The following is a 72089-nucleotide window of genomic DNA, read 5'->3' on the forward strand; positions in this document are numbered from 1 at the left end:
GGGGGGGACTGGGGGTGTGGGCAGGGGAGCAGCAGCATGTCATCGCTCACAATATCCCCAGATTGGGATGCATGTACAGCCGACTGGGGATATTGTTAACGACCCACGGGAGCACGCATTGTTGGTCTTTCGGACCATACTCACTAGACGACATGAACGATATATCGTTGAACGATATCGTTATCGTTCATATTGTTCACTTATCATCTAGTGTGTACGTAGCGTAAGTTCCATGTCATAGTCAATCCAATCTTGTACGACAACTGCTTCACCTTTATAAGTAGGTCTAATTACAAGGTTCTTATTGTCCTTTAATGCACGAAGGGCCATTCTCTCATCTCTTGTGAGGTTGTTGTCATACATTTTTTGGCTGGCAGCAGTCATCACATCATGTTCAGTCAGTCTCAAATACGTTTTCAAGCCAGCATTATTCGAAGGGGGGATCAAAAGATGAAGCTCTCTTAAATTTAGTATTAGCAGCATTATCATCACTTGATGATACAGAAAAGTATACTCTTAATCTAATTGTTTGGCCAACTTGTAATGATCTATACCACAATTGAAGGGGTTATGACAATATAAAGGCACAAAAGAAAGATCCCTAGATAGTAATTTAATTTCAGGGTGAGATAAGGGGGTACTAGATAGGTTAAACGGTATACAATCGGGAAGCCGGCTGCCTTAATACCGGCAGCCGGCTTCCCGACTGTCATATCACGATTCCGGTTAAACACAGGGTAGGGTCCACATTCTCTCTCTCTATGTGTGCGTGGGTGGTGTGTGCGTGCGTGCGTGCGTGCGCGTGCGTGCGTGCGCGTGCGTGCGTGCGTGTGTGTGTGTTGAGACAGAGTAACCATTCAGCAAATGCCCTAACAAATATGGCGGATGACGGTTGACGGGTGCCTCACGAGGTCACACATTGTCCCGCCCAGAGACGATCGTGTGAAAACGTCACTTCCAGATCCGCATGGTCCTTTTCTCCTTAGTCGGGCCGCCGTGCGGGTGTGTATGGGAAGCTGGGGCCGTTGTGTAATCCGGGTGTGAGTGGGGGTCCTGTTTGCGGATCGGGATGAGCCGCTGGGCGGGTGCCAAATGGCTGCGTCAGTAAGATAGGGTGTCTTCCCTGCGGGCATGTTTTACAGAGCCGGCCGCGCACACACCGAGTGCCACATCGCTGCACATGGCGCCGGCCTGGCCCTGCAGCTGCTGCCCAGCGCTATGTGCGTGGTGAGCGGCCCCAGTGCTGTATGCGGGGCTGCTTGTTACTGAGCCCCCAGGATATGAGGGACATGTTACTACTGACAAGGAAATGTGACTCCTGCTCAGTGTGTGCTGCAGCATAGGATGTACGTGAGTGCAATCTGCTCGGCACTTACAGTCCCTCCATGACCTGTTCCATCAGGTACAAAATGCTCTGCTCCTGGACTTCCCTCTTAATTTATGATTGCAGCCACCTGTGCTGAAACACCTCTCATCAACTACCTAGTTCAACACAGGTGACTGCAATCGTTAATTAAGAGAAGTCCAGGAGCAGAGCATTTTGTACCTGATGGAAGGGGCCATGTTGGAGGGTAGGCACTTAGGGACTGAGGTTTGTCTTTTATGAGCTGTCAGTGCACATACATGATACACTTGTGGGTTCGCCATTGAAATAAAGCCATTGACCTATCCCAATGTGTTCCTGTGCCAGTTTGGGCTCCCTGAAAATTGGGACACTGATGGAACTTTATACGTCATGTGACCTATTTTATAAAAATATTTTTTTAATCGCAATTAAAAACTTATAATTTCACAGCTACTGTTGGGGTCAGTTGAACATGGAATATTCCTTAATATGTGTGTGGCCTCCCCACCATACGCCTTACTGCAACTTTATTTCTTTCAGGACATCCGGAAGGCGCTAAGATGCAGATCTTTGTAAAAACCCTCACTGGGAAAACCATCACGCTTGAGGTTGAGCCCAGCGATACTATTGAAAATGTTAAGGCCAAGATTCAGGACAAGGAAGGTGAGTGCCTCAAGTGTAGTATAAAGTCTGGTACACTAAAAATCAAAAACAGAAAAAAAAAAGCATTTGGTGCTAAATAAATAGATATACCCACCAGCGCTCAGTGAGTTTCTATAGTATAAAATACCACTTTGTTCGATGACTGGAAAGTTAAACTGTCAAATGGATTTCTATACATAGGGGTTAATCCAATTAAGTGCAAATTGTGAGTAGTGAGTTTTTCATGCACACCATAGAATTCTCCAATCCAATTAAAAATGCCTATTCACAGTACTTGCAACGGAGGTTTGTGAAATGACTGCTAAATGCGATATGAGATGTGCATGAAAGTGTGGAGAACCACCCAAAATTGATCATTTCATTAGCAGGACTGTATAGAAGGCTGTTTGTGGGCATTAGGAAAGTACTGAAGGTTTTTAAATGGTTTCAAATAGCTGATTTGTGTGTTGTTTTTTTTTTTTTTTTTATGCAAAAAAGTGATAAAAAGCAAATTTTTCTTGTTTAGTCTCAAACGATTTACAGGTTGAGTCTCCCATATCCAAAATACTTGGGACCAGGGGTATTTTGGATAACTGAATATTCCATATTTTTGAATATTTGCATTTCATAATGAAATATCTTGGGAATAGGACCCAAATATACACAGAATGCATTTGTTATATACACCTTATACACACAGGCTGCAGGTCATTTTATACATTATTTTCAATAATTTTGTGGCTCAAGCAAAGTTTGTGTACAGAAATTAAATTAATTTGTTTCATATACACCTTATACACACAGCTTGAAGGTAATTTTATACAATATTTTAATAATTTGTGCCTTAGACAAAGTTTGTGTACATTGAACCATCAAAAATCAAATGTTTAATTATCTCAATCATGCTAAAATAATTCTGTATTTTGGAATATCTGGTTATGGGAGACTTAACCTGTAAATGAAAAAGGCAAAAGAAATAGGAAAAAACTGATTTTGGTATACTTTGAAACATTGTAAAAAAAAGTAAATAAAAGAAAAAAAGCTGTAATTAAATTTGGGGTTCTAAACTAATGAAAAAGTTGTTGGTTTTTTTTGGGGGGTGGGGTTAATTTCCCTCACTTACCTGGAGGTGCGAATGGAAAAATGTGAATTCACTCTGACTGATTTAGTGTGTCAAGGGGGGCATCCACTACACGATTCTAGCTGGCGATTGAACGATAACGACGTAGTTATCGTTCAATCGTTTAAAAATCGTGCAGTGTTTGATCGTGAACGATGCATGCTCTCGCTGGTCGTTTGATCGTCTTGTCAGTCGACTGAACATGCAGGTCAATTTCACTTGATCTATTACAGATAGTTTGCAAATCGTTTAGACAAAGATAAAATTTCAAGGGAAAATGGCTTAGAGCTTGGACAGGGAGTAGATCGTCTAGTGGATGTGCCCCTTTAATAGTTGGATTGCAAAATGAATTCGCTATGCAAATTAGAAGAGAAAACAGCAACTTGCAATTCTCATCTAATCGGATTGACCTCATAGTAGGGTGAATCGTCCAGTGAATGAACGGTTAAGGGGATGTTGTACATAAAAGATACAACATAACTATTTTGAGGCATGTGATATCCTTATTACTATGTATAAAAATGCATTGCTATTTAAAAGATTGAAGGAAAAGTTGAAATTTCACAACCATACAATGAGAGGTTTAGAAATGGAATGTGTATATAATAGTGGTATCCCGATGGGTCGGTTAAGTATACTTAAGCTGGCTACACACTAGACCAACTTACATCCAACCATCCAACTAGTTGATTGGTTGGAATTAAAATCTGGTAAGGGATGAAAGCAAATGACAATCAGCAATTTGCTCCCAAACGCCAGAAAATGGACTAAAACCTGTTGTTTGAACAAATTGTTTAGATCAAACATTTAACAAACTTGTCAGATGACCATTTTCATCTGTTTTCTGGCATTTAGGAGCAAATTGCTGATCATTTACTCTCATACGTTACCAGATTTTCATTTCAACCAATCAACTAGTTGGCTGGTTGGATGAAAGTTGGTCTAGTGTGGGGCCAGTTTAACGCTCCCTTCTTGTAGCTTAACCCCTTCGTGCCTTAAGCTAACCGTCCCCTTTAGGTGTCAATTCTTTTTTTGAACTGATGTTTGTTTTGTGTAAATATTATATGTAATAAGTAGTCTTTGTAGGTTATACCATAGCTGCAGTTTTTTTATTTTTTTTCCAACACCCAGTTTTGGCCCATATACACTGATTATTTCACGTTGCATGCAAATAGTATATAATTTTTAGGTTGTATATTTGTAAACGTTTTTGACGAAGCACTTATTTATCTCTTTAGTGTCATGGTTAGGATGTTTCACTTGTAAAGAGATCATCTTTGATTTTTTTTTTTTCCCCTGTTTTGCTTCCAAATGTACAATATTTTGGTTGTGATCCCTCCTGCCATTATTTAAATTAAAGTGACTATTCTTGGGGGATTTTGTATTGCCCAGGCAGGATATGCAAAAGAGTAGTAAGTTATAGCTGATGTATGGCAATGATATACTTAATAGACCATCCCTTGGGCAAACATTGACTATATGGGGAAACTTTTATTTTTGAAACAAATTAACTTAACTTTTATGATGGGTCAGTCTTGGTGCTTATTGCTCACCCCTGTTCTAGGGGAAGATTCCCCTACTGTGCAGTCTTGCAGAATTGAAGCTAAAAATTATGTGAGTTCTGTATTCTGTGTCACGTGATAACAGGGCACAAAAAGTAGTTTTCTATTAGTCTGTTAAACAGCAGTAGCTTATGTTACTATACTTCTGTGTTTTCCAGGTATCCCCCCTGATCAGCAGCGTCTGATCTTTGCTGGCAAGCAGCTTGAAGATGGGCGTACTCTGTCTGACTACAACATCCAGAAAGGTATGATTCATACATAAAATGTCACTCACTTTCTAAGTTCCATATTAAATCTGCTGCCCTTTATGATGAAGCAGGATAGGACCAATGTGTTTCTCTGTGTATTTAGTGTTAACCTGGTTTTAATAAACTTTCTTTTGAGATGTTTTTTTATTTTTATTTTTTTTTAACCTTTCAGAGTCAACCTTGCATCTGGTGCTGCGTCTGCGTGGTGGTATCATTGAGCCTTCCCTTCGCCAACTTGCCCAGAAGTACAACTGTGACAAAATGATTTGCCGCAAGTAAGTGTACAGTTCCTTTAATTATTCTGCATAACATTGCCACAATATATGTTGAAGTAGTACGATGTAGAATGATTAGTCACGTGTAGTCTGTAGAGATGAGTATGTTAAATTGTAAGAATCTGCAAGGTGCCTTTGTTATGAGGATCATACATTATATTAAAGGCAATGAAACACAATTTATTTATTTTTTTCTGTTAGCTGATCCTTCTCTGTAAAAATTACAAAATGGCTATAGCGCGTTTCAGACACACCAGATTAATGTGTATTTGAAAGAAGGAGAAAACGGCTCATTACTTAAAGCCTAATCTAACAATTGTCCTTTACATATTAGTGTTTCTGCTAAGCTGCGGAAACGGCAAGGCGCTGGGGAGGTTGGCTGGGAGTCTCTCATAAAGGGGTCGGGGGTGTGGCCTTGGGGCACGCCTCCAATTTGTCACGCTTGGGGGATCACTGCTGGATGATAGACCTCCGTAAATACTGGGCTTTCCCCAAGCTCTTCCCTCAAGGTGACTAGATGCTGTGTGCATGTATTCACTAGGCAGTGATTGGTCACCGCAACTTTTCCCACCTGTGGGCCGTGGGTGGAGAATGCTGAGGGCATGCAGTTTTAGTGCGGTGCGGCACCCTGCTAAAACAAGCTAGTGGGAACACTATATTCAAATTGATTTTCCCAATTTAAGTTCTATGTAAATTCACTGTTTACATGTGTTTTGTGTAGTTACTATTATTTTGGACTAACTCCTAATGCTGGATGCACATATGCAGTAGTCTCTCATCCAATTTTATTTACCAGAACTTTGGCCAGTCTAGCGACACAGTTTGAAAGCCACGACTGATGCATCTAGTTATTTGCTGAACTACTGGATGGCAAGGTGTCCTGTACAGTTTGCTTAGCAGATGATTAAACACGTGTTCTGACTTGTGTTGGTACTAGAAATGCATGTCATTTAGATAAATGAAACAACACTATGCAGTTTCTATAGCTTATGCTATAGCATTTAATACATTTTCTTTGTGCTATAATGGTAGTTGTGATTTTTTTTTTTTATGTGAGACAGTAGTTTTGCACAGTGGTTAGTATCTCATGGCATTGAATTTGATTTTAACTAGTCTCCTATCGGTGTGACATTTGCTCTCCCAAGTCTCCATCTGTGTGGGTTTCCTTCTACACTCCAAAAACCTACTGAGAGGTTAATTTGCTTTTAACAAAATTAATCTTATGTTGCATACACATGGAACCATATTGTCAATGATATTAACGATAACAATATCGTTCATACAGTTCAATATTGTTCTGTGTGTATGCAAGACATCGTTAACAATGTGCGCTCCTTGGGATAGTAACAATATATTTCATCAGCCATACTTGCAGGTCAATCTGACGATCTTGTCAGATCCTGCAAGTACGGGGATGCAGCCGGTGACGTCACTGAACGATATCGTTAATGATATCGTTCAGTGTGTATGCTCAATGTGGGGAACGACATTGAGCCCGGCAGGTGAGGGGACAACACTGAATTATATCGCTCATGGAACCATATCGCTCCGTGTGTACCCGGCTTAAGTCTGTGGTGTTGCGCTCCCAGCTTCTCCGGAGCTTGAACCGATGGCAATGCTTAAATACTGTAAAAGCGCTAAAGAGAATTATAATGTGTTTAGGTAATTTGTAAGATTCAAACATGTCCTTAGATGCAGGTTTCAGTTTATAGGATTATTGCTTATTTGTAGACATTTGTGAATGTTCAGACTACCTTTTGCCTAATTAAACATGTACATTGATATCCCTGTTATTAGTTGGTATTATGGCCAGTACAAACGGGACAATCAGACAACGATCAGATATCATTGTATGATCGTCCTGCATGGGCTGGATGTTAGATATTGAACATGCACCAACCCCCAAACGATGCCCGATCAATGATCGTGGGTCCCTATAGCAAACAGGCTAACCTGGTCAATATCGACCAGGTTGGCCTGCATGCACGGGCGATGGTCTATATCGACCATACTTGCCCGCGCTTCGACCATTGTTTGAGGGGTTAAAAAAAAAGAACGATATAGTTAGCGTTCTTTTTATCTGACCGTGTATGCACCATTACTGTCTCATGGTTTTGTAAACATTTTTTTTATGAATTTTTTTTTTAATCCTCCTTTTACATGGCTACATTGTAGGATAAAGTTCTTTCATAAATTCTAATTGATCTAAATCAGTTGAGGGCAATAAGCTGCTTTCCAGGTGTTGTGGAACTACTCCCAGCATGCCCTGCCAAAGTTTTCCTATTTGGCCATGCTGAAATTGTTGCAGAGCATGTTGGGATGTGTAGCACAACAGTAGCTGGAGGGCTGCTTATTGCTCACCCCTGATCTAAAGTAAGGCTAACCCACTCCCCTGTGTGCACTAGTTTTCAGGTCTTGCATGGGAAAATAGCCTTTGAATAACCCCCAAAATGGCAGTCTTATTAGTTTGAGGCAGTGTTAATTAATTAATTTGCTCAACCACCCTTTAGTTGTTTTCTTTTTTCTTATACATTTTCTGAGTTTTGTGAAGCTGTTAAGCAGAGTTATGTGCACACTTCTAATGGTTAGTCTAATAATGCCTGCTTGCATTTCAGATGCTATGCCCGTCTTCATCCACGTGCTGTAAACTGCCGCAAGAAGAAGTGTGGACACACCAACAACCTGCGTCCCAAGAAGAAGCTCAAATAAACTCTTCTACTACTTTGTTTTTTTGACTGTTGTTGAAAAATAAAAAAAAATCTCACCTTTTTTTTGCTTTTAGTAACTTTCTTTCTATTAATATTTATATCTGATGTTCAATGTGTTTATTTTAATGAGTGCACGTATTCATAATGTTAGAACAATAGAAGGTTTAGCACATAGCAGTCATTACCAGACTCTTGTGTACTACCTGCTTAGTTCAGTCAGAATTGAATTTATAATTCATGTACACAGGCCCGATTTCAGTTAACTGCTGTAAGACTTTTGCGAAAAACATATTGGGTACTAAAAATTAGGGAAAAAATTATTTTAATTAGTGTCATTTGGGCAATAATGACATGTCATTTTTGGGGTAAAAAAATTATGGAATATGAGTTTAAAGTAGAGGGTCAGGTATTTTGGGGGAGGATGTATGGTTGAGACATGTTTCAAATTGCAGGTGGCTGTACCAGGTGTGTTACAAAAATACTTGCACCCATTTTATTGTACCTCTAATTTAACGGCAACATATATTTTGCCCAAAGAAATTTGCTGGAATTTTTCCACTGTGATGACAAAATGCATATAACAGCCATTTGACACAAGTTAAGAACCCCAATGACTTTTATTAGGGCCACTAATACACTTCTATATTGTTTTCCTATCTGTTTGCCTTTTTTTGGGGTACAGACAATTTCCTCTGACGTACTTTTCGCCGGTTACACCATGGACAGTTTTCGGAACAATGCCGCATTGCGGATTTTGGAATTGGTTTTAATTTTATTTTTAGGGTTTACAAATTATATTTGCGGTAACGTGACTGGTTGGACATTAAAGCTACCTACACACTATACAATTATTGGGCTAATTTGCGAATAATCGGGTGATAGGCCTGATTTAGTGTTTCACCAATAAAACTGTTAGAAAACATTCACAAACAATTCTTTAGATTATCTGATCTGTCAAGAATCAATCTCTGCCTCAAATTCCTGATATCGAGCAGTGTGTGCGCATTTTCAATAATCTGCTCATATTTTCTATGTTCTCCTGTCACCATGTGGGTGGATATATGCAAAATCAGTGGTGTGGTGAAAAATTGCATAATGTGTAGCACAGATATTGGGGCTATAAATTTACCAATAAATTCTTGTTTCTTGTCCCAATTAAAAAAAAAAAAATTAACATCTGACCGTGTGTAGCTAGCTTTAGAACTTGAATCAAGTATTAAAATATATATCTGTAAAGTATTAAAATGAGTTCAGCTATTCGTAAGTATACCTGATCAATGTGGCCATGTATATTTACTGTTTGTGTACGAGTAAATACCACAGTGGAGATGTTCCTGGAGCTAGCTCACAAACATCTGCCAAAAGTCTAATGGCTAGAAAGATTGCTTAAAGATGCAATATAATAAATACAGGCCTCAAGAAGTCCAGGGACACAAATCTTGGTTAATGTCATATGGATGTTTAAAACACAGTTCTGTGTGGAGATTTGTATATTAAGACACAATGTTTGAACACAAGAAATTGGCTACAAAAATACTTTGGTATATTAATACATATGCTGGTTTTGCTAAAACTTTTCAAATATATCCGCATACAAAAGTATAGGCCCCCATACATCTGCTGGTTGTTTCACCAATACCACGATCTTACCAGAAACGCTAATTGGAAATGCCGATCGGTGGCTATTGATCGACTATCTGTCGGGAAATTGCGGAAATTCTTCATATTAAAAATTGCCAATTTGCTGATCACTATCCTATTTTGATTGATGAGTGAAATGCAACATGTTGGATTTCAGATGCCCCAACCTTGGTCTGGGGAGTAGGGAATTGGCCCAATACATCAGCTGTATGCTGGCCTTAAGTCGTTGGTTCTCTAAACCTAATCCCAATTCTTGCTGTTGGGATTCTGGCGCCGACAGCCGGGATATCAACTACATCCCCTTACATGATGTGTAACACATGACACCAGGCACTTCTCAGCACCTGTCACCCTGAATATAAACCTGAATTAAGGGTCTAGTTATCAAGCTTTTTGGGTCTGAAAATAATTTAATCAAAATTAAGTAATGCAGGAGAGGGCTTTAATGCCTTTTTGTGGTGATTTCATTGGCATAAACACCTCTGCTTTAACTGGACACGAATACTCCCAATTTAATAGGATGGCACTGTAGGGCAGGGATATTCAACATGCAGCCCTCCAGTGGAACGTCACATTCCCTGCAACAGTGTTGGCATGCTCTAATAGCAAAACTAGCAGGGCATCCCTGGATGTGTAGTTCCACAGCCGTTGGATGGCCACATGTTGGAAACCCCTGCTGTAGAGCTTCCTCTCCATTGGTTTTCCACATTAGCAGGTATACGAATACTGGGAATGGGGAGAGAGAGAAATTCCACAGAAGGGGAAAAAGTAGGAATAAAGCATGTAAAATATGCAACGGCCAGCATTCTGTTTGGTGGCCACGTGCTGGGTAGCTGCATGGTGTAGTGTGCAGAGGGGGGCATTAAGCTATGTGAGTATTGCTGGGAGAGAGCACCCTGCGTGGTCTCTGTCCGATGGCGCTAGTACCCCAGACTGCTGAAGGCGGAACCACTGACCTTATGTGCTGCTGTGCATGTGCAGCCTTGACGTGGGTCTTTTGCTCTGTCCTCCATACTGAAATCAGATGCACCTGCAAGTCTCCATAATGGAGTGTGTAAGACTGTGTTACAGAGGCCAGTGACCCTGCTATTTCCACTGCGCCGGTACCGCTGTGTAATATCCAGTGTGTGCATTAGGCATAGCCATCGGTGGTTAACCTTGATGTGTAACCATTGGCATGTACCATTGATGGTCAGCTTTGCTCTATTGGGTAGTGGGCCAATCAGATTTGGGGATGGGGTGGAGCTACGCTTCTTGTCCCGGCGCCAGGGAGGGAAAACCAAATCGGTGCCATCAATGGTGGAGAACCATTGGATCTCTGCCATCGATGGAAAAACGTCAGGCATTGGTGGTTAACCACTGATGATTGGTAATCATTGATGGCCATCCCTTGTGTGCATACTTCACTGCCACCACTGCATGTATACACCCAAGTGATGCTCCAGTTTGTCCACACAACACCTGTGTTCTTGTATATATTCCTGGCTGGATCTGGTGCATACATTAAATGTGCACTGTGTACCTGTTGTATATACCTAATGTATTGTCATCTTGCAAACTTGTCCTGGTTAATAAACCAAAGACCTGGTTCAGTGACGTGTGGACTGACCTCCATCACACACTGCTGCCACCTATTCCAACTTAAGGCTCTGCCAATATGTATGAAGCATTTAGGCTTTAAACAGCATGTCTATGGTGGCAATGGCACTGTGGTGTGCGTGAGACGTGTTTGATAGTCAGAGGCTGTACATTGTGGGTATGAAATTGTGAAGAGAATACAGCAGCTACGATTTATAAAGTGGGTGTAGGGCTATATGGGCATGAGACAGTTTATGGTGGGCATGAGGTAGGTAAGTTGCCATGCACTGTGTATAGTGGCTACAAGAGCATGAGGCAGAGTGCCAGCTTTGGGCGCTGACAGGAGGGAACAGTTTGGTTCCCCTTACAATGTTACAGGGATAGGAGAGGATGTGTCTGGGCATCAGACAGCCAGTGCAGTGAGGTCTAGGAGAAGAAGGCTGCTTGTTCCAGGCAGACACAATAGCAGAATACAGAGCCGTAACTAGACTTTTTGGTGCCCTGTGCCATAGAGAGCGCCCCCCCCTCTTAGGAAAATGGCTGCACTGGTGAATTATTTGAGGGTAGCAGTTGTTAAAGTGTACACATGAGTGGCCCAGCACGAAAAAAACTGGTTCTGTGCGCAAGGCCTGTGGTCGTAAACAGCTACTGTATGCTCTATCGCAGGGATTCCCAACCACGGTCCTCAAGGCACATTAAACAGTTCAGGATTTAAGGATAGCCATATTTGAGCACTTTAGTACCTTAGTTTTCTACTTCAGGGTCCATAGGGTATCCACAGGATACCTTGGGGTATAGGTGTGACGTCAGTCGCAGGGCACCAAAGAGTTAAGCTTTCAGCCTCCCAGGATGCACTAGGTCCCCCTCCTATACCCCGCCCCCGGGCCAAGGCACCTCAGTTTAGTTTGGTGCCCGGCCGGAGTCGGGTGCACCTGTTGGAGTGGGGGCTAGAAGAGCCCCTGAAGCTTATTCTTCATGCAGCTGTGGCTGCACAACTGGATGAACAGCATGGACAGTCAGTCATGACGTCCATGCTGTCTTCCCTACACCCCGCCGGTACCAGAACGCCGGTACTGATCCGGGGATGCTGGTGGGCGTCTGGGGTCACAGCTAGCGGTGACCCCAGATGCTCCGGACCATGGCCGGATTCAAGGGGGACAGGTAAGCAGCGGGGTCCCGCGGTGGGTCCCCGCTGATCACATGGTCCTAAGTCCCCAGGCAGGGGGCTCCCTGGGGACTGGCTGCAGCGTGGAGCCAGGTGACCAACCTGCGCTTCCACTACCCCCTGGGACAGCGGACCGCAGCAGAGCGGTAGCGCTGCGGCGTCCCAGGGGTTAAATGCATGCCAGGGGAGCGCGCCTTCCCTGTCTCACAGCCGGCGCCTCCCCCGCTGCACACAGCCCTCTCTGCATGCTGCCGACTGGTCCTGTGGCAGCGCTCCTCCCCCAGGCCAGCCTCCTCTCTGCTCCTCGGCGGCCATCTTCTCCAGAACGCATGGTGAACGCTACTGGAAGCGCTGGACGGAAGCATCGTGGTCTGGGTCCCCCCGCATACCTCTCCTCCGCTGTGGTCAGGTCTGTGTATGCAGCGCTGTGTCCTACCAGGCCCTGTGTCTGTGTAGTTGAGTGATCAGCGCTGTTAGTGCAGGAATTGTTATTTTTCTGCATTGTATGTGACTGTGCTAGCGCTGCTGCCTGTAATCTTTTCTTCTCTAAACTGTCAGCTTTATTACTGTCCCTGTTCTTTCTGCTAAAGCCCTTGCGGTGCGGTGCTGCAGGGTGGTCTCTCGCCTATTTAATACTTAATTGGTGAGAGAGGTCACATACGTGGTGCCATCATGTCTGAAAGTGATTTTCCCCTCCGGCTACAGTGTACCACGTGCAAAGTACCGTTAGCGGAGGGGGAGGGTAGCGCGGAGGGCCTTTGCCGGCAGTGTTTGTCCATGGCGCGGCCTATTACGGTTACAGCACCGGCACAGGAGCCGCCCTGGGCTTGTTTCGCTCAGGCGTTAACAGCTTTAGTGGGCCAGTTAGCTCCGCAGCCCGCGTTTACTCCGATGGGTTTGTCCCAGCAGTCTGTGGTGTCGTCACCCATGCAGGGGTTCCCACGACAATTGGTGGTACCCCACAGTCTCCCTATTTCCCCGCTCCCGGGTTCTCAGGAGCCAGCGTGGGTTAACTCCCTGACGAGTTCTGTACAGCACTTGTCGGATGTGTTGCAAGGGGAGTCTGTGATGCGGTCTCATAAAAGGCCGGTGGCGTCTCTGTCCGCTCCTTATGAGGATGACGAAGGGACGTCTGATGATGGGGAGATTCTAGATCCTTACGATCAGGAACCTCTCCATACTAAGGACGCTGATGCTAAGTCCAAAGTATATATTCCTGGACTTATTCGGGCGGTCCGCACAGCCTTGGTGATTGAGGACGAAGTTCCCCCAGCGGCTAAATCTAAGTATGCCTTTTTCAAAGATGTGAAGGGCGATGCCACAGTCTTTCCTCTTTCGGGTCAGTTGGTGGACCATTTAGAGGAGGCGTGGAAACAACCTGGCAAAAGATACCAGCCGCAGAGACGCCTGGCGGTGGCTTATCCGTTCGCGGATAATTATTTTGCGAAGTGGGAATCCCCTCCACAGGTGGATTCTCACGTGACCCGTCTTGTCCGTAGTGCCACACTGCCGATGCCATCCATGTCCTCCCTTAAGGATGCTACGGACCGCAAGGTAGAAATCTGCCTGAAGTCCGCTTATTCCCTTGCAGGGGGGGCAGCACGGCCGGCTATGGCCATTTGCTGGGTTGCCAGAGCGATGGAGCGCTGGGCGGATTCATTAGAGGCTTCTTTTGAATCCGACTGTCCGGCCGATCAGGCGGAGTTGATTGGCAATCTCCGTGATTCGGCCACCTACATCAACGAGGCGGCTCTAGACATTAGTACTCTGGTGTCTAGAATTTCTTCAGCAGCGGTAGCTGCTCGTCGCACCTTGTGGCTGCGATCCTGGAAGGCGGACGCAGATTCCAAGAAAGGTCTGGAAGCGTTGCCGTTTACCGGAGAAGTTCTCTTCGGTCCGGATCTGGATAAGATTGTGGCCACGCTGGCGGCAGCCAAATCTGCCTGTCTCCCGTCGGCCGCTGCTCCTTCTGGTTCGGGACCATCGTCCTTTCGGTCATCTAGGGCCCAGGGCAGGCCCAAACCACAGTCGTTTCCTCGACAGGCTGGCCCTAAGAAATCGGTCAAGCCCCGGAAGCAGGCATGGAGTACCAGACGTCCGGCCCCCAAGCCAGATGACAAGCCTGCGGCCTGACGGTCCGGGCCTCCCTTTGGGGGATCCCAGGGTGGGAGGCCGCCTGCTACAGTTCGCCCAGTGTTGGTCGACCACTACGACAGACACTTGGGTTCTGGAGGTGGTTTCCCACAGATACGCCCTCTCCTTCCGGCACAGACCCCCGGCTCGCTTCTTCACCACGGGTCTCCCATCAGACCGGAACAAGGCTACGGAGCTGCGGAAGGTATTGCACACTATGCTCCAGGCTGGAGTTATAGTGGCGGTTCCATTCTCCCAGAGGGGCCAGGGTTTCTATTCAAATCTATTTTTGGTACAGAAACCCAATGGGTCATATCGTCCGATTCTCAACCTCAAAGCACTCAACAAGTCTTTGCGGGTCCCGAAGTTTCGGATGGAGACCCTACGGTCCATCATTCTGGCGCTGGAACCTGGGGACTACTTGGTGTCATTGGACATACAGGACGCTTACCTGCATGTCCCTATTCTTTGGCGCCATCAACAGTTCCTCAGGTTTGCAATCAGCAGCGACCACTTCCAGTTTCGGGCGTTACCTTTTGGCCTGGCAACAGCACCACGTGTTTTCACCAAGGTGATGGCGGTCATGGCGGCTTCTCTGCGGCTGCAGGGAGTCCGCATGTTGCCGTATTTGGACGACCTGTTATTGGTGGCAGGATCTCCAGAGCTCCTGTTACGCCACTTGGACCTGACCATTGCACTGCTGCAACGGCACGGCTGGCTAATCAACTGGCAGAAGTCCACTCTAATCCCGTCTCGGAGGATTCTGCATCTTGGAGCCTTATTGGACTCGGGACAGCAAAGGATCTTCGTGACGGAGGACAAGATCTCTGCTTTACAGTCAAGGGTGCGCAGTTGTCTGCACAGCCGCCGGGTGTCCTTACACTCGGCGATGAGGTTACTGGGCTCCATGGTGTCGGTGTTCGACATGGTGGAATACGCCCAGTTTCACTCCAGACCTCTGCAGCACCTGATCCTGTCCAAGTGGAACGGGCTGACTCAGTCTCTGAAGTCCCAGACGATTGTGCTCACCCAGGAGGTTCGCCTGTCCCTTACGTGGTGGTTACAGACGACCCACCTCAACAAGGGACGTCCGTTCTGGGTTCCAAATTGGGTCCTGTTGACAACGGACGCCAGTCTTCGGGGCTGGGGAGCAGTTTCGGGTCCACACTTGTTCCAGGGCAGGTGGACGCCGACAGAAGCGGAGCTTCCAATAAATATCTTGGAACTCCGTGCGGTCTTCAATGCTCTCCAGCAGGCACAGCGGTTTCTCCAGGGTTGCCCGGTGCAGGTCCAGTCGGACAACGCTACCACCGTGGCCTACATAAACAGGCAAGGAGGAACTCGCAGTCGGGCGGCTCTCGTAGAGGTCTCTCGGATCCTGGTTTGGGCGGAGCGCAATCTTATGGCCATATCAGCGGTCTTCATCCCGGGAGTGCTCAATTGGGAGGCGGACTTTCTAAGTCGCCAGGACGTTCATCCGGGGGAATGGTCCCTGCACCCGGACGTTTTTCAACTACTGGTGGACAGGTGGGGTCTTCCAGAAATCGACCTCATGGCGTCCCGGCACAACAACAAGTTGCCGGTGTACGGGTCTTGCACAAGAGACGAAGGGGCGTCTCTGGTGGATGCTCTGTCCGTCCGGTGGACGTTCCGGTTCGCATACCTGTTCCCTCCGGTCTCCCTTCTTCCACGGGTAATCCGGAAATTCAAACAGGAAGGAGGGACGCTCCTGTTGATAGCTCCCGCGTGGCCCAGACGGCACTGGTTCTCAGACCTTCAGGGTCTGTCCGTGGACATTCCTCTGCGATTGCCGCTACGACCGGACCTTCTGTCTCAGGGTCCTTGCCTTCACCCGGACCTGACTCGGCTGTCTTTGACGGCGTGGCTGTTGAGACGGCCATGCTGAGGTCCCGGGGGTTTTCCAGCTCTGTGGTGCGTACCATGTTACGAGCTCGGAAACCGTCTTCCGCGAGGATATACCATCGCGTGTGGCATACGTTCTTCCAGTGGTGTCGACCGAGAGGTTATGCACCGCGGGAGTTTCGTCTGTCTCGGATTCTCGCCTTCCTGCAAGCGGGACTAGATCATGGGCTTCGCCTTGCTTCTTTGAAGGTACAAGTTTCGGCCCTATCTGTCTGGTTTCACCGTAGGATTGCTACAATCCCGGATGTGCGCACCTTTATGCAGGGTGTTCTCCGCATTCAGCCGCCCTTTGTTCCACCTGTGGCGCCTTGGGATTTGGCTGTGGTCCTGAGGGCTCTCCAAGGACCGCCGTTTGAACCACTGGGCTCAGTGGATCTTAAATGGCTAACAGCTAAGACTGTTTTCCTTCTGGCCATTGCTTCGGCCAGACGTGTTTCTGAGTTAGGGGCTCTTTCTTGTAGACCCCCTTTCTTGGTTTTTTATGGGAACAGGGCAGTGCTCCGCACTCGGCCCGAGTTTCTTCCCAAAGTTGTTTCCCAGTTTCATATTAACGAGGAAATAGTTGTTCCGGCCTTTAACTCACCGGGTCTTTCCGTGGGTGAGGCCTCTTTGGATGTTGTGCGGGCCTTAAGGACTTATGTTGACCGCACTTCTTCGTTTAGGAAGTCGGACGCTTTGTTTGTCCTCTTTGGCTTCCGTAAAAAGGGTTGGCCTGCTTCAAAGCAAACTTTGGCAGCCTGGATCCGTATGGCTATTTCTGAAGCTTATCTTCATGAAGGCCTACCGGTCCCTCCTTCTCTGAAGGCTCATTCCACTAGGTCTGTGGGTCCTTCGTGGGCAGCTCGACGTGGTGCCTCGGCAGTTCAGATCTGCAAGGCTGCTACGTGGTCTTCTGTCCATACCTTCGTGAGGTATTACAGGTTTGACACCTTCGCCTCTCAGGATGCTTCCTTCGGGCGGCGGATTCTCCTTTCTGCACAGGAGCGTCCCCACCCTTAAAGGATACTGCTTTGGGACATCCCCAAGGTATCCTGTGGATACCCTATGGACCCTGAAGTAGAAAATATGAGATATGGTAAGAACTTACCCTTGTTATCTCTATTTCTACGAAGTCCATAGGGTTCCACAGGACTCCCGCCCTGTCGCACCTGTGCTGCAGATGGGCTTTGCTCTGGTCACCGGTTTTCCGTCTCCCTCTGGTGAGAATGTGATTCTTGTATGTGTCCAGATCTTTGTTCTCTCTCTTCCTTCTCCTCCTCCGGCCTATGGCTTGGTAACTAACTGAGGTGCCTTGGCCCGGGGGCGGGGTATAGGAGGGGGACCTAGTGCATCCTGGGAGGCTGAAATCTTAACTCTTTGGTGCCCTGCGACTGACGTCACACCTATACCCCAAGGTATCCTGTGGAACCCTATGGACTTCGTAGAAATAGAGATAACAAGGGTAAGTTCTTACCATATCTCATATTATTTTGATTTAACCACCTGTGCTCAAGCATGGATATCACTAAAACCAGGACTGTTCATGTGCCTTGAGGACTGAGGTTGGGAATCACTGCTCTAGCGGAATGGAGAGTGGCAAGCAGTGGATCAAAATATGAATAATCGGAAATCAGGGACCAATTCAATTGGTCTCTTGATGAACAGTACTCTGCACATTACATGATATGGGTTACAAAAGGAGTAGGCGGGGGTGTATTTATAGAGTAGGGGGCCCGTGTTCACTCAACATCCGGGGCCCACTCCTCTCCGGCGACGTACAGACAGGTTCGGTAGACTCCGGGCACTAGTCTGCGGCCATTTTCCAGGTGTTCTACGCAGCGCCTCTCCAGCCGACGTGGGACTTCGGAGAGGTAAGTATTAGGAAGTATGGGTGCAGGGTGTGTGCCCCACTTACCCTGCACCCATTATAGAAACGCCCCTGGCAGTAGGCCTGTCTGCATGCCATTATCTGCTGCAAACAGGATGAAACGCTTCCAGTTTTCTCAGGAACACAGGAATTCCAAAGTATATGATTGGTAACAGGTCATGTGGTCTGAGTCAAGTTTTCGATTACACCATGCAGATGGAAGGGTAAGGGTATGGAGACAGCAGTTCCAAGCATGGATCCTTCTTACATCGTCAATACTCTTAATGGAGATGCAGTTCATCGCATTTGCGCTAAATTACCCAATGAAACATACCATGCCTAGAAGTATGTATTCAGCAAAAAGTACCCTTTTCTCGCGCTAGAACCCACAAATAATACAGCAGGTCTACACAGTGGAGCCCTTGTAGTGGGTACCCCTCATGTAGCATACAATAATAAAAACAGGGCGCAGGACGTTTTGTTAAAACGCTTCAAACGTTTTGGGCGTTAGCCAGCGTCCCTGTTCCGATTTTTGATGTAGATTCGTTCTTTAGAAGGTTGCTAATCGGATTGGCAATGAAACTTCTTAAACGGCAACAATGTCCCAAATATGCAATGATGTTCTCTGGAAGAAACACGCTCACCAAAGATCCCCCAACACAGACAGCAATATGGCCACATATTAGTATAAATGAGAATGGTTTAGTCTTTAAAAATACACCCAATAAAATGATGCTTACATCATATAAAACTGAATGTCAATCATCAACACCAATGAGGGATAGATGTGACAACCCACCAACACCCTTATGGGTGTGAGCTCGATGGCGGGGACCTCTCGAATGGTGAACAGTTATGATTGGTGACCCTGAGCACAACCCTACACGTTTCATCCTTCATAGGACTTCTTCAGGGATATTATCAGGACAAGTAAACATATAGTGATATCAGGCAGTGATTGTTAGCACATCTCGCAATAGTAAATGTAGTCCAGCACATATAGCCAAATAAGAGATTTTAATGCAGTTATCCAACTTCTATCTGTATGTGCGGCTTGTGCGCCTAGCTGGGCCTGGGTAATGACAAGGGGGCGTGTCTTAATATAAGGAGTTGTAGACACTCCACCTTACAAAAAAAATCACGGTAATATGCAAATGCTAGTTTCAGACTTCCGCTTCACTCGTGTGCACAAGACAGTGTATGCCCTGAGATGTACACTTTTTATACCCATGGATGGTGCAACTGCGCCGGTGATTCCAAACATTCCACCATCTGTGCACAATGGCGTTCATCATTGACGTTTGGCAATGCAGCAGCGTTCACTGACAGGTCCTTGACACTCCCATAACACACCAATGAGAACACTTCAGGCCACCTCTCAGACACTGACCAGGAATGCCCATGGTTTTGCCTCGTCAGCTCTAATGCCAGCACCTCTATATGCAACAGTGGACTCTGCGTACACTCAGTGGTTTTCAGAACTTTCCGCACATGGGGAGTAACAAATCTTCGTTCAACATTGCAAACATTGGCATTGCATGCACCTCTGACTCAGGCCCTCTGTGCGTGAGAAAACAAAAAGCATATGGTGGGGGTCACACAAAGAATTCAGTATAGGACATCACAGGGGCATTCAAGGAAGGTAGACAGAAGACTTACATTAGGGTAGAGGGACCCTGCCTCAGTGATGGCTATTGAAGGTCGATGGCAGTTGTGTTCTGTTATTTTGGTGTCACCCCCTCATATGGTGTCACCGAGCAGCATGCAGCTTGCGCATCCACTGTCCTGGGAGGGAGGTAGGTAGCTGCGCAGTAGCTCCCGGAGTGCTAGGCAAGCCCCAGCATAATGAGAATGGGGACGTGACACGTGGTCATGCCCCCAAAATGTCATGCATCGGGGAAGTGGCTTCATTGGCACAAGGCCACTCCCCTTTAACGAGCACGTCTTCAATGTGCGCAGACACCCATAGGATGGTGACAGGGTGAGTACTGCACACTGAGTGTTACCAACCGTATTGACGCCTCTGGTTGTTGGCTTTTGACAATCGGCAGAAAACCAAAGATGGTTGAGCTGGCTGAGTGTTGCGCATGCATTGACCTCGGGATGACGCTGCCAATATTCTTCATGGGGAAGCCGCCATCAATAGTGTGGTGACAATGGCTTGCTAATGATGGCAAAAAACACCATCGACCAGAGACGACTGATGGTTGAAAGCTAGTATGTTTTAAACTGGCAAAATAATCTCCCTCTTTGCAATCAAGTATTCTGCTTTTGCCAATGATTTCTTATCGGTTGGGTACGGGATGCTGGAGGTCAGAATACATCCCAGCAGCCAGAAACCTGACAGAATTTCATAAGCATCCCAACCCCTAACCTACATTTCCCGCAGCCTAACCCTAATAATTACTGTTGGGATGTCAGCACTCAAGATTCTGGAGCAGGGATTCCGACTACAGTGCATCCCTTTCTTATACAGTGTCCAATATCCTTTGCTGTCATTAAGAGCCATCAGGGATTTGTATTCAGCCATATTCTGATTTTGAGTCCTAAATGTGTAATATTTCTTTGCTGTAGTCATTTCACTGTGTATCAGACAGAGGAGAGCATTCCGCATTTTCCAACACGTAGCAATGGCATGCGGCGTTTGATTGTAATAAGCCATCCAGCACATTGAGTGGCGCTGCTGAGCCGATACTGATGCCTCCTTGTTATCTATGATCGTTACACAGAGTGACTGAGGAGATCCTGCCCGTCTGCAACTGCTGGACTCAGTATAGGATCCTATCACACAATGGTCAGTAATACAGCGGCGACAATATACTGTACTGTAGGCACTCTGCAGGTTAGCGTTATATGCACAATCAGTTTCTCTTCTATAGTGTTTTATTTTTGCATACACTTTTATTTTTCGTTACCATACTATACTGACACAGCACTTTGTGTTTATTGAAAACATTTTTTAAATATTATGGAAAACGTTCCTCAAACCCCTTCTCAAGTTATGGTCACAGCACACCACATAACATTCAGTTACAAATCTTAGTGAAATTTAGATGAAATGCAAAAAGCTTATTTACAAAAAGCATGTTTTATTATACACAAAAAGAGATGGTAAAGATTTCCTAATTAAAAGAAAATCATTGGGAAGAGAACTGTTTATGTAATGTAGCAATGGGATAATGGAGAAGATAACTCAATTATCTTCTCTAATTCCCATCTCGCTGAGTACTGCACTGTAGGGATCAGCCACTGGGGTAGATGTATTATAGCGGCACTTAACGTGCCGCTATAACGCTTCCCGCTTTGCCTCTTTACCGAGGCAAAGCAGGAAGCGTTAACTCCCCCCTCCGGCGCTACCCGCTAGAGACAGCAGCGCATCAGCCTAGTGCTGATGCGCTGTGTCTCTCTCCCGGCCGGCTCCACTGAGCATGCGCGGGATCTCGCAAGTATCGCGAGATCCTCGCGTGGAGCCCTGGAGCCGGTAGCCACCGCAGCAGGGACAGCGCTGTCCCTGCTGTGGGGATAGGCTAACGCCAGGCTGTAGCTGTCGATAACGACAGCTACAGCCGGCCGAACGGTCATGTGTTATGACCGTTCGTACATGGCCCTGCCGTCGGCGCTGCTATCTTATAGGAAAAAGTTGCCATCACCAATGTATTTGTTTTGAAATGCTGTCACTGTACAGAAAAACTGTATTATATTACTGATATTTTTGTTACAAAGCAGAAACGTTGGTTCTTACGTAATTTACTGTTTGATGAGTCAAATAAATTACAAGTGAAATGGAAGTAGATTACTCGCACGACAACTTCCACTTTATTTACAGTATATTAATTACCTTTCTACTTCAGGGTCCATAGGGTATCCACAGGATGGCGGCAGACATCCAGGCACCACAGAGTTAAATTCTCAGCCTCCCAGGATGCACTGGGGTCCCTCTCCTATACCCCGCCCCCGAGCCTCAGGCCACTCAGTTTTCGTTGGTGCCTGGCCGGACCAGTCGCACCGTACAAAGGGGGGTCTTTTCAAGGCCCCTGAAGATTTCTTCGCAGCTGTGGCTGCACAACTAGAGTGCTCCAGCATAGGACAGTCAGTATTGACGTCCATGCTGTCACTCCTACACCCCGCTGGTACCAGAACGCCGGTACCGATCCGGGGATGCTGGTTGGTAGCTGGGGTCACTGCTAGCGGTGACCCCGGCTACCTGGACTGTGGCCGGATGCACGGGGGACAAGGTGGGCACCCGCCGGTAACACAGTCCTTTTTGGTCCCCAGGCAGGGGGCTCCCTGGGGACCGGCTGCGCGTGGGGCCAGGTACTGATCCTGCGCCTTCCACTAGACCACCAGGGACAGCGGACCGCAGCATGTGCGGTACAGCGCGGCGTCCCAGGGGTTAATAGCAGGCCAGGGGAGAACGCCTTCCCTGTCTCACAGCCGGCGTCTTCCCCGCTGCACAGTGGTCTGAGCGGGCTGTGTCAGCGCTCCTCCCCCGGGCCCGCCTCCTCTCTGCTCCTCGGTGGCCATTTTCTCACTACATGTGCTGGGAATGACAAACGCTGCTGGAAGCGGTTACAGGTGCCATTGCGGTCCGCATCCCCCGCAAACCTCTCCTTCAATTAAGGTCAGTGTATGCAGCACTGTTTCCTACCAGGCTCTGGTCTGTGTAGTTGATTGCAGTGCTTGTAATGCAGGATGTTATCTGTGCATTGTATGTGACTTAAATGCTAGTGCTGTTTGCCTGTACTTTCATTTCTGACTGTCAGCCTTTTTTCTATCCCTGTTCTTCTGCTACAGCCCTTGCGGTGCGGTGTTGCAGGGTGTTTATTACCTCACAGTAAACGTGGTTTTTCTGTGTGGGAGGTCACATACGCTCCGTTCACAATCCTCATGTCTGAAAGTGAACGAGGATATCCTCTTCCAGCTATAATGTACTGATATCATGTGCAGTTAGCGGAGGGATATGTAGACGCTGAGGGTTTATGGAGGGCATGTTGTATTATATATCACGCCCCATTTCTGTCACTGTGCCTGCACAAAAAGGGACCGCCCTCGGCTGGCTAAGATGCTTACAGCCCTTGTGGGCAACGCTCCCTGCGTTTCCCCATAGGGGTTATCGCAGCGAGTGGTGGTCTCATCACATGCAGGGGTCCCTGGGCAGTTGATGGTACCCCAGTGTATCCTGTTTTTCGCCCCCCCAGGTCTCGCAGGAGCCTGTGTGGGTGAATTTATTGTCCAAATGGTATAGCACCTGATGGACGTTTTACAGGGGGAGTCACCATTTCGGCCTTCTAAACGGCCTTTCGGGTCTCAGACGGGTAAGGACATGACGTCTGATGATGGTGACATTATTGACTTATTCAGACACGAGCCCCTTAGTGCAAAGGAGGCGTAGTCTGGGTCTAAAGTCTATATACCTGGCCTTATACGGGCAGTCCGTGCGGCTTTGTTTATTACATATCCCCCGTGGCTAAATCCAACTATGCCTTCTTGAAGGATAAGGGTGTTGCCACTGTAATTCCTCTATCTGGTCAGGTGGATCATTTAGAGGAGGCGTGGAAAATCCGGGTAAGCGGTTCCAGCCTCAAAAACGGTTGACCTTTTGCATACCCCTTTGCGGATAATTATTTTTCCGAATGGGAGTTACCGTTACGGGTAGATTCTCATGTTACACGCCTAGTGAGGAGTGTTACGTGGCCCATGCCCTCCAGGTCCTCCTTGAAGGAGGTTACACATTGCAAGACGCAAATATATCTAAAATCCAATTATTCCCTTGCTGGAGGGGCTTCCAGGCCGGCTATGGCCGTGTGCTGGGGGGCCAGAGCCATGGAGCGCTGGGTAGGTAACTGGATCTCTGCACACTGACTCTCCAGCAGAGCAGGTGGATAGTGGCAAATTCTCAGAGACTTAGCCACGTTCATAATGAGACAGTCTTACATATAGCCTACTCCTTTCCAGAATCTCCTCGGCAGCAGTAGCGGCTCGGCAGCAGCAGCGGCTCGCCGCTCCCTGTGGTTGCGCTCTTGGAAAGCGGACGCAGATTCCATTTGGAATGCTTAGCCTTTTACGGGACAGGTCCTGTTTGGCCCTCATCTGGACACAATTGTGGCCCCGCAGGCAGCAGCTACGTCTGCCTGTCTGCCATCGGCTACAGTCCCATCGGGGTCTGGGGTTTTGTCTTTTCGGCCCTGTGAGGCCAGGGTAAGTCTAAAATATAGCTTTCCAAGACAGTCAGTAGCCAGGAAATCTGCTCAGCCATAAGAACAGGCTTGGATTACAAGACGTCCTACTCCCAAGTTGGAATATAAGCCTTCAGCCTCAGGAGACGGGCCTCCTCTCGGGGGACCCCAGAGTTGGAGGCCGGCTTCTCCAGTTCGCCCAGTGCTGGTGTCTGACCTCCACGGACACTGGGGTAAGAGAAGTATTTTCTTGAATGTATGTCCTCTCCACCCGGTAAAAGCCTCCCAGACGGTTTTTCATTACAGGTCTTCTGTCAATTCAAGACAAGGCCCTGTAATTTTTGAGGGTGTTACACTCTATGCTCCATGCAGGAGTTATAGTACCTATTCAGTTGCCCCAAAGGGGAACGAGGTATTACTCCATCCTCTTTCTGGTACGGAAACCCAATGGGTCTTACCTGGACATCCTCAACCTCGAATCCTTCAACAAATTCTTAAGGGTTCCTTGGTTCAGGAGGGGGACCCTGCATTCCATCACTCAATGGAGCCAGGGAATTTTGTGGTGTCTTTGGATATATTCAGGGTGACTACCTGAATGTCCCTATTTTCTTCGAACACCAGTGTTTTTCCTCAGGTTTGCAGTGGTCGATAAGCATTTCCAGTTTTACCAGGGTCATGGCGGTTATGGCAGCCCACCTGCAGATGCAGGGGGTCCGCTTGTTACCCAATCCGGGTGGCCTCCTGGTGTTACCAGAGTCTCCAGAGATACTTCAGTGCCATCTGCAACGGACAATATCTGTGTTGCTAAGTTAGGGCTGACTGATACACTGGAAATGGTCCTCTCTGATTCTTCACAGAGGATGCTCCATAAGGTGTCGTTGTTCGACATGGTGGAGAGTACCCAGTGTCACTCTAGAAAAATTGATCCTCTCCGGATGGGATGGGTTGCCCCATAGGATAAAGTCAATAGTGCTTTCCCCGAAGGTTTGTCTTTCTCTGGCCTGGTGGCTGCGGAAAGCTTACCTAAACAAGGGCACCCCCTTTGGGATTGCGCACCGGGTCCTTCTGACAACGGACGCCAGTATCCGTGGCTGGGAAGCAGTGACGGGTCCACACTTGTTCCAGGGCAGGTGGACACCAGTAGTTTTTGCGCTTCCCATAAACATCTGAGAACTCTGAGCAGTATTCACGGTTCTCCAGCATGCAAGACAGGTCCTCCACGGAAATACCGTGCAGGTACGGTCTGACAACGCCATCATGATGGCTTATGTAAACCACCTAGGTGGTTCCCGAAGTCGGGCGACACTAACAGTGGTGTCCCGAATTCTGGCTTGGGTGGAAGGCTATATCCCTGCCGTCTTCGGCAGTGTTCATTCAGAAATCCTCAGATAGAAAGCAGGCTTTCCCAGCCGTCAGGACGTGCATTCAGGGAAATGTCCTCTTCATCAAGAGGTGTTCAATCTTCTGGTGAACAAGTGGAGCCTTTCAGAGATGAGACTCTTATGGTAGACTTATGTTGGTCCAGTGGACCTTCTAAGTTGTGTACCTCGACCCTCCGTTATCCCTTCTTCCAGTAATAGCAAGAAGGAGGCGCGCTCCTGCTGATAGCTCGTGTGTGGGCCAGACGGCACTATTACTCGGATCTTTGGAGTGTTTCAGTTAACACTCCGAAGCTGTTACCTCTACGACCAGACCTGTTGTCTCAGGATCCTGGCTGATACCCAGACCTGGGTTGTCTGTCCTTGCCGGTGTGGCGGTGGAGACTGCCCTCTTAAGGTCTAGGAGTTTTTCCAGCTCTATAGTTAACAGGGCCTATGTCCATGCTAAGAGCTCGGAAGATTTTATCTGCAAGAATTTACCATCAGGTATGGCATACTTTCTTTCAGTTGTGTCGCCCTACAGGCTCTGCTCTTCGGGTATTCCGGATATCCAGAGTGTTGGCTTTCCTACAGGTGAGCTTAGATAACGGTCTTCGCCTTGCTTATCTGACGGTGCAGGTTTCTGCCCTGTTGGTTTCATCGTAGGATTGCTACTCTGATCTCCGCACCTTTGTGCAGGGTATACATTATATTCAGCATCCCTTTGTTCCTCCTGTGGCTCCTTGGGATTTGGCTGTGGTCTTTAGGGCTCTCTGAGGACCGCCATTTGATCCACTGGGCTCAGTGGACTTCAAATGGCTTATGGCTAGGAATGTATTCCTTCTGGCCATTGATTTGGCCGGTAGGATCTCAGAATGGGGGGCTCTGTCATGTAGACCTCCCTCTTTCTCATCTTTCCTAGGAACAGGGCAGTGCTTCGCACTTGCCCTGGTTTTGTACCTACGGTGGTGTCTAGTTTCCACATCAATGAGGAAATTGTAGTACCTGCCTTTACTTCCCCAGTCCTTTCTGCTGGTGAGGCCTCTTTGGATGTGGTACGGGCTCTAAGAATTTAAGTTGACCGTACCAGTCCATTTAAGAAATCAGACTCTCGGTTTTGTCCTTTCTGGTTTCCATAAAATGGGTTGGCCTGCCACTGCGCTAGCTTTGCAGGATGGATTCACAGGTCTTCCTGTTCCATCCTCTTTTAAAGCTCTTCCACTAGGTCTGTGGTTCCTTCGTGGGCAGCTCGACGTGGCGCTTCAGCGGTTCAGCGGTGATTGGCAGCCACGTGGTCATCTGTCCATATTTTTGTAAGGTATTATGTTTTTGATACCTTCGCCTCTCAGGATGCTTCCTTCGGGCGGGGGATTCTCCTTACAGCACAAGAGCGTCCCCACCCTTAAAGGATACTGCTTTGGGACATCCCCAAGGTATCCTGTGGATACCCTATGGACCCTGAAGTAGAAAATATGAGATATGGTAAGAACTTACCTTTGTTATCTCTATTTCTACGAAGTCCATAGGGTTCCACAGGACTCCCGCCCTGTCGCACCTGTACTGCAGATGGGCTTTAATCTGGTCACCGGTTTCTCCGTCTCCTTCTGGTGAGAATGTGATTCTTGTGTGTTCCAGACTTTCTTCTCTCTCTTTTTTGCTCCTGCTCCGGCCTATGGCTTGTTACGAAACTGAGTGGCCTGAGGCTCGGGGGCGGGGTATAGGAGAGGGACCCCAGTGCATCCTGGGAGGCTGAGAATTTAACTCTGTGGTGCCTGGATGTCTGCCGCCATCGCCTATACCCCAAGGTATCCTGTGGAACCCTATGGACTTTGTAGAAATAGAGATAACAAAGGTAAGTTCTTACCATATCTCATATTTTTAAGTAGAGAGACGAAAAAGAAATCTGACACAAAGTAGCAAATACAAGGAAGATGAGATTTATTCATTTTTTTAGGTTTGAATATAACAATGTTCTCTCTTGCTTACTGTAGGTGGGAATTCAATACATTTGACACCCACACACAAAATTTGTGATAAATATGCAGCTATCACGTACTTAACCAAATCCACACAGTATTGAAGTGAACCGGTAACTGCAGTACAGTGCCTATATTGATATGAACACATTGCAGCCCTTTCTGACGCTGGCAGATGGCCCCGAGACACGGAGGGGAAGGCTCAGCAGTAAATTTAATTGCTGTGCGCACAGAACTAAAGGCAAGATCAACTATGTCTTCACCACTGCAGAAAATACCTGACCCATGCTGGCACCTACAGTCAGGTGCATAAATATTGGGACATTGACAGAATTTTCAGATTTTGGCCTCTATTTACCACCACAATGGCTTTGAAATTAAACAAACAAGATGTGATTTAACTGCAGACTTTCAGATTTAATTTGAGGGTAATTACATCCAAATCAGGTGAACGGTGTAGGAATTACAACTGTTTCTATATGTGCCTCCCACTTTTTAAGGGGCCAAAAGTAATGGGACAAACTAAACAATCCTAAATCTAACTTTCACTTTTTAATACTTTGTTGCAAATCCTTTGCAGGCAATTACAGCCTGAAGTCTGGAACGCATAGACATCACCAGACGCTGGGTTTCATCCCTGGTGATGCTCTGTCAGGCAAAATGTCTTCAGTTCCTGCTTGTTCTTGGGGCATTTTCCCTTCAGTTTTGTCTTCATCAAGTGAAATGCATGCTCAATCGGATTCAGGTCAGGGGATTGACTTGACCATTCCATAACATTATAATTTTTAGCCTTAAAAAACTCTTTGGTTGCTTTTGCAGTATGCTTCGGGTCATTGTCCATCTGCACTGTGAAGCGCTGTCCAATGAGTTCTGAAGCAGACTGAATATGAGCATATAATATTGCCCAAAACACTTCAGAATTAATTCTGCTGCTTTTGTCAGCAGTCACATCATCAATAAATACAAGGTGACCAGTTCCATTGGCAGCCATACATGCCCACGCCATGACACTACCACCACCATTCTTCACTGATGAGGTGGTATGTTTTGGATCATGACCAGTTTCTTCTCCATACTCTTCTCTTCCCATCACTCTGGTACAAGTTGATCTTTGTCTCATCCTGTCCATAGGATGTTTGTTCCAGAACTGTAATGGCATTTTTAGATGTTGTTTGGCAAACTCTAATCTGGTCTTCCTGTTTTAGTGGCTCACCAATGGTTTACATCTTGTGGTGAACCCTCTATATTCACTCTTGTGAAGTCTTCTCTTGATTGTTGACTTTGACACATATACACCAACCTCCTGGAGAGTGTTCTTAATTTGGCCAACTGTTGTGAAGGGGTTTTTCTTCACCAGGGAAATAATTCTTCTGTCATCCACCACAGTTGTTTTCCGTGGTCTTCCGGGTCTTTTTGTGTTGCTGAGCTCTCTGGTGCGTTCTTTCTTTTTAAGAATGTTCCAAACAGTTGATTTGGCCACACCTAATGTTTTTTCTATCTCTCTAATGGGTTTGTTTTGATTTTTCAGCCTAATGATGGCTTGCTTCACTGATATTGGATCTCATATTGAGAGTCGACAGCAACTGATTCCAAATGCAAATGTCACACCTAGAATCAACTCCAGACCTTTTACCTGCTTAATTGATAATGAAATAATGAGGGAATAGCCCACACCTGTCCATGACATAGCTTTTGAGTTGATAGTCCCATTACTTTTGGCCCCTTAAAAAGTGGGAGGCACATATAGAAACCGTTGTAATTCCTACACCGTTCACCTGATTTGGATGTAATTACCCTCAAATTAAATCTGAAAGTCTGCAGTTAAAGCACATATTGTTTATTTCATTTCAAAGCCATTGTGCTGGTGAATAGAGGCCAAAATATGAAAACTCTGTCAATGTCCCAATATTTATGTACCTGACTGTAAGTATATGTGATCTCACAGTCTGACCACGGTAGGGCCCTGTGCATCGGGCCATCCGGTCAGACTGTGTCTCTAGCTCTTTGTGGTTCAAGGGCAGAGTCCAACATCTGATTAAAAGAGAACAGCTAAAAATGCTGCCAGAATCTGTAATGGCGAATGAGGGCTCATTGGTAGGTATGGGTGTGTTGTGAGGACAGGAGGATTCAAAGTAATGTTTTTTTTATTGCAAAGGTAGTGCCCACCACATAAATTAAATGTTTTTGCCACCCTCCCAGTATAAAGTCAGTTTGCTCTATTTGAAAGTGATGGGAGATTTTGCAGGACGGGTGTGATGGCACAAATTTTCTGATTGCTTGACTATATTTAAGAGAAATAATGTGTCAGTTATCTTTCCTATATGCCAATAGTCCAGTGGTTCTCAAACTCGGTTCTCAGGACCAGTGGCGTAACTAGGGTATTTGGAGCCCAGGGCAAATTTGAAAAGGGTGCCCACCCCTCCTCTCCCATGTGCGCGCGCCGACAAAAAATGGGCGTGGTCACTTAAAAATGGGGCGTGTCAACATGACACACCCCTTTATTTTCAAACTGAACATTCCTATCCATATGCACCTTAACTCCAGTAGTACCCCTTATACAGTACCCCCAGTATGCAGTTGTGGTCCCTCTCATGCAGGCCCATAGTAGTGCCCCTTATACAGTATCCCCAGTAGTGGTCCCTCTTATACAGCCCCCAATTAGTTCCCCTTACTCAGTACCCCCAGTAGTGGCCCCCCAAATGCAGTGCCCCACGTAGTGTTCCCCCTTATGCAGTGCCCCCAGTAGCAGTCCCCACAATGCAGTGCGCCCAGTAGTGGTATCCCCTTATGCAGTGCCCTTTTATATAGTGCCCCCAGCAGTAGTCCCCCCCATGCAGTTTTCCCAGTAGTGGTCCCCTTATGCAGGCACCCTGTAGTGATCCCCCCTATCTAGTGCCCCCTGTAGAGGTCCCCGCAGTGCCCCTAGCAGTAAGCCCCTTATATAGTGCCCCCAGCAGTAGTGTCCCCCCCTCCCATGCAGTGCCCCCTGATGCAGGCTCCCAGTAGTGACCCCCCCCCTATCCAGTGGTCCCTGTAGTGGCCCTTCCTATTATTGCCCCCAGTAGTGGTCCCCCGAGTGCAGTGCCTCTAGTAATACTAGGCCCCTTTTAGAATGCCCCCAGTGGTAGTCCCCCCCCACCCCCCAAGTAGTAGTCCCCAGTAGAATAGCCCCCCCCCCAGTAGAGGTCCTCCCAATGGCACCCCCAGTAGATGTTCCCCCCAGTAGTAGCCAACCCCTCCCCCGTTGTGCAGATAGGTTTAAAAATAAATAAATATATATAAAAATATACTTACCTGATTCCACGCTGCTCCTGTCCGCGATGTCGCTCCCGCCCTCCAGTCCGCCCGGGCTGGCGCGCTCAGCATTATGGGACTGACGTCATGACGTCAGTCCCATTACCCACTGCAGGAGCCGGACGGAAGTCCGGCTCTTGCAGTCGGTGCTGCAGCAGTCAATGAGAGTCTATCTGACTCTCATTGGCTGCTGTTTAACACACGCATCGCCGCCAGCGCTGGCGGCGATGCGTGTGTTATGCACAGCCTGAGCCCGCCTCCTGGCACTATTGGGCAAGCGCTCAGGGGGAGGGAACGGGCTCAGGCGTGCAGCACAGGACCGGCGCTGGAAGCCTAGTGCCGGTCCTGTGCAAATGTGTAGCGCTGACCGCACTCATTGCGGTCGGCGCTACACTGGCTATCTAGGGCGGGCCGGTACCGTGGCCGGCGGCGCCCCCCCGCGCTGCCGGTCCAACGGTGCCCAGGGCACGAACCCCGCTCGCCCTGCCCTAGTTACGCCACTGCTCAGGACCCCACACAGGTCACGTTTTCCAGGTCACCACCAGCAGGTGCACAGGTGTATTAATTACTCACTGACACATTTTAAAAGACCCGCAAGTGCAGTAATTATTTTACTTGTGATTCTGTGAGGAGACCTGGAAAATATGCACTGTTTGGGGTCCTGATGACCGAGTTTGAGAACCTGTGCAATAGTAGAAAAAGCCACAAATACTTTTAGTTTACACGCTTCCTTTTAGAAATGGTAGCCATCTTTAAATTATGTGAACAGCAATTTTTATGTTTGGACCACTTAATCCAGATTGACCCTGTATTACATAAAGTATAAATGTAAAGCTAAGACATTTTGTTAAATACACATATAAACAAGCAACTAATACATATATAGTGAAGATATAATATGAGCAGTGAACACATATTTTCTAAAATGCACATTTAAATACTCAGCTACTAATATATACATGTAATGAAGATACAGATGTGTCCACATACATCTAGCTCCTTGCGCATTAAGCAGCCCTTCTAGTTGCACCATGCTGTTACATGACTAGATAGCACTGAGCGGTTTTCTTGCAACTTTTTACCTTGCAGTGCGTCTTATTCGTACAAAGAATGGGACGCACAGGCAGATTCTGCTGATTAAAATGATATGTGACATCTATTCTGTGTGCAGGTGTATCTGCATGCAAAACTCCATGTTACAGTGTCACCACCGCTCCCACTAACAAAGCATTTTGCATGCAGGTACACGCACAGTTGCACACAGAATATAGGCATGCTGCAGACTCTGCTTGTGCCTCCTATTCACATCGCTGATGTACTGGAAGGTGAAAAGCCGCTCGCTGCTACTGAGTCACAGGACGCTCATACGTTAGGTGTAACACGACTTGTAGCACAGAGGATAGATGTATGTGGACACATTTGTATAAAATAAAATAAGCAGCTAACACAAAAAACATGGAACAAAATTAATGTATGAATTTAAATGTACCAAGTCCAGTAATGCCCTTCTCTGCAACACTTCAATGTCTCCTTTACAATGCTGCTGGAAAATCACTCTGAAAACGTAATCCCAGTTTTGTTTGTGTCAGCATGTAAACTGACCTTACCTGCAGACAAAGCCAACTACAGGGGCATGGGCCTCTTAGCCATATTTCAAGGGGATTGCTGTAGTGATCAAAAATCACCTCAAAAACACAAAAGAGCATAACGCACAAATGGGGCCCAGTGATCTACCTTTTTGCCCCCCTTCCTGTAAAAGTGTTTCCAATAAAATTATTTATTGCCAAATTGCAGACATAGATTCGTCCTACAAGCTCTGCTGAGCTGTTTGTTTATTGTGCTCTACATAACATTACTTTTTTAGAAGAATATACTGTATATTAAGTAACCTGTTACCAAGATATGTGGCTATAGTGAGACAAAATACAGCAGCTCAGGTTTTGATGGGCAGCATATGAATGAGCATCAATTTAGATGCAAATATTTCTGTTACAGACACATTAGTGTATGTTGTTTACTTTGATGGGTAGATCTATTGATGATGAAGGTGACACTATTTGTAAGCTGTCGTTTCGGTTGTGTCCTCAGACAGTAGAAAAGCTCTGCATACACCTGCTAGTGATTTTCTTGAATTTTTTTTACTGTAAATAAACATCAACACAGTCAACCAGTCTTAAGCTGCCCATACACTATGCGATATGCACTGTGCTACGCGACGGGGGATCAGACATATTGGGCAGCCCCACATACAGTGCAATCTGATGGCCTACCACCTGATATGCTGGTTCCCCCTCCCCCACCCGCATAGCGCTACATGGGATCGCACATCGCATCCCCTGATCGACTGAACCTGCAGTAAGATCTGGGGGTGCGATGCACAGTCCTACGGGTGCGTGCACTATCCGATATCATGCCCATACACAGTACAATAGAGCAGCCAAATCGCATCAATCCGTCGGATAGGCTGATTTATCGCACCGTGTATGGGCACATTTAGAGATGAAGGACTCTGAGGAAGATGTTTATGTGATGCAAATTAGTTTTGATTCTTCTATATCCATAGTAATAGTCTATTCTCTGTTCTTTATGCTTCTAGACCGACAATGATTTTAGACTCCTGATACAAAGGTTTTATGAGTTGCAAGCTGAACGCGTGGATACATATCGTCTATTTTACGAGTAAGTACCTCTTTGTTTTATTAAAGGAAACATTGCTTTAGTCTTTAATTGATTCTTATTTGAACAAGAACAATTCTTTATTTCAGCAGTTAAGATGTATGTATTACATTTTTCATCATTACATTTCTTTGCTCTACGGTCAATTGCAGGCTATACAGCTGATATCTTAGCATCTAAAGCTAGTAACAAGAATAAAGAATTAACTGATTTAAATATGTAGGTTTGGTTTGCTGACTTAACTTTATTATCTGAATGCTGAATAGTCGTGCAGAAAATTGATATCTGCAGGAACACAAGACTTCAAATACATATGAAAACTAGCAAGAGACTATTGGTCACCACACCTTATAGCAATATTTTGTCATTGCAGTGTGCAAAACAAAAATTGATGGAAAACACCACATTGAGTTTATGAGATTGATATTAATACCAGTCCATATACTTGTTTGCATGTAACAGTAAGATATTCAAACCCATTGCTGAGCCTTGTCATTGTTAATAATAGTAATTCCCAAATAGGAAATAATTCCTCTTTATTGCAATATAGTGACAGTAAAGACAGCTTCTTATATAAATACACTAGCAGTGCCTACCTGTCGTTGCCAAATTATTATTTTATTCAATGATCTTGAGTGATTATTCATTTTATTCAATGACACTGAATCGACGATTAAAGTTAGTCCGCCTGCTTAGAGCCGTGCAGGCAGTGTGGTGGCCACCCCTTCCCTCTCCTTCAGTCCTCTCCTGCACTGGGGTTCTCCGGAGCCTGTCAGTCACAAGCTCCACCCCCATATTATACGAGCAGCTGCTGCTGGAAGAAGCCCAGTGGGTGGGTGTGTGTATAAACTATGTTACTCGGAGGATCTTAAGGAATATTTTAGTGAAAACCTGATCAAAATTGGTTCAGTAGTTCTTGAGTTTATCGTGAGCATACGAACAATATATATTAGTAAAAATCCTGGATGGCACTCCGGAATAGCAATATTATTATGCAGCCCACTCAGCAGTTGTAGTCAACGTTTATATTTTTATATATATAAAATATATATATATATAATATATATATATATATATATATATATATATACACACACAGTCGGGTCCATAAATATTGGGACATTGACAGAATTTTCAGAATTTGGCCTCTATTCACCACCACAATGGCTTTGAAATGAAACAAACAAGATGTGCTTTAACTGCAGACTTTCAGATTTAATTTGAGGGTAATTACATCCAAATCGGGTGCACGGTGTAGGAATTACAACAGTTTCAATATGTGCCTCCCACTTTTTAAGGGGCCACAAGTAATGGGACTATCAACTCAAAAGCTATTTCATGGACACGTGTGGGCTATTCCCTCGTTATTTCATTATCAATTAAGCAGGTAAAAGGTCTGGAGTTGATTCTAGGTATGACATTTGCATTTGGAATCAGATGCTGTCAACTCTCAATATGAGATCCAAAGAGCTGTCACTATCAGTGAAGCAAGCCATCATTAGGCTGAAAAATCAAAACAAACCCATCAGAGAGATAGCACAAACATTAGGTGTGGCCAAATCAACTGTTTGGAACATTCTTATAAAGAAAGAACGCACCGGAGAGCTCAGCAACACCAAAAGACCCGGAAGACCACGGAAAACAACTGTGGTGGATGACAAAAGAATTATTTCCCTGGTGAAGAAAAACCCCTTCACAACAGTTGGCCAAATCAAGAACACTCTCCAGGAGGTAGATGTATATGTGTCAAAGTCAACCATCAAGAGAAGACTTGACAAGAGTGAATATAGAGGGTTCACCACAAGATGCAAACCATTGGTGAGCCACAAAAACAGGAAGACCAGATTAGAGTTTGCCAAACAACATCTAAAAAAGCCATTACAGTTCTGGAACAACATCCTATTGACAGATGAGACAAAGATCAACTTGTACCAGAGTGATGGGAAGAGAAGAGAAGGAAAGGAACTGCTCATGATCCAAAACATACCACCTCATCAGTGAAGCATGGTGGTGGTAGTGTCATGTTTTTGGGCATGTATGGCTGCCAATGGAACTGGTTCCCTTGTATTTATTGATGATGTGACTACTGACAAAAGCAGCAGAATGAATTCTGAAGTGTTTCGGGCAATATTATATGCTCATATTCAGTCAAATGCTTCAGAACTCATTGGACAGCGCTTCACAGTGCAGATGGACAATGACCCGAAGCATACTGTAAAAGCAACCAAAGAGTTTTTTAAGGCTAAAAAGTGGAATGTTATGCAATGGCCAAGTCAATCCCCTGAGCTGAATCCGATTGAGCATGCATTTCACTTGATGAAGACAAAACTGAAGGGAAAATGCCCCAAGAACAAGCAGGAACTGAAGACATTTGCAGTAGAGGCCTGGCAGAGCATCACCAGGGATGAAACCCAGCGTCTGGTGTTGTCTATGCGTTCCAGACTTCAGGCTGTAATTGCCTGCAAAGGATTTGCAACAAAGAATTAAAAAGTGAAAGTTAGATTTAGGATTGTTTAGTTTGTCCCATTACTTTTGGCCCCTTAAAAAGTGGGAGGCACATATAGAAACCGTTGTAATTCCTACACCGGTCACCTGATTTGGATGTAATTAGCCTCAAATTAAATCTGAAAGTCTGCAGTTAAATCACATCTTGTTTGTTTCATTTCAAAGCCATTGTGGTGGTGAATAGAGGACAAAATATGAAAATTCTGTCAATGTCCCAATATTTATGGACCTGTGTGTGTGTGTGTGTGTGTGTGTGTGTGTGTGTGTGTATATATATATATATATATAGATATTATAATATGGGTTGGGTATGAAAACCTAAACCTAACCCTCCACAAACCCCCCTTCCCCTGCAGCCTAAACCTAACCCTTCCAGGGGGGGTGCCTAAACCGAACCTCCCCCTAGTTTAGCTTAACACTAACCCCCCTTTCCCCTAGCCTAACCTTTCCCGGGGGGGTTGCCTAACTCTAAGTCCTCCCAGGAGTACCTAAACCACCCCCCCCACTGCTAAGTGCTGAGGGCAGCTGGACTTACCTCGAACGGTACACCTAACCCTCCCAGGGGGGTGCCTAACAATAACCTCCGCCCCTGGGGTTGCCTAACCCTCCCCCCCTAGGGGTCCCTAACCCTCCCCTTCCCCGCGGCTAACACTAAGGGTGCCCCAGACTTGCCTCGTTCGGGCTGGTGTCCTTCGGCGTTCCAGCGTCGGAATTAAGATAGGCGTCAGTATTTTGACACCTATCTTAAGTCCCTTGTTGGGTTTCTGCTGTCGGGATATAGATCGGCGGCATTTAGTCTGCTGGTCTATAAACTACATCCAATATATATTTATATATATATATATATATATATATATATATCTATATAGCATAACACAAATAAGGCGTCACTCAGAGTCTTGAATATCCAAAAGGTGTATTAGTGAGATAAAAGCATATCAACGGTTCGGGGTCCGCAACCCCGTCGTCAGGATATAGAAATAAGAACATGCATGTGCAAATAAAAACTCTTAAATAGGCTTACCAATCTTGGTGTGCTGCGTCCGTCACGGCAATGCCATCTATCCTTCCGGCGTGTAGCTCCATGCTCACATCTTCCTAGACACCCCGGAAATGACGCCATCTGGGCTCGGTTAGTTGCCATAGCAGCCCACTCACACGTTGATATGCTTATATCTCACTAATACACCTTTTGGATATTCAAGACTCTGAGTGACGCCTTATTTGTGTTATGCTGTATTTGGAGGCTTACGCCCCCTAAAGGAAGGCACCAGACCGTGATAATCCTTGCAGGGGTTCCAGAGTGCCGGGATTATTGGATTGTGTATGTATGTGTGTGTATATATATATATATATATATATATATATATATATATCGTGCTCTGTAAGTACTTCTGGAAGTGGGATTGGTAGGGGAGCGTCAGGCCGGTTAATATGCTGAATTAGACAATGGAGATGCATGTTGAGGTGTAGCATTGCTGCAGTAGGATACATCTCTTGCTCCAGGGAAGATGAGTACAGGAGGGTAATGAGGGACAGCCATGTACTTTGTAGAAATATAGATATAATATTTCCTTATTATACATTGTTATAGTACCTTGTACCAAGTAACATAGATACTGTGTGAATGATATAATTCTCTGTGTAATATAAGTATTAAGGCTATTCACATCAACGGGCTAGACTATTCTTACATAAACTCATAGATCTACACAGTATTGTAATTAGAACTTTGTGGGCAATGTACCCATTGCATCTAGAGAGACTGCAGCAGTTATTTAGTTTATACTCCATAGTAGTGCCCTAGTACATTTTATGCCCCATAGAATAGTAATGTACTTGTTCATTTTATTCCCCCATTGTAGTGCCCTAGTTCATATTATGCCATGCAGTGCCCCAAGTTCACATTCTAACACATTGTAGTGTACCCCCAGTCACATTGTCACACAGTGCCCCCCGGTCACATTGCACAACATGTTCACATTATGGCACATTGTAGTGCCCCTAGTTTACACTTTGCCACATTGTATTGCCCTTAGTTCACATTATACCACATTGTAGTGCCCCAGTTCACAATATGCCATAGTGCACACAGGCTCTGATTTAGAGCCGGACGCTCTGAATCTGGGCGTTTCTTTTTTGTGCGGCCTCCTGGCCGCTCGCATTGCTGTGGGTGACCATCCACAGCTATTGTGTGCGGCCAGGATGATGGTCGTGATGGTCAAGACCATCGCGACCATCGGGCTTGCGACGAGACCCTTGTGGTAGGGTTTCGTGGCCGCAAGCCCCAGAGAGCTTTTGGCTCTAATAGAGGCGGAAGCTTTCTCACTGACATCACTGGTGATGTCAGTGGGGCCGCCCACAAACGGCAGGCGTATGCTTGGGAACGCCTCCGTTTGTGAAGTCACCCCCCCGCCACGCCTACAAAACGGGGCGAGCTGTCGATCAACATCGACAGCCGCCCCTTTTGTAGTGACCCACGGAGCGAGAGAATTTCTCTCTTGCTCTGGGGCTTGCGCACGCGCACTGCGGCCGCTGCGCGTGCGCAGAGCACACCATCGAACCACTCGCGAGCGGGTCTGAATCAGGCCCACAGTTCACATTACGCCACATCATAGTGCACCCAGTTCATATTATGGCACATTGTATTGGTTTCAGTTCACATTATGCCACAGTTCACATTAGCCTACTACTACTTGCCATATTCCTCGCTGACACTCTAGCATGGCAGATAGAATTTACTCAGCATTGCCAATTCATAATAATCCACAAAGCAGAGACTCCAATTCATAATATGCTACACAGCAGTGCCCCCAGTTAATTAAAAATGCCACAAAGCAGTACAACCAATTCATTAAATATGCCACATAGTCTTCATTCTAGCCCCCTGCACCTGTCAAAACATGTGCAGTTCCTCTTTCCTGCCTGAGGTGTCACTCTCTGGTCTGGTGCTTCTAGAATGAAGACTACCACACAGCAGTGTCCCCAATTTATTATACTGTACTGTATAAGCCCGTCAGTCTTGTAAACAGGAATATTAAGACTTTAATGTACCAGTATCACAGGCAATAATGATTTGTTTCTACTTAACTATGTAAAGCTTCAATATGTCAATGTATGGTGAGCAACCACAGCAATGTAGTATGAACTGTTGCTCAGCAGTCTTTAGTTTCAGGCCTCCACAGGCTCATAGTGAACCGTCCAATAATTGGTACATTGCTATATCACTGCCTGCTGTTCCTGGAAGCTATCAGTATCCAAAACAATATATAACAGTCAGATGCACAGGAGGTCACTGAGAGCAAAAGGTAGTCAGATGGAGATGTAATCCAAAAGCTAGGCCATTATTTGGCACACAGCGGTATAGCAAACAGGCAAAGAGATGGACATTGCAAGGTCAGAAAGCAGATCAGATCGGTTGACAGTAATATCACAAGGCGTAAGCAGGAGAATAGAAGGTTTGTCCAGAGGTTAGATGTCAATTTCACTATCAAATTGTTGTAGGGTTCGTTCGGAGCAGACTCACAGAACAATCACCTAGCAGTAACTGCTAGGGGAAGTCTCTAAAGGTGCCTACACACTAGACGACCTGCAAACGATGCAATGTCGTCAGTGATTTTCCTTGAACTTTTCCCGGCACTCCAGGACACGATATGGTGCATAAACTGTACAATCTGACAAACAATATATTACTCACAATCTAACAATTGGCATATCTTTAGATCGAGCGTAATATATGGGCTGGACTATATGACAATGCATGCACAGATCAGTGATCCGTGCATGCATAAAAAATATTTATTAAAAAGTGTAAAAAGAAAACTATGTAGTTTCGCCCCCTAAAGCAGAACCAGCCCCTGGCTTTTGAGAGACAGCCTGGTTGTGAAAATACAGGGAAAAAAAGACATAGGGGTCCCCTGTATTTAGCACAACAAGAGTATATCTGAAACGGGTCCACTGTATTTTCCATAACTAGCACTGGACTCTTTCTAGCGGGGGAGTAATGCTACAGCCAGGGGAACCCTTTCACCGGGTCCTCCGGCCAAAGCATTGCCCCTGACCGCTAGTCAGCCCAGGCCGGGGATCCCTGGGGAGGTGGGGACCCCCTAACTAAAGGAGTCCCCCTCTCCAGGACACCCCATGCTGTCAACCCAGCAACCAACCTGGCCAGTGGTTGCTGGGTTGACAGTGTAAAAGTGTAATGTAAGAAAGGAGTAAAAAAAAGTCAGTGCAGGTGAACTACAGGTCCCAGCAAGCCTCCCCCGCATGCTGGTACTTGGAGAACCACAAGTACCAGCATGCGGGGCATTACGGGCCCACTGATACCTGTAGTTCACTTGCAAAAAAATATTAAAATAAACACAAGACACACACATAGGAACATTTTATTGAAACATACATACACTCACTCACACATACTCACCTAGAATCCCTGTAGCCATTCATGTCCACTTGTCCATGTAGAAATCCACAGATACCTGTAAAAAAAAATAAAAAAATTCCATACTCACGTATTCCTCGCATAGATCATGTCCTCTTCTTCCAAGTAGGCATCCACAGTTTTCTGAAAACAAAAAACTAATTGTCCCTGTCCAAGAACTTTGTACTGGCCTCAAAGTACTGTACTACCCGAATGTCCGCTCAGCCTCAGGATTTCACTATAGAAATCCCGGTGCTGAGCTTTCATTGGCTGAGAGAGGCGAGCCTTCCGCCTCTCAGCCAATGAGTGGTTCCCACCATTGACTTCAATGGTGAGAACCGCTAAGGTAACCTTTAGTACCCTTAGCGATTCTCACCATTGACTTCAGTGGTGGGAACCGCTCATTGGCTGAGAGGTGGAAGGCTCTGCTCTCTCAGCCAATGAAAGCTCAGCACCGGGATTTCTATAGTGAAATCCCACGGCTGAGTGGACGTGTGAGTGTGCATGTGTGTTTTATTAAAGTTTTACTATCACGGTGTGTATGTGTTTATTTTAATTTTTTTGCATGTGAACTAAAGGTACTAGCGGGCCTGTAATGCCCCGCATGCTGGTACTTGTGGTTCTCCATACTCTCAGAAGTTGCCATCATATAGTAACTGATCAACTACAACACTTATTTATCAAAATTGCACATATTTAAAGTTGCATTGCCACATATTTTAACAGAACAAGCAAACCATTTAAGTTTTTTAATTTTAAATAGCTGCAGACAGTCGATGTGAGTGGTAGGAATAGATGCCACAGTTTACTATTGAACACAGCAACACAGAGTCAGTTTGTGCTGTGAGTCAAACAAACGTTTTCCTTGGTGCTGTACAATCAGACCGACTTTGTCATAGTCTTGCTCATTGGGACTCCAGCGAACTACAGTGAAAACTATTATCTCCCTAATATAGAAAACTTGGAGCAGTGGTGAATCTTCCCAGCAGTGGCAAGTCTACAAAAATTCCTCCAATAGCGCATCAACGACTCATCCAGGAAGTCACAAAAGAACCCAGACAAACATCTAAGGAACTGCAGGCCTTGCTCGCCTCAGTTCATAATTCTAGCATTAGAAATAGATTGTGCAAAGATGGTGTCCATGGGAGAGTCACAAAGAAAAAACTACTGCTTACCAAGAGAAACATAAAGGCTCATCTCACATTTGCCAAAACAACACATTTGACAACCCCCAAGCCTTTTGGGCTAATGTTCTGTGGACTTATGAGTCAAAAATTTAAACTTTCTGGAAGACATGGGTCCTGTTACATCTGGCGTAAAGCTAATACAGGGTACACACTTTGCAATATATTGCTCGTTCTATCAACGAGCGATAGATTGCGAGTGTATTGGTGGGTGTGTATGATACTGTTCACAGACATGTCAGGTCAGTTCTACAGCACAGCCGATGCCGATATATCTGAAAGCTCATGCACAAATTGGGTTATGCAGCAAGACGACGATCTGAAGCACAAGAGCAAGTCCACCTCTGATTGGCTCAAAAGGAGTAGCCTAGTCAAAGTCCTGACTTAAATCAAATTATGATGCTGTGGCAGGACCTTAAACAGGCAGTCCTTGCTTTCAAACCCACCAATGTGGCTGAATTAAAGCAATTCTGCAAAGAATGGGAAAAAAATTCCTTCACAGTGATGTGACAGACTGATCTCCAGTTTTTAGAAGTGTTTGGTTGCAGTTGTTGTTGCTAAAGGTGGCAGAACCAGTCATTCATTTTAGAGGGACAATTCATTTTTTCACATAGGTGATATAGGTGCTGGATAACTTTTTTTCTTTAATAAATGAAATAAACAATTAAAAACAGTTTTTTTGTGTGTTTACACTGGTTGTGTTTGTCTTATATTCATATTTGTTTGAAGATCTGAAACAAATAAATGTGACAAATATGCAAAAATAGAAGAAATCAGGAAGGGAACTTTTTGACACCACTGTATAGAATACTAGGGGTACATTTACTAAAGTGCTGGTTTTCAGAGGTGGAGATGTTGCCCTATAACGCAGGTTCTGAAACTCGGTCCTCAGGACCCCAAACAGTGCTTGTTTTCCAGGTCTCCTCACAGAATCACAAGGGAAATAATTAGCTCCACCTGTGGATCTTTTAAAATGTGTCAGTGAGTAATGACTGCACCTGTGCACCTGCTGGGTGACCTGCAAAACGTGACCTGTGTGGGGTCCTGAGGTCCGAGTTTGAGAACCACTGCCCTATAGCAACCAATCGAATTCTACATATCTAGCACCTTCTAGTAGATAATAGCTAGAATCTGATTGCTTGCTATGGACAACATCTCCACTTCTAAAAACCCTCACTTTAGTAAATATGCCCCTGGAATGGGGAAAAGATTTAGTAGGAGGAAGAAGGATGATCCGATAATTGGGTTCATGTTCTTCATACTTGAAGGACACAGAATGATGTGGCTGTACTCTGGAGTGAGTACTTATATTTTATAGATCTGCCTATATAAACTTGATAACCGACTTTAGCACCTGAAAGTCTTTTCCATTAAATTGCACACATATTATAGTAGTGCCTATGATTGCAAACTCTCTTTTTTTATTTCCCCATGCTTTATCTAGCAGGAAAGGCCACCTGCAGAGATCCACACACCATTAGTATCGCACATCCCATGACATGAGTGAGTTTGGAGCAGTGTATACAATTTGATTATAACTTTTGCATTTGGGCTTCTTTGAAATCCAATACAAGTTGTTTCATTTTTCTCCATTTGCCTCATCTGGACTTCATCAGCAATCCAGCATAATGCTTTACTTCTTGTTACGCCTATTTAAACTGCTTTTTTTCCACTTTTGTTAAAGAATAACAGAGCTGAGGAACTCCTGATCTTAATTCTGTTTGCTTACTGCAATCGTGTTCTTTCTAGTATATTCATAACACAAGATAATATTTGGTATTCGTTAGCTGACTAAAGTACTTCACTGATTTATTATCAGCTTTGGGAATACACAGGTCCACTAAACACTTGCAGATTTTCTGCCAGTGCATTTAATTGTCCTGTAGCAGACATACTTGGAATTATACAGTATTTCCTGAAGCTCATAGCTACACAGCAATCTATATGAGAGAGTGTGAAGTGGTACAGAGTGGACCACACAGAAGATATCCTACATGCAATATATATATGCCTCTATAGCCTTGCGACAGTGCCTTGCCGCTCTTTACAATCACAGGGCACTATCACTGGCGATATGTTGCTTTTCTCATTGGGCAGATGTATTAAGCCTTGGTGAGTGATAATGTGGATGGAGATAAAGTATCAACCAATCAGCTCCTAACTGTAATTTTTCAAACACAGCCTGTAACATGGCAGTTAGGAGCTGATTCGTTGGTACTTTATCTCTCTCCAAAGCTTAGTACATAGAGTTACAAGTTGAGTAGTAGTTTCCATACTCTGGACTTGTCTACAGATGCTTAACATTTTTTTTAATGATTTAACTGATTTATTCCTCTTACCATAACAGATTTTAAGAATTGTAAATTATACCAAGAAAAAGGTGCCGGTACTGTGTACCATTGGAGTAAGCTACTAATAACTACTGACCAGACCAGCTACACCCTTTAACGTCCGTCACTCTCTCCATTGCCAGTAATGAGGAGATGCCGCTTGCTGCAACAAGTGGGCACATCAGTTACTATTTTAACAGATCTTAAGCTACAGTACCCTCTGCCCATTTGTAACGCACATGTTGAAGCTATGGCACAGTCCTGAAATTGGTGTTATTGGCAGCATTGGAGATTTGTTTGATATACGTGATAAATGCAGGGAGGATTCCATCATCGTTTTGTTTCTGTGAGTCATGTCTTAGAACAGGCTGCAAATCACATGGGGCATTTATAAAAGAGCTGCAGATTAAGGGTTCTGCGAAAGTGTTGACCAGAATATGTAGAAATATTTAATATATTTTATAGGCAAAAATATTGGTCTTGTTGTGGCAACTGCAAATTGAAATAGAGTGTGACCTATAAGGTGGGCAGAAGTCCAAATTGTTGCTCCTTATTGTCTAAGACAGTGGTTTCCAAACTTTTTAAATCACGGCGCCCTAGAGTATCAGTATTGTATTTACGGCACCCCTAAGCCAATAGTTTGTTATTGAGAATTTTTTTTTAAAAATGTAGTAAAGTGAAGTAAATTGTGCTGACCTGTCATCCTAAGGGTCAGTTATGTGGTGGGGGACAGGTTTGCGCTTCTGTTTGTTCACATATATACATTACATTGACCATAAAAAAATTGATTTGGTGCTGGACCACCAACCTGAGGCACCCCAGCAAGTGTCCCGAGGCACCCCAGGGTGCCGCGGCGCACAGTTTGGGAATCGCTGGTCTAAGACTTAATTGTGCAACATTACAGGAAAACGCCAATACACAGAAACTTAAAGCATTTCCCAGAAGAATGTATCGGATATCTAAATCAAGGAATCTAAAAACAAATTATGGGTACCCTATTTAGTATAGGGTCCCAGACCAGAGGCTGTGCACCTATGACTCAAACAGTATTTCACATGTATGTAACATTGTTATTAAAAATAAGACTGTTATGTAATTGTTTGAGTACCATGTATATATAGAATGCATTCCCCAAGCCCTTTCATTTGTTCAATTTATGATTACTTGTGAAAATTATTCATACTAACGCTCTAAAAATATTTGCAGACTAGGGATATCTGTAAAATAACAGACGTTCATGTATATTTACTAAATGGCGGCTTTTCAAAGCTGCCGATTGTTGATAAGTTTGTCTGCAGAATTTAAAACCGCAACTATAAAAAATGCAAAATACACCTGGATTTGCATTTACTATTGCTGTTTTACATCCTTCAGGTAAACCGAGTGACTGTTGGCATATTTAAAAACCCACAATTTAGTAAATATACCACCTTGACTACATTAGAACAGAAGGCACATTCAACAGTTCAGTGGGCAAATTCGCTCTTTGGCAGGTGCCAGGCAGTTATAGTAGTTAAGGTCAATAAATAATGAGAACCATAAAACTGATAGTGCCCAGGAAATGGGCAAAACAATTCTCTTTTTAGAAAACTAATTATATTATCCAAATAGTATTGCAGATGTATGCCGTTTTAGACTGCAAAGTGATTCCTTAGTAAAGATAAATTTGTTTGAGTGGAATTAAGTAACACCAGTATAAATCCTACTGTTGCTACTTATTAAGAGTGAGATCTTTTCTTTACTAACAAGGCACTAGGTTACTTTGGGTGCACATAAAATTAGCCGTGGGGTTTACACACTTGGATTAAACGCATGGAGAAACCCATAGTTTCCAACATTTTACACAGAATCTATGGTTTACCGCACAGTTAAAATGCAGAATAATTGAACAGCCTCGAGCCATAAACCCGTTGTTCACAGACCTATATGGTCGGCCCTGCAGCACAGCCGATACCGATCTATCTAGCAGATATATATCAGTGATTCAAGTTCCAATGCTATTGCTATCACAGCTGCTACCATGCCTCCTGCATGCATTACTGTTCGAGCTGCATCCATGGACGCAGCATCAGAGCATCTGCATGATCCTCAGTCGATTGATTGACCATAGATTGTAAGCTTGCGAGCAGGGCCCTCTTACCTTTGTCTGTCTGTTACTACCCAGTTTTGTTCTATTAATGTTGTTTCCAATTGTAAAGCGCAACGGAATATGCAGTGGTATATAATTAAAAATGCCACAAAGCAGTACAACCAATTCATTAAATATGCCACATAGTCTTCATTGCCCTGTCACCGCTCAGAAACGGCAGCAGACTATCAATCAAAGCTACATTCGGAGATGTCCACTAACCATCAGGTTAGTATCTCTGAATTAGCCGCATTGTGCAGCCAATTGGTTAAGTGTGTATAGCTTACCAAATTGCCTGTTCGGCCAGCACGACTACTGGTCAGCTGCTCTGTCAGGTAAGTGTGTACCAAGCTTAAGCCTAGTCATTAGATTTCATGTAAGCTTTTACCAGTGGCAATTTTAGAATCTCATTTGTAAGGCAAGAAGGCATTTATCTAATGTAGGGAGAACACTTTTGCATGCAAACAATAGATTCTGTAAACAAGTATTAGATCTGCTTCTAACATGAAGTATTAATTTATCATAGGTTTTAAAAAGAAGTCTTTTCACCTTACGAACTCTAAGTAGTAAAAGAGGTAGAAACTCTGCCAGATATATAACTATTTTATGTATCCAGCAAAACTATCTCAGCTGTATCTAATACTATATGCAATCCAGATTTTCCATCTCTTAGCTGTAAAACCTCAATATTATTTTTTCACGCATCTATCCGAAATGCATCTGCAACTTTGTCCATTGATTTAAACACCCCTTTATATATGCACACTAGATTTTGGGGTTAATCTTTCAGGGTCAATCTGCAAGTCAGTGTTTTAGAAAAATGTTGAGAGTTCCAATTTTAACACTTCTGCCCCAAATCTTTGTCTTATTTAAATACATTTTTATATATCTGGAATATTTATTTGAAAAAAATAAAAATAAAATAAAAAAGTATATAATAAAAAGCTAAACGTTCCCACATGACAGGATATTGGAGGATTGTTTATTTAAAGACATCTGCTGGTTCTGTGTCATATAACCTTTGTCCATAAGAAATATATAGTTGTTTCTGCAATGTGTTAATCATATTTGTGTTACTGGGGATTAAACAACAAAACACACTCATAAATTCAGTATAGAAATGCTGCATTTTTATAGTCTGTGATATTTAAATGATATTAACCTCAGGGATCTACCTCAAACATAAGACAAATATAAAAAACTGAATTATTGACAACTTGGTGGCACTAGAATTATTTTCCTTGTTTTGGGGTTTATTTGTCTATCTATTTTCCTCAATTTATGATGAATTTATCTGATATTTCATTGACCATAGTTGGATGCCCAGTGTCAATACATGCATGATCTGTCCGCAGAACTGATTTACGTTCAATTTTGCATCAGCACATATTTTACTATGGCTAGTGATCGCAAAATATGCACTACAGGCGATGAGGGACTCGGTTTTTTTAAATGACCGGGTCCTGCAGGACTCGCTGCGTGTGCACCGCAGCAGCCGGGCCAATGATGTGCTAAGAATCTCCCCCACCAATCAGCACGGTTGGCAGCATCTCCTCCGCCAATCGGCTCTGAGACCTCCGCATCCTGGTCACGTGGTGCCGCCGGGATCACCACTCTCATATATCACTGCCGGTGAATCAAGGTCAGTCGCCTTCCCGATGTATGTTGTGATACGTGCACCCGCTGCCGCTCACACTCCTACCGGGCAGCCATACATTGCAGCCCAATTGTTCTCCACAGTTGCAGCCCATGTGCTTTCCACAGCCTGGAGGAGGGGAAGGGGATCCGGGCACAGCAGCAGCGCCACCTTCCATTTTGTTTCTGCTCCTCTCAGGGCACATTACTCAGCCTTCACCATAATCCCTAGGGTGGGACCCTTGTACTGATTTTAATCTAGCCTATGTGTATCACCATGGATTTTAATTTTTTTACTAGCAGAATATTGTTTCATGCTCGTGGTTGTGTATATCCTGATAAGATCTGTATGCTAAAATGTATGGTCTCAATCATTTGCTTATGTGGTACTTTAGCTTCTGCTGTACATAGAATTAGTGTGGGAAATGGACCAATCTCCCTTGGTTTGGACACTTGTTTCTTTCTGCCACAGCCTTGTTGGACAGCTCAGGATTAGTGCAGCCTGGGAGTAACGATTGTATTACCCTGTGAGCCTTCCTGGTCAGCCACAGTAGATAAGCAATTTTTATATTTTTTCGTATGTGAGAAACACAGGGCTAGGCCCTTGTATTCGTGATAGAAATGGCTCTAGGTGCGTTTTAGGTGCACAGCCTGATGTCAGACATGTCTGTTGAGGATGGGTCTGCAGCTTCTGCACTCACCAGGGTGACAGCAGCTCATTCCAGCATTGCCAAATGATCTCCAGTCCCACTTCATTATTTCCTCAGGCAGTGGGCAAGGATTTCTGAAATGGGTGGAGTTAATCTTACTGGATAGAATATATTGCCTCAATGTTTGATACTGCTGCTCTAGTTCTGTATGTGCACTAATCCATTAGGAAAGACCATGGATGCATAAGAACTTATCCCAAACCTTTTCCAATGCTGTGATATGCATTTCCAATTAATCTGATGGTGTTCTTTTGGGAGCATTCATTGACCGTTCTCTACTCTGATACCTATTTGGATGCATACTGTATAGAATATCTGCATAATCAGGTTTGCATTAATTACAGGTCCAGAGATGGGAATTGTATGGCTTACTTTTGAACATCACTCAGCAATCTTCATTCAGCTCCCGTTCCCTATGTCTTTGACACTGTAACACCCTGGGCACGTACAGAGGGCAGCACTGGCTGACGTAGGCCTCCATGCTGAGGTGTGTGGCTAGGTGAGGCTGGGTCCCCTCTGTGGGGCCAGTGTGTGGTGGGGCCCTTCTGTGCAGTGCCATTGTGTTTTAAGACACTTTGTGGTGGGGACCTTCTGTGTGGTACCAGGGTGATGCAAGTGTTTGCTGAGACCCTACTGTTCAATGCCAATGTTTACTGAAACAAGTTTGTGCAGTGCCAGGGTGCTGCCAGTGTGTGTTGGTAAATCTCTGTCCACTGCCAGTGAAAGCTCCTAACCCCCTCCTTGCCCACAGTACTTCACCAGCTGCTGTCTACCCTTGACCCCTCTCTACCCCCAGCATGGCCTGCCCCTTGCCCCTAAGCACTGTCACAACTGCTTTCTGCATGTTCCCCCTCCCTACCCCCAGCACTGTCTGCCCTTACTCCCCTCTGCAACCATCTCTACCACATCTTCTCCCTGCCGTTACCCCAGCTCTAACCCAACTACTGCTTGCCCTTAAGCCCCTCTACCCCAACTGCTACCTCCCCCAGCACTGTCCCAACTGCTGCCTGCCCTCACCCCAATTAATATGTAATGGGACCCAGAGGAAACCCACCCAAGCACAGGGAGAATATACAAACTCCGCACAGCTGTTAGCCTCATTCCAGTGCTGCTAGCAATCTATTGCCCGTTGCCTAGCAGCAGAGCAGCACCGGGACATCTCTTCCCTGGGTTAGCTGAGTGACCGCTGCAGTGCACATACAAATGGATTTGTGAGACCGGGCCGTACATAGGATCCTGAAACTGTGGATTATTCTATTGTGCTGGCATAAAAGTGGTGTTTCCACTTACTAAGGTACACCTCCATCTATATAGAGGTGATTGCACCTGGTAGTGTATATCAATTACTTGGAAAATATTGCACTAGGAGGTGCTCTCTTATCCACTTTTTATTTTTATTATACATATATATATATATATATATATATATATATATATATATATATATATATAAATTATTCCTCCACCACTCTCTCTCCTCTTCTTTTCTCTAATTCTATTGACAGCATTTCAGTTTATTATATGGATTATCTTTAGTATTGCCTTCTTACTTTTCATCTTTACTACTGTATTTTTCGACTTCCTAACTTTTTTCCTCTACATAGTGCTTTTCTTCTCTGTAAGTGGCTTGTGCATTCCTTTTGTACCTTTTTGCTCTTCTATAATTATTATACATTTTTGGTTGTGGATAATGGTTATGATTCACAGATGTACGATAAAGGCACTGCCACTGTGTAGGCGGCATCTGTGCTAAAATATGTGTTAAAAGACACCCACCGCTGGCTTCTGTGATTGGCTGGCTACATCTGAAGACGCAGTATTGGATCCTTTGCGTGAACGTCGAGTGTCCATTGGACATCTGAGTAACCTTCGGGTTACTCAGGATGTCTGGCAAAACCATGTTGTCGGAGCCAGAGAGACTGCACTTACGGACGCAGCCACTGTCATCCCCACACCCAGAAACCGTGGCTGACACGCCCCCATTTTCAGGAATCCTGTCTGTCACAGCCCCAAAATGCCAGCAGCATGTCGATCATACTGCAGCTTATGGGGCGCTACGACAGGCGTCGCAGGACCACATCTGCACAAGCACAGTGCGGTTCCTGTGCATAAGTAGTTAATAAAAAAAAAAAAAATTAGATTTGCAAGAACATTTATTTTCCCTGAATTAGTCCCAATATTGTGATGATGTTGTTGGATAATTATCAGGGGCGTCTGTGTTTTCATCATGAGGTGGTATATGATGAGTATGTGAAACAACCAGTGATGGCTCCTTCCTTTTGTCTTGAGCAGCCCAGATAAGCTGCACTGTGAGTCGGCGGATATAACTGCATGCACTACCCGGCTGCATCTCTAGTGCACATTAATGCTGGCAGCAAAACTTGGGCATGCGCGCTCCTTTCACATTCACCAACACGGAATTACCATCAGTGTTCGTGGACCCATCTTACCCTCATTCCCTAGGACTGCAGACTGGTGGCATTAGTTGGAACACTTACACCCTGTGGTGGATTTGTTTTTATATGTGGACTTTATTTTTATTCATGAAATATTGTTGCTTGGAACAAGGATCGTTTTCCTTTCACCTTCGCGGCCACGTCCATTTGAAAGATACCTTTATGGGCATGCGTGACAGGAGGCCTATGTAAGTTGAATTTCTACTTTCACCTTATCCTGATTATATCCCGTCTTATAAAGATACTTTGAGATGCACACGTGACCGGATGATCATGTAGGTGTGGTCGTTTCAATCTGTGTTAGAAAGTGTGAGAAGACTGCACCATCTATTCAGGATTGCCCTGGGAGAAAAGAAGGGACTCCTATTTGCACAGCCTGGTTCACTATTTTTTTGTTTTGCTCATCTCTAGTTGATATCCATAAACATTTTCAATAGTTAATGCCTGTCTCTTTTTACACTCAACTTTTATTACCACTAGTACACTGTCTAATGCAACATACATAGATGATACACGTGGTGCTCTCATAAAATTGTAGAGCTTAATTTACTTTCATTGTAGGGGGCACCAAGCGTACCTGAAATCGGGCCCACACTATGACTTTATTCAGTACCGTCAGTTGGTTCATGAGATCACGCAGGCTTTTAGTGGCATCAGCAAAGAGCTCATCCAGATGAAGGATCGCTTACGGGAGTTTTATGATCGATCAGATCTGTCAGAGCACCTAGAAAAAATCCAGGAGCTGGAGAAAGAGAAATTAGAATTGGTACAGTATTTGCCATGTTTAGTGTCTTCATTCCATTCACTATAAATAACTATCTCTGCTTTGTTTCCTTAGCTGTGCTAATCTTGCCATTTTTTTCATGTTGCAAAAGTTTTATACACTTCTCTTTTGCTCTCTTATTAGACAGCCAGAATACAATTAGCCAGACAGAATGCACAGGACCACCCCAGTCAGGAATACTACCAAGAGGAGGTGCAGCTCCTGAAACACAAGTAAGTGACTTTATCAAGCATAATTTGAAAAGTCCAAACTACAGATGTGTCCTCATACATCTAGCCTTAGTAGGCCACGCAGCGCGACTTGCCTGGTAGCGTTGGACGTCTGTTTTTACCAAAAATGCATCTAAATTGCAATATGATGCTACTAGGACGCACCAGCAGACTGTGCTGATTAATTTTATATGTGACACTCGTATACAGTATCTGTGTGCACCTGACATTGTATATAAACCACAACGGAACTTGGAATGAAAAAAGCTGCGCCCGCTATATTGTAGCATTTCGTATACAGATACAGGAACTCAGTCGCACACAGATATACAAGTGTCACATATCACATTAATCAGCACAGTCTGCTCGTGCTTCCAAGTCGCCATTGTATTGCATTGCGACTTAGGCATATTTAAGGCAAAGAAAGACAGGCGGCGATGGTAGTCTAACGGAATTTGGTGCCCTGAGAGGGGCTTTTTAGCGTGAATGCAGCAAAGATGTATAAGGATACATCTGTACCTTGGACCCTACTTTAGGACCTGTAGTTTTCTACTCATCCAGAGACTTTATGTATGTATCATCCAAGTTAATGGGCAAGACAAATAATGACTTCTATTTCTCTGAAGGAAGTGAGCAATTTTCTTAATTAAACTGTTAGGAGACTATAAGCAAGAGGTCAATGAATTTTAAAAGCATTATAACAAAAAAAGGGTGAGAGAGAAATTAATACCAGTATATGGGGGAACTTCAGTTAGCATCGTGGAGATGTAGCTCCCGGGTTAAGTGCTCTGAGCTATTCAATTGACTGCATTGCAGTGGTGTCCCTCCCCATGGTGACACCCTCCGTTTTGTGCAGGGCTGTAAAAAACAGGTGCACTTTTCCCTCAGTTGCTCTGTCCAGATATTTACTGGCACTTGTGCTGACATGTTATTTGGGGAATGAGGCGACTCAGAGACTGCGGTGCATGGGTGTTTTTCATCAACTTTGTTTTTTTATCAATAAACTGACTGCAATTCAACCTTGCTAAAGTCCTACAGTATAAGTGCACTGGTTATTTTGTTTTTATGATCAAATGCAGTGTGAACATCTGCATACAGTAGCTTGGGCTGCTAATAGACACATTCAAACATTTCAGAATCAGAGTTATGCCACCCTTTCTGGATTTAACAAACAGCGGTAATCTAAGAATACTGCTGTTTGTCAAGCACCGCTCTCGGCATCTTTTAGGCTGACCGCCGCGCATGTGCATAACACCGCAGCCTCATTGGTGGCAGCGTTAGGCTGCCAGCAGCCCAGCAGAGCACCTCGATGAGGACTTCACCGGACTGTGCCGGAGGGGTAAGTATCTGTAAATACCAGTGAATTTTTTGTTAGTATCACAGTGATACTAACGAATAATTGCGCTGGTATTTACCTTCATTGGTAAATGGGGGCCTTTATTTGTAGAATCTTAACACTGAGAATATATGTACATTCTTCTAAAGTTTATTTCTTTATACATACACTGGGGTATATTTACTAAAGTGAGGGTTTTTAGAAATTGCGTTGTTGCCCATAGCTACCAATCAGATTCAAGCTATTATCTTCTAGAAGGTGCTAGATAAATGATAAGTAGAATCTGATTGGTTGCTATAGGCAATAATGCCACTTCTAAAAACCTGCATTTTAGTAAATATACCCCACATTGTTTTAGTTAATAACATAATTTAGAGCAACAGATACACAGGTAATTGAGTCACAGCTTTACATTGGAATTCCCGTACCTTAAATGGTGACTGACTGCCTGTGCACAGAGACCTGTGGATAACAATAATAACTTTCTATTCTCTAGGATTTTATGTGCTTTCATTTTTACCCTTTAGTTACGGCCTATGATAGCATATGTTTTATATAATGTGGAATTTATTGTTGATCTTCCAGAAGTGAGAGTGATGGAAGTAAATTTGAAAACCTATAAAATGTACTTTAATATGTATCTCATTTTAAAGTGTTTTGGATGCTTTTCAATAAATATGCGTGTGCATGTATATCTAAGAATACTACTAAAGAAAGGCACACGGAGCATAGAGAAGTTTTGTAGCGGTGTACATAAAAACTACAACATAACAAGCAGAAACAAAAAATATATATATAATGGGTCCTATCCAGAGGAGCTTACAGTGTAGGAATGAATATCAGTGTTAATAAGTGTTCTCCCCAGAATATGTTGCCAGGGGTGGGGGCCTTTACAATAATGAAATGCTGAATCCTGACCTTATATTGATTTAAACTTGAGATTAACATTTTATATATTCTTATCTTCTTTCATAGAGGTCCAGTTGTCTGCTGCTTTTTTATAATCAGTCTGTAGGATCTGGTCCCTCTAGCGAAATCCGCATCAGATTATTTAGTGTGTTCTGCTTCATGTGATTCCTTAAACAGGTTCTAATTATTTTTAGAGTAGAAAATCTTCAGAAAAGCCAAAGATACTGCCCACTTGCTTTTTGGAGACACTTTTTTTAAGAGCTGACAGATACTGCCCCACTTGCTGGCTGGACACCGATGGCAGCACTGCCCAGATACTGCCCCACTTGCTGGCTGGACTGATAGACAGAAAAAAAAAAGGATTTTCCCTCCAGCACACTGCAGTGTGCTGGAGGGAAAATCCCTTTTTTTCTGTAGCTCAGTGTAAACCCCACCCTTTACAAGCACCTGTGCAATGTCATTAAGTTGATGTGAGCGACCACCATACTTTTTGTTTGGACTGATAGACAGTCTGTATACTGCCCTACTTGCTGGCTGGACTGATAGACAGTCTGTATACTTCCCCCACTTGCTGGCTGGACTAATAGCCAGTCTGTATTCTTCCCCCACTTGCTGGCTGGACTAATAGCCAGTCTGTATACTGCCCCACTTGCTGGCTGGACTGATAGACAGTCTGTATACTTCCCCCACTTGCTGGCTGGACTAATAGCCAGTCTGTATACTGCCCTACTTGCTGGCTGGACTGATAGACAGTCTGTATACTTCCCCCACTTGCTGGCTGGACTAATAGCCAGTCTGTATACTTCCCCCACTTGCTGGCTGGACTAATAGCCAGTCTGTATACTTCCCCCACTTGCTGGCTGGACTAATAGCCAGTCTGTATACTTCCCCCACTTGCTGGCTGGACTAATAGCCAGTCTGTATACTTCCCCCACTTGCTGGCTGGACTAATAGCCAGTCTGTATACTTCCCCCACTTGCTGGCTGGACTAATAGCCAGTCTGTATACTGCCCCACTTGCTGGCTGGACTGATAGACAGTCTGTATACTTCCCCCACTTGCTGGCTGGACTGATAGACAGTCTGTATACTTCCCCCACTTGCTGGCTGGACTAATAGCCAGTCTGTATACCGCCCCCACTTGCTGGCTGGACTGATAGACAGTCTGTATACTTCCCCCACTTGCTGGCTGGACTAATAGACAGTCTGTATACTTCCCCCACTTGCTGGCTGGACTAATAGCCAGTCTGTATACTGCCCCCGCTTGCTGGCTGGACTAATAGACAGTCTGTATACTGCCCCACTAGCTGGCTGGACTAATAGACAGTCTGTATACTTCCCTCACTTGATGTCACAGGTGACTGTTCCCACCGACAACCTTGCTCTCTTTTACACGGGGAGGGATCTGCTCTGCTCTTCAGTCTGACTCCGCCTGACACTGTGACACGGCCAATAAGTCGCTCTGTGCTGTAATATGAACCATCAGTGCAGCGCAACTTTACTACCAGAACACAGAACTAGACGGCATGGAAATTTTACCCGAGAAACAATGCATGGGGGAGAACACTGGAATGAATATGTGATTAAAAAGGTTTACTTTGTAAATTATATTTAATTCATTATTAATTGCATTAAGTCTACTATATATGGTATTTGTTGATCTTTGGGTCTATTACCATGACACATCAGTTGATTATACCTGTGAGAAGACTTTCACAAGTGGCACCTGTATTAAAATAAATAAATTAACAAAGAGTGATAACGGTTATTTTCATTATTACTGTGACAGAAGTATATCACTACGACAACACCTTGCAAGCGCCTCAGTTCTAAACAAGCAGCGCGGCTGTTATTCTGGGTGTTTCATAAACACTACCTAAACTTCTATATTGTGAGTAATGTAAGCCAGATGTATATTATTTATAGCTCCCATCCGTTCTCTTAGGATAATTAAAACCGTGGAAGCAATCAGTGAAGTACTGCAGGACTTCAAGTACGACTGTGAAGAAATACAATGACGTCTCCCTTTTTGGAAGCCACAGAGGGGAAAACAAGGCCCAGTTTGGACTACTTATTTGGATATGCTCTGTAGCATTGCCAATTCTGTATTATCTGCTGCCCTCTCGGGTGACATTCTGGCTCTTTATCCATAGTTGTTGTTTAACAGTCATGGCAGGAATGTCTCTTTGCACAGCATCATCTCTCCTCGTGAGTTTGGGACATATTCTACGTTTCTTTCCAAAATTTTTATTGGGTATGTAAAATATGCTTTATGATCTCTTTCCAGTCAGACAGTGTTTTGTTTTATTGTCTATTGCTTCACAAAATGTAAGGTTGATAGTTACCACAAATGTATGTTGTGTGAATTAAATGTTTTCTACTATCATGTTTTGGTGATTTGTATTCTGTGACTATTAAGGCAGAAATGAAGTGATATATTGGATTTTCAATGTAACTCTAATCTGAGTAGTTGCTTGTCTACAAAAAAAGGCCATTCCCAATGTTTATAGTGTCGTGGCTCACCTGCTAATACAGATGCCACAGGATGGGAACTACTGCTTAAGGCTAATTACAGCCTCCTATGTGAGCATACCTATTTATTAAAGTGAGGGTTTTAGAAGTGGAGATGTTGCCCATAGCAAGCAATCAGATTCTAACGATTATCTTCTTTAAGGTGCTAGATAAATTCTAAGTAGAATCTGATTGGTTGCTATGGGCAACATCTCCACTTCTAAAAACCCACACCTTAGTAAATATACCCCCTTGTGTTTCACTCTAATCCATTCTAACTGCATCAGGAAATGGACACACAGAACAGAATTAAAGGACACTGAAAGGTATACAGGGATCATGATTGATAATAAGAAACATACTACCATGCACAGGAAGTTTCTAACAAAACATACAGTATTAGTAAAAGTCTTAGACTGTCTATCAGTCCATCCATTTCCGTGATCCAATTTTTGAAAAGTGTCTGTGCGTTAATATGTTATTATATGGGCAACATTGGTATCTATGAGTTTTCATTTTCAAAATGATCACTTTTCAGTTTCCCCATCAGAAAATGGAGCAGAATGTCGGTACCTCGTGCATATACACTAATGTGACACATTCATGTTTTGTCGTCTTTCTTTTTTTTTCTTTTTGTACAAAATGAATTAGTATTGAATGAGACATAAATACACTTACAAGGGCTTATGTAGAGTTAGATATGTCACGTAAAAATCACAGGTGTAAAATGTATAAAAATACCATAACAAAATCTGTGTGTATACTGGGCCTTATGTACCATGTTTATGCCATGAACCACAAAAGAGGAGGCTTGACAGTGTATTAATGAAGCATCATATACATAATATAGAATAGTGTCTGGACAAAGTTATTAATGTGAAAGTCGCATTTACCATATAAAACACAAATACATACACAATAAAAATATAAAATTCTATTAAAGAAAATATCCATTGTTTTCCCCTTTAAAAATCAAATGGGAAATTCTTAACTGCTGCTGTTCAAATGCAAATATCAATATAAGCAATGCTAATCGATAACCTCGACTTCATATAATCTACAGTAACAGTCACACTGATACACTAATACACATGGGTCCATATACAAATGGGGTTTTACTAAAAGATCCTGCTGATTATTACCTTATCAGTGTATATTGTCCACCAGGCTTAACGCATCATCAAGAGATATATGCCACATGACCGCTACGTGTTAGTATACAGTGGCGTTAAAAAAGTTTTTGCTCCCTTCCTGATTTGTTCTAATCTGCACCTGTAAGCATTTGCTGTGAGCTTTAATGTTATCAATGAAATCAAGTGGTTGCATTAGCATCGTAGATGCAGGCAAACACCAAGGTACTAGAGACGCTGGGCTGCAACTTTAACTGCACAGGAATTAGTTTTAAACACGTACAAAGTCGCAGATGACGCACAATGGAACTTGGTGTTAAAATAAGCTGCAGTCGCTGCATCATAGCACTTTGTATACAGATTCAGACTCATTCACAGTGTACAAATGTTGCACTTCAAATTGATCAGTGTAAAAGTAGTTTTGTCATGTCCAGTTATATTTATGCGAATATGATGCACATTTTGAGCAAGAAAGACGTTTGGTGCGGCAGTGTTTCCTGGGACCTGGTGCATCGAGAAGGTTTATTTGGTGCAAAATAAGTGTTTACTTTACTTTACTGTCCTTTATTTGTTCACAACGCAAAACTGGGTCCCATAACAAAATGTGGGCACAAGTCCAGCGTATGCTTCAAATGACATTGAAAGACTCTACTGAGCGTGCCTTAGAATGTGTGTGTTGGGGGAGTGGTATTTTCGGGCCCCCGCCATTGCACCCTTGTGGATCAGTTTTCATACATCTCTCATGCAGAGAGCGCCAAAACATAAGAGAGGAAGTGTGTGTAAAATGTGCACAAATTGTCAAATGGTTTACATCTGGTTGCAATGGCCAATGCCACGATTTTCCTGTGCATTATTATGTTTAGAATTGTACCAATTTCTGTTGTGTATGGAGTGCTGACTTGCGGCTGCTGTCTTACTAACCGATAGGACATAATATCTGCTACTAACAGATCACAAGTTACTAGGACAACAGCCAGTCAGTAAGTAATTGTGCACCATCAGAAAGGAATAAAATGAATAAAAAGTCAGGACTGTTCTGAGTTATACAATTTTCATTGTGTCAGTTTAAATACACAGTCTAGTATATTCCTTAATACTCAAATTAACCTTTATAACTTGGCTTCACCAGCCCAAAGTGCTACAGCCTGAGATAGCTCTTGGTTCCATCTAACAAAAATGGCTAAATGCAATGATCTTTTATTGAAAAGTAGTTGTCTAAAAGTGTACAAGACCTCTAAATGTTGAAGCATAACCAAGGAACTGCAGACACACTAATCTGTGCTCGCTTGCACTATTGTATTTATTTTAGTGCCCGATGTACAATGTTATCCTTTTAGTGTGAGAGATGGTGTCAGCAAAAATATTACTGCAATACAACTGCCAGCCTAAAGGCTTGTTCACACGATCTGCTGTTGATTTACTTCAGCCACTAATGAATGAGAACTAGAATGAACAGCTTCTAATGCACTCATCCCTGCCTTTGCTTTCTAAAATATAGAGTGCCTTAGCTCCACCAATAGATCATGCACAACAGATCATGGAAACCATTAGAGTTGTATGTACTCCCCCCCCATAAGATAAGTCTTTAAATACATCACCCACACTCTGAAAATGTGTAAATATTTCCCCGCATGTGGACAGTATCATTAACTTGTATCCTCTTGCAACTGGAGAGAGAGGCATATATATTCTTTGTACACAATTGCACATGAACCCATTTGCAGATCGGCTTTTTAGGGGGGTACTTCTTGTGAGTACTGGGGAGCTGGAGCACCACTACTCAACAATGGTTAAGACTATCAGCTTAACTATCCAGCCACTTCTGATTGGCTACTTGTACTGTATAATGAACCATTCAGCTGATTTTTATAAAGTGTCAGCTTTCTATCGCCTTTACTAAGTTGACATTTCCGCTTGCTCTACTATAGGAAAGAAGATTCCCTTTTAATTTTCAAAAGGGTAAACAGATGTGGAATCGTACTGTCAGGTACATAAATATTGGGACATTGACAGAATTTTCAGATTTTGGCCTCTGTTCACCACCACAATGGCTTTGAAATGAAACAAACAAGATGTGCTTTAACTGCAGACTTTCAGATTTAATTTGAGGGTAATTACATCCAAATCAGGTGAACGGTGTAGGAATTACAACGGTTTCTATATGTGCCTCCCACTTTTTAAGGGGCCAAAAGTAATGGGACAAACTAAACAATCCTAAATTTAACTTTCACTTTTTAATACTTTGTTGCAAATCCTTTGCAGGCAATTACAGCCTGAAGTCTGGAATGCATAGACATCACCAGATGCTGGGTTTCATCCCTGGTGATGCTCTGCCAGGCCTCTACTGCAAATGTCTTCAGTTCCTGATTGTTCTTGGGGCATTTTCCCTTCAGTTTTGTCTTCATCAAGTGAAATGCATGCTCAATCGGATTCAGGTCAGGAGATTGACTTGGCCATTGCATAACAGTCCACTTTTTAGCCTTAAAAAACTCTTTGGTTGCTTTTGCAGTATGCTTTGGGTCATTGTCCATCTGCACTGTGAAGCGCCGTCCAATGAGTTCTGAATCATTTGACTGAATATGAGCATATAATATTGCCCGAAACACTTCAGAATTCATTCTGCTGCTTTTGTCAGCAGTCACATCATCAATAAATACAAGGGAACCAGTTCCATTGGCAGCCATACATGCCCACGCCATGACACTACCACCACCATGCTTCACTGATGAGGTGGTATGTTTTGGATCATGACCAGTTCCTTTCCTTCTCCATACTCTTCTCATCCCATCACTCTGGTACAAGTTGATCTTTGTCTCATCTGTCCATAGGATGTTTGTTCCAGAACTGTAATGGCATTTTTAGATGTTGTTTGGCAAACTCTAATCTGGTCTTCCTGTTTTAGTGGCTCACCAATGGTTTACATCTTGTGGTGAACCCTCTATATTCACTCTTGTGAAGTCTTCTCTTGATTGTTGACTTTGACACACATACATCTACCTCCTGGAGAGTGTTCTTGATTTGGGGTTTTTCTTCACCAGGGAAATAATTCTTCCGTCATCCACCACAGTTGTTTTCCGTGGTCTTCCGAGCCTTTTAGTGTTGCTGAGCTCTTCAGTGCGTTCTGTCTTTTTAAGAATGTTCCAAACAGTTGATTTGGCCACACCTAATGTTTTTGCTATCTCTCTGATGGGTTTGTTTGATTTTTCAGCCTAATGATGGCTTGCTTCACTGATGGTGACAGCTCTTTGGATCTCATATTGAGAGTCGACTGCAACTGATTCCAAATGCAAATGTCACACCTAGAATCAACTCCAGACCTTTTACCTGCTTAATTGATAATGAAATAACGAGGGAATAGCCCACACCTGTCCATGAAATAGCTTTTGAGTTGATAGTCCCATTACTTTTGGTCCCTTAAAAAGTGGGAGGCACATATAGAAACCGTTGTAATAACTACACCGTTCACCTGATTTGGATGTAATTACCCTCAGATGAATCTGAAAGTCTGCAGTTAAACCACATCTTGTTTGTTTCATTTCAAAGCCATTGTGGTGGTAAATAGAGGCCAAAATATGAAAATTCTGTCAATGTCCCAATATTTATGCACCTGACTGTAACTTCATTTTATATTGAATATGTAACATTATTCTAGCCTGTGTATGAGAATTACATTTGTACAACTTAATCGGTATCATTCTGTGATTGACCTTTTAACTACATAGAACCGATTCCTTGTTGAGAAGGACCTAATTCACCATCAGTGTTACCCGCATAAAACAATCAGCATGATCAAAATTACCACTTCAAATAGAGTGTGACAAATATGACCTGTAATGTGTTTATATGGTAAACGTTGTTGCTTTTTTTGTGGTTATCAATAAGAGCAAAGCTCATATTTCCATAGGTTATTTAGGTTAAAGGTTATGTTAGAATATTATTTTCATTCACTACTGGAAGTTGTCTTTGCTGGGAACATACTGGAGTACTGACTTTGTATATTTAGGGTTGAATGAAGCACCCAGAGCAAACAAATGGCAAGCTGGTACTTATTAATGTGCTGACTTATGTATGCTTACCTGAATGTATAGATTACTAACTGACCATTAAGGAATTTTGCCTTCAAGCTACAAAGGACTTGCACTGCAATGTGGTGCTGTGTCAAAGAGGTGTTGCTGTATTACAACTGAGCTGAAACAGTACAACAAGGTATACTGAGACAGTGCACAGTGTGAAACCCCACAGCAAAGTTCATGTACACCTAGAGATGAATACTTCAATAAATCCTGACTAGAAGGAGGCTGTAGGTACTGAAAACATTTCTGGGCAGGGATTTGGAATTTTGCACCCTGCTTGCTCCTGGTTGGACTGAAGTGCTGGCCCCGCAGCCCGGGGCGGGATTTAGTACTTTTTATGGAGAAGTTCTGGTGCTGGTATAGGTGGTTGGTCATCTGATATTTTCCTACTGCAGGGGCCACACAAATTCAGTCCCGGGTGGATCCCTCCCTCCCCTTAGTTTAATAATTAAGCACCGGTTGAATGGGATTACCAACAAGGTGGTATAGGCCTAGGGCCTGCTGGGACCTAGTGGCTTGTCTGCCACCCTATGCCTTCATGTAGGCTTTCTTCCCACTTGACCCCCGATTGAATTGCAATCAGACAGTGAAGCCTGGGCATTGACATGTTACCTTATACAAAGATTGGTTGGGGAGATCCCGGCAAGCTGTCACAGAATAAGCTCATTCAATCAGGTAAGGTGGAGGAGGCGATTGTGCTCAACAACCTTATTTTTCTGCTCTGCCTCTATATAAGATCCAGCAGTAACAGGGTAAGTGGAGGAGAGCTCAGTTGAGTTGAAAGATATTTTAGGGAAGACTGATGGCATGTGGTGGGAGACATCTGACAGGCATGAAAGGGGCATCTGGGACATCTAATGGGTAAATAAAGGGCTTGGGTGGACATCTGATGGACATATATGGGGCATGTAGTGGACATCTGATGGCATAATATGGGCACGGGGGAAATCTGATGAGCATATAAGGGGCAGGACTCTATCACAATTAACTTGATTCAATTGGTGCAGTCCCACTATCAATCCCGTGAGTGCCGTCTTTCGTGTGTGGGTGTGTGTTATATCTATGGGTCTGGTTCATCATGGATCGCAATTGCTACCACGTACGCAGATTGGCCGATGGTGCGTACTGCGTATGCAGCGCGCGTGAGTTAGCATTGCGATTGCTCTGTGATCACCTACACAGATGCAAAGCCATTGCAGAGTGAGTGACATCAGGTTAGTGTTTGGGGGGTGGTGACGGGAGTGGTCGGAGAAATGTAGGCGTGCCTGTCCATTTGAACGCTGTTACTTGGGCGTGCGCCACTGCGACCGCATACATGTACTCACTGCGTGTGACGAGGTTAGCAATTTCTGAGTAAGGTCAGACCTCTTGTAATTGTGTGTGAGGGGCAGATGTTACCCGATGGTACTGATGTATACGCAGGATTTCAAGGTATTACGGATGTGCAAAAGCGGTCGTGGGCGTCTCTATGCTGGCTTTGGGCATCTCTATACTAGCTTTGCGGTTGCAGACAGCATATTTTCGCAGCAGACCTGCGTGTGCGTAATCACTGCTGCGATCGCAATAGCAATCCGTAGTAAATCAGGCCATATATATATATATATATATATATATATATATATATTGGGCCGCAACTAGGAGGGGGGCTAGAGGTGCACCGGGTGCCCAAAATGCAGGGGGTGAAAATAGGATGACTAACGGTGGCTTGGCTGCAGATTCAGATGATGGCCATCCAAAAATAGCCACCGCCTAGGAGGAGACAGATGCTAGATGTCCTTGCTGGACCTCTAGTTTCTGTCTCCTCCTTGGGGGCGGCCATTTTTGGATGGCCATTTTCAGCAGATTCCATGTGGACTAGCCATCCGCATGGACTCTGCTGATAATGGCCATCCAAAAATGGCCACCGCCAAGGAGGAGACAGACACTAGAGGTCCTACTGGACCTCTAGTGTCTGTTAGGCCAGCACAAGTGTCGGGAGAAGATGCTGAAAGCTGCATCTTCTCCCGTGAAACCCCCTGGCAACGAGCATAAACCCCATGGCAACGAGCGTGAAACCCCCTGGCAATGAGCATGGAAAGCTGCATCTTCTCCCGTGAAAGCCCCTGGCAACGAGCATAAACCCCATGGCATCGAGTGTGAAACCCTCTGGCAATGAGCATGGAACCCCTGACAACGAGCAGCTAATTTTAAAGTAATTTGAAGCCTTACTGTGGGGTATAAAATGGTGTTGGGCAAATATGTAAGTGGCACTTTGGTAATAGGCATTACCGTGTGTGGCATAATGTGTAATGGGCATTCTGGCGTGTGGAATAATTTAAGTCACTATACCAGGGACATCTGACTGTCTTATGGAGGAGCAAGGGCAAAACTCTGGTACGGGAAGGGAGGGGGGGGGCGCAAAATTGCTGCCTTGCACCGGGTGACAGATATCCTAGTTTCGACACACGCACACACACACACACACACACACACACACACACTCTATCTTCACCAGTGCCTCACCTTATACGCATAGGGTCCCGTGTGCTCTTAATCCGGTTCTGACTGTGGTGACCTAGGCGCATCCCATGAAATGTGTTTATAGCTATTTGCCATAACATTTTTTTCATATATGTCATAGGCTATTTAAACTACACCCACATTATATAAAACTACAGGGTTTTTGTCACGCTCATTTTTCCATGGCAATGTGCTGTTAGACAGCTGGGGCCACTTTCTTGTGTTTGCCATTCAGGCTGAAAGTTGCCAGCAAGATGCTATCTGCTTTTATTTCAGTCCTTAAAAGCTGCAGAGTAATAATATGTACAGAAGCTTTCCTCATAGTTATGGTGCAGTAGTTCTCAATCATTTACCACCTAGGTACTGCTTGGCAGCCCCTTTGCGTTATTTATACCCCTAACATATGCAATACATGAATATAATTGCTATTAGATAAAAAAAAACTTGGGCGTCGCGATATATAAAAGCCATAAGAAAGTAGTTTGACTGATATTGTTCTGCAAAAAAGTTAGCAGCAGTGGCATCACTAGAGAGGTTGAACCGCACTGGGCATCACCAACCGAGGGGGTGACACCAAAACCACCAACCGAGGGGGTGACGCCAAAAAGCCGGCTCCTCAGTGACTGGAAGCTGGGTGCTGCACTATATCTATTTTATTTATTGTGCTGCGTTTGGCTCCTGGTCACGAAGGAGGAGCCAGCAGTGCGGGGAGAGTCTCTGTGGGCAGCCTAGTTTCTCCGGGAGTGCTGGGCACAACCCCAGAGTGATGAAAATGGGTGAGTGTTGTGAGACAAAGCCTCTTTGCGAGACCACGCGCTTTTTCTGGGTACGCTCACCGGGATCTATTTGGCGCGCTGGGTGACACCGACCCCAGTGACACCACTGGTTAGCAGACCTGTTGCCTGAAATTTATTAACTAATTACAATAGGGAACAGAGAGAGTTGGCAAATTTTTGTCCTGAGGTTAAGACAAATAATTAATACAGCTTTATCCCATATTTTTACAGTAACAAGGAAGAATAAAGTTAACAATCTTTGTTGACTCAGCAGAAGTGTCCTATATGGTGATGACTGGTTCCTCTTCTGATTTGCAAATTGAGAAATCTATCTAGATGAAGCTGTGATTTTCTGTGGTATGCATCACAGAACAGAATGTGCCATAAAGTCTGTACATTGGGTTATATAAATATACCCCTTACTCTTCAGACTACATACTGTATATGGAACAATGAGACCCGCACAAAAATATACTGAAATAAGAGGCAGTGGTCTCTGGGCCTGATTCAGAGATGGACGGAATTGCACAGGCGCGCACAAGCGGCTGTGCAATTCCGTCCATTTAAAATGCAAATGCAGAAGGTGGTGTCACACAGCTCCTTGCTGCATCTGCGTGATCCCAGAGCTGCAACTCAGGTCACAGCCTGGGGTCACCATCGAAACAATCGCGACCAGCATGATTGTTGTCGATGGTCCATTGGCCAGGCTGCAGGAGCTAAAGCTTCCCACAGCCTGGCTGGGTCCTGTCAGCTTGCGAGGCCAGGAAGTCTGCGTGCACCCATACAGACTCTGCCCTCTTCTCTCACGGAAAAGGGGGGTGTCACGCCCCTGTTTCCGGGAGCGCTGCCAGGGAATTCCCCCACTCCGCCTGAGGCACACTGCGAGTGGGCTCGCTGTCGAAGGGCTGCACATGCGCAGTACACCTGCTGAGCATGTGCAGGCCTCCAAACATCGGAGATGTGTGCTAACTCTTGGGTTAGTGTACATCTCTGAATCAGGCCCTCTCTACTAAGGCAAATATAGAGGAAAGAGCCGCGCATATCCAGTATTTCCTTCATATTTTCCTCCTGTCGGTTGTTTTGTGAAGCTGTCCATTGGGAGAGAATGCCTAAATGAAGACTCAAGGTTGTGTGCACATGTGCGGCAAGTATATTAATAATAATGGTCATGCATAATGTGTGCCGTCCAACCCCTTCTCCATCCGCTAATGTATGTTTTTTGAGCAGAGCTGCATTATATGTAATAACTAAATATTAGTACACTACTTAATATGTTAATACGCATTCGGTATAGCCGGCGGTTCAAATCCCGGCAGCGGCAGCCCGACAGAGGAGGACATCCCTATCGTCCTAAAGGTGAGTATAAATTAACCTAATTGTACCCCCTAACCCTCCTTTAGGGTGCATAACCCTAACCCCCCCTCTAAGTGCCTAAACTTAACCCCCCCTTCCCCGCTGCCTAAACCTAAGTCCCCCTGGGGTGCCTAACCCTAACCTCCCCCCGGGGGTGCCGGAAGCGGTATGATTTACCGCCATACCCCTTCCTGGCAGTTGGAATACCGACATTAGGAGGCCGGCAGAGGAGGAAATCCCGATCGTCGTAGGTAAGTATGCTAACCTATTTCTAACCCTCCTTTAGGGGTGCCTAACCTTAACCTCCCCCCAGTGCCTAACCCTAACCCCCCTTCTCCGCCACCTAAATCTAAGTCCCCCAGGGGGTGCCTAACCCACCCTCCCCCTAGCCTAACCCTAACCTGGGGGTGCCTAACCCTAAGTGTCCCCCCGGGAGCCCTAAACCTAACCCTCCCCCCGTGGCTGTCCACAGCGGCGCCCGGCATCACTTCGATCGGGATGCCGTGCGCTGGTCTCCCGGCGTCTGTAAAATGACAGACGTCTAGATTAAGCTGGGCCAGTTTTGGGGGGTCCCGCGCTCTGGATTTGAACCTTAGTATGTTAGGGACCTACCCGAAAGAAGTTACCTGGATATGGTGGGTAGGCCCATAACCTTGGCCATGATTATGCTAAAAACCTCTATTGATTGCAAAATTTTATTGCATTTATATATATTATTAATAATTTGGAGTTGTGCATCTGAGATTTGTCTGTTTCTGTGCCTGCAATTAGTCTCATTAGGTAGCACCTCCCATTACATATATAGTCAGGTTGTGCAGTCCAGAAATCTTTTCCATATACTCCATTTAATGTGCTTTATTGCACATCTGAGGGAAAGGAGACGCCTTCATTCTGGACTAGCACCCTTCCTTATTGGTTTAAAAGCATGGAGTATGGTAATGTATATGCACACTGTATTAGGCACAATTCTAGGTAAGTCCTACAAGTTATATACTGTAGTGCAATTTTGGTTCATTTTTGGGGCGTGGGTCCCCCTGGATTGCGTTGGTTGGTCTGTCTCAGGGCACTGCATTATAACACATTTTCCTTTATAACACATTTTAACCCTTCACTGTGTGTCTAATATATATGTACCTCACTTTTTTATTTTCATTCTTTATATGCAGCTGCTCCTAACTATCTCTTTTCACTGCACTTTTCTTACTATGGTGGTGCCCTGGGGCGGTTTTGGGGGGTCCCGCGCTCTGGATTTGAACCTTAGTATGTTAGGGACCTACCCGAAAGAGGTTACCTGGATATGGTGGGTAGGCCCATAACCTTGGCCATGATTATGCTAAAAACCTCTATTGATTGTAAAAATTTTATTGCATTTATATATATTATTAATAATTTGGAGTTGTGCACCTGAGATTTGTCTGTTTCTGCGCCTGTCATTTAACCCTCGCCGGGATAAAGCAGTCGGGAAGCCGGCTGTTGGGATTATGTCCGCCGGCTTCCCGACTGCATACCGGGATGCCTGACCCTAACCTCTCTGGGGGATGCTTAACCCTAAATCCCCCCCGGCAGCCCTAAACCTCCCCCCCGCGGCTGTCTGCGCCCGGCATCTCTTCGATCGGGATGCCGGTCTCCCGGCGTTGGTAAAATGACAGGCGTCTAGATTTAGACGCCTGTCATTTAACCCTCGCCGGGATTAAGTAGTTGGGAACGTATACTGTTAGTACATAGACCCATAGGTGCTGAATGCCCACACAATACTTACCAAAATGTAAAAAATGTTAACGAAATAATTTAATTAGGTAGGGAATACACCCTGACTATATTGTGAGATGCTATAACTTCTCCCATGGCAGAGCGTATTCTTTCTTCTATTGTGAGTCTCTGTTTACTCCTGCTGTTATTTCCCTATAAATCATTGTATCGAGCCAACTCTGGAAATCCTTGTCTGGAAAGTCTGATCATTCACAATTACTCAAGTGGAAAGAGCGGGCCACAAACGCCTAGAGTGCGTGTAGTTATTTATAAGATCTGCCATTGGAAAAAAAACTCAGCTTCTCCTTGTTTTTTTTCTTCTATTATTAAAATGTCAGAATCTGGTGTAAGTGAAAACACAAACCATATATCTTCAGGGTGTTAACCTCTTCCACTCTGGACAGGCTTATGTAAAACACACGGGTGTAATTACGTACATTGCTGGTTTAGTTGGGGAAATCTAACACCTATTTTCAGAGAGAATATTAAACTTGAAGGCAGTGATAACAAATGAGGGTGAAAGTCTGTTATAGAGGGATTAATGTTTTTTCTCCCACATTTCCTTTTGAAAGATGAACTGCATATCATAGTTTAGATACAATCTTAAAAGGGAATGTGGGCAAAATCAGGGAAAAGGTATGAAGTCGCCGCCAGTACATATCCTGGAGCCGGAAGGATAAAGGGGACAGTGGGCACAACGGCATTTCGAAGGACATTAATAAGGTTTTTTTTTTTTAATGTCCTTGTACAGATTGGGAATTGCCATTCTAGAGAAGTGGAATCTAGAAGGGACATGGTAGCGGGAACAGAGGACCTCCATTAACTGTCTAAAACCCACTGCATTAATGGCAGATACTGGATGCCCATCTAATACCAGAATAGCTGTTATTCCGTCAGTAATCTGCTGTGCAACTGGGTGTTTGCTGTCAAACTTGTACACCAATGCAAAGGATTGTGTGACAGTCAATTGTTTGGTTGAACTTGAACTACTAAAAGTAGTCTTCCTGGACCCCTTCTGGGATGAATATCCACTCATCGCAGCAGCAGGTATAACACTCAGGGATCCTTCTGAGGAACAACGGATAGGAGAGGAGTCAGTCCTTATGATATTGGATGCAGAACTACTTCCGATCAAGAATGAGGATGTTGATGATGATGTAGGTTTTGGTGGTGGAGATTGCAGGCACCAGATAGATAGAAGGGAGAAGCTAGGTGACACTGGACTGATTGTTGTTAATTTTTTTGTCCACAAAGTTTCTATACCCTTTCCAATTTGATGAATGTACTGGAAGTGACGTAACAAGGAGGCGTTTCCAAGATGGTTAAGGTCCTTACCTCTACTCACTGTTACATGGCAATGGTTACAAATGGCTTGGCATAGGTTGTCCGGATTTGAGTGGAAATGATTCCACACATGAGATGTGGATTTTTTGGTCCTTTGCCCAGGCATGGTAACCATGGGATTTTTCCCACCATGGGCAACAACTGTTGTCTGATTTACAGTTTTTACACAAACATCCTCAACATCCTTGTTATAGCCAACTACATAAATATCCTCCTTGTGCAATTCAACAGAAGCATCCTCGATTTCTATGTCAGCATGTTGACTTGTGCTGCTCATCCCCACATTTGCAGAGGGCATACAAATGGTGGAAGGAGGATCCTCTTCAAGTACAGTATTAGAAAGGTCAGGCTCACACATGGCAACCGCAGACACGCTTGGACTCTCCTCAAGGATTTGTGATTTTTCGGAGCACACAGTTGGTTCCGGTGTCTTACTCATTTTAACAATTTACATTGTTTTTGTACCTCTCCTACAAGCAGAGGGGCTTAAATCATCACTAGAACCACCAGTCATAAATAATAAAGGCTAATGCCTTATCTTTTCCTTGCCACTTCGTGTAGTGAATGGCATATTGCCAATTTTTTGTTTCTCTAAAGCTGACTTAACTTTAGATTTTTAGTCTTTAACAGGGTAAAAGTTGATTTTTTTTTAACCTGACTTTTTAGCCTTACTTAAGCCCTGGTACATTGGCCTTTGTAGATGACGTTGACGGCCTTGCATCGTCATCATGACTGCTGTCGGCAGCTACAAGACTGCTCTCCTGTCATGTGATTGTCCTCCATACTCTCTGCGGTCTTACAGCAGTGTCACCAAGCACTTATAGCGCGGCTAATGCACTCAACCAACCACACACACAAAAAATTGTTTTTATTTTCTCACTGGTGGTATGGCTAACACGCACACACAAAAAAATTGTTTTTATATCTTCAATTGTGGTGTGGCTAACATGCACACACAAAAAATTGTTTTTATTTTCACACTGGTGGTGTGGCAGGCTAACACACACACACAAATAATTGTTTTTATTTTTTGACTTGTGGCGTGGCTAACACGCACGCACACAAAAAATAGTTTTTATTTTTTCACTGGTGGTGTGTCTAACACGCACATACAAAAAATAGTTTTTGGGTTTTTTAGACTGGTGGTGAAAAAGAGCACCCCTGATAGACCGAGCACCCCCTGGACAACACAGCAGAACAGAACCTATGGACTTGACAACAGCCAGCCAGCCCCTATATGGATTAATATGGACAACAGCCAGCCAGTCCCTATATGGATTAATATGGACAACAGCAGCCAGCCCCTATATGGATTAATATGGACAACAGCAGCCAGCCCCTATATGGATTAATATGGACAACAGCAGCCAGCCCCTATATGGATTAATATGGACAACAGCAGCCAGCCCCTATATGGATTAATATGGACAACAGCAGCCAGCCCCTATATGGATTAATATGGACAACAGCAGCCAGCCCCTATATGGATTAATATGGACAACAGCAGCCAGCTGTGCTGTTCTTATTCTTATTCATAATTGCACAATTATGCAACAGCAGCACAGCTCCCAGCTCCCTCCTTCACTCTCCACAGCCGGAAAGAAAAATGGCGGCAATCGCGGGACCATTATACAATCCAAAACCCGCGAAAATCCGACAGCGTAATGGTGACATTTTGCCTCATTTTGAGATCAGAGTCAGGCGGGAAAACCCGAGCCGACTCGGATCTGACTCTGATCCCCTAAGTTCGGGTGGGTTCATATCTCTGAGATCCGTACCCGCTCATCTCTAATCAGTACTCACTTACTTAACCCATACTAAGGGGAAAAGATAAGCCTGGAACAGGTGAACATACTTTGCTCGTGTCCAACTGTGCATAGCCCACAGCTGCATTGACACATCTACAGCACAGTTACCCATCTTCAGTGGATGCAATTGAAATGCTTCTGGCTGTAGTATCACTTGGACTTGCATAAATTCAGTTCCAGAGCGGAAAACATGCAAGATATGGCTCACAAACAGGCGTACATTCAACTCAACATAAGCCCTATAGTGATAATTGTATGATTTCATTGCTGCCAGTAACAAATGCTGCAGTGTGATATCTAATATACTGTTCTGCTAAGGATACTTTTCATGGGGAGAACAAAAACAGAGGCTATATTTCCAAGCAATGTATTTGGCATCATATTACCAAGAAACAGCTCTGCTCAAATGTTCAGAACTATTTGCGTGTCTAGTGCTATGGGAAGTAAATTGCACAATCTTGTTTGTGTTTTTAACACTTTCAGAAAGACAAATCCTTTTTTAAATGTGTCTTTATGCAAGAATGGCATTGTAAGACTCTATTCCAGTACGCTAAGAAAAGTATTTTGTTTAATATT

At 44.4% G+C, this 72089-nt stretch overlaps 2 protein-coding genes across 4 annotated transcripts; both read left to right on the forward strand.

The window, feature by feature from the left end:
* Nucleotides 1-896: 896 nt before the first annotated feature.
* Nucleotides 897-7961, forward strand: UBA52 (ubiquitin A-52 residue ribosomal protein fusion product 1). Its single transcript, XM_088468949.1, has 5 exons — nucleotides 897-1002; nucleotides 1886-2008; nucleotides 4828-4914; nucleotides 5090-5192; nucleotides 7808-7961. The coding sequence occupies exons 2-5, from the start codon at nucleotides 1906-1908 to the stop codon at nucleotides 7899-7901; spliced, it is 387 nt and encodes a 128-aa protein (XP_088325075.1). The 5' UTR covers nucleotides 897-1002; nucleotides 1886-1905; the 3' UTR covers nucleotides 7902-7961.
* A 12895-nt stretch (nucleotides 7962-20856) lies between these two features.
* Nucleotides 20857-56656, forward strand: REX1BD (required for excision 1-B domain containing). Of its 3 annotated transcripts, none has more exons than XM_088468991.1 (5): nucleotides 20857-20980; nucleotides 33587-33669; nucleotides 51596-51800; nucleotides 51942-52030; nucleotides 56216-56656. In XM_088468991.1, the coding sequence occupies exons 1-5, from the start codon at nucleotides 20978-20980 to the stop codon at nucleotides 56286-56288; spliced, it is 453 nt and encodes a 150-aa protein (XP_088325117.1). In that variant the 5' UTR covers nucleotides 20857-20977; the 3' UTR covers nucleotides 56289-56656. The 3 variants fall into 3 exon arrangements, with proteins under 3 accessions (XP_088325117.1, XP_088325119.1, XP_088325118.1); XM_088468993.1 differs by lacking the exon at nucleotides 20857-20980 and adding an exon at nucleotides 27496-27572; XM_088468992.1 differs by lacking the exon at nucleotides 20857-20980 and adding an exon at nucleotides 27717-27937.
* The last annotated feature ends 15433 nt before the right edge of the window (nucleotides 56657-72089 follow it).

Source organism: Taudactylus pleione, unplaced genomic scaffold, assembly GCF_031769625.1.
Source record: "Taudactylus pleione unplaced genomic scaffold, aTauple2 ptg000087l, whole genome shotgun sequence".
NCBI lineage: Eukaryota > Metazoa > Chordata > Amphibia > Anura > Myobatrachidae > Taudactylus > Taudactylus pleione.

What these genes read in the sequence shown, in the direction of transcription:
- REX1BD (XM_088468992.1), top strand. Translation starts at nt 27,872, where the DNA reads ATGGCCCCGAGACACGGAGGGGAAGGCTCAGCAGTAAATTTAATTGCT. An exon ending in ACATATCGTCTATTTTACGA is followed by an intron (nt 33,670 to 51,595) that starts GTAAGTACCTCT and finishes CTTTCATTGTAG; the next exon opens with GGGGCACCAAGCGTACCTGA. An exon ending in AGAAAGAGAAATTAGAATTG is followed by an intron (nt 51,801 to 51,941) that starts GTACAGTATTTG and finishes CTCTCTTATTAG; the next exon opens with ACAGCCAGAATACAATTAGC.
- UBA52 (XM_088468949.1), top strand. Translation starts at nt 1,906, where the DNA reads ATGCAGATCTTTGTAAAAACCCTCACTGGGAAAACCATCACGCTTGAG. An exon ending in TGACTACAACATCCAGAAAG is followed by an intron (nt 4,915 to 5,089) that starts GTATGATTCATA and finishes TTAACCTTTCAG; the next exon opens with AGTCAACCTTGCATCTGGTG. An exon ending in GACAAAATGATTTGCCGCAA is followed by an intron (nt 5,193 to 7,807) that starts GTAAGTGTACAG and finishes CTTGCATTTCAG; the next exon opens with ATGCTATGCCCGTCTTCATC.